This window comes from Pleurodeles waltl, chromosome 9 (genome assembly GCF_031143425.1).
Source record: "Pleurodeles waltl isolate 20211129_DDA chromosome 9, aPleWal1.hap1.20221129, whole genome shotgun sequence".
Lineage (NCBI taxonomy): Eukaryota > Metazoa > Chordata > Amphibia > Caudata > Salamandridae > Pleurodeles > Pleurodeles waltl.
Genome location: NC_090448.1, coordinates 882,937,393 through 883,004,447, shown reverse-complemented (window position 1 = coordinate 883,004,447; position 67,055 = coordinate 882,937,393). Strand labels below are relative to the sequence as shown.

Genomic DNA, 67,055 nt, shown 5'->3' with positions numbered 1-67,055 from the left:
AGCATAATCCATAGGCATTTCAGGGCAAAACAATAGACCCAGTACCAATACCTCTCTTTCAGTGCCCATTAATTCCCTATCTGAGAGATTTATCTCAGGTATATATTTTACTAATCTGCTAAAATTATTTTTTTTTTTTAAACAGACGTGACCTCCTTGAGTAGGCATGATGGAAATCCAGGTGAGCCATGGACCTCAGGTTAAGAACCACTGGTTTAGAGTATTCTCTAGTTGAAAAATACTGTACATTTTCCCGAAATTATGAATATCAAACACAACTCCCATGTAACTGTCAGTTTACCATTTCTTCTATGCACTGTAGGCTATTTTCAAATAAAATAATAACTTGTCTTCATGTGGTACTTTACACTCCAGCCATTTCTCAATTCTATTTCCCCCTGTAGTCTATGGCTTCTATGGCTAGCTTAAAGTACTAACACTCACGGAGTACAGATGTTTTGGCTAAAGGGCTCCAAACTCTGTCTGCCCACAGCCTGATAGATCCTTAAATTATGTATGAACATGTGTGTCTTTGTGCAGATGTGTTTTTAAGAAATTGTCTCCAAGCACGTTTCTGCTGGTTTTCGCATGTTAGTGCACAGTATGTATTTATGTGTTTGTATTCACTTGCACATTGGTCTGATTGATGTATATATTGATTTGTAGGCCGTTGTTTAGATATCTGTAGGTAAATTTTATATGTGTGCATATTGTAGATTTTACTATTTGTGAAATGTGCAGATCTTCCAGAAACCCTCCAATCAGTGAAATCCTCAACAAGTTGGTGGATTTTCTTGTATGACACTGAGGCCTGATTACGATCTTTGTGTACAGGATTACTTCATCACAAATGTGATGGCTATCCTGTCCACCGAATTACGATTCCATTATTTGTTATGGAAATTTTAATACAACAGATGGAATATCTGTCATGTTTGTGATGGAGTATTCCATCCGCCAAGATCGTAATCAGGCCTAAAATCATACTCAAAGAAGCGAGGGTGTGAGGCAAGACAAACACAAAAACAGCACAATGCAGCACACATAGAAATAGGAAAAGACGAGAAGAAATAGTGATATTTCTCCTGCCTGAACCTCCCCTGAGGAGGAGTAAGATTTTGGCACATTTCCAGGTTGGGGATGTGTCAAAATCCATGGATGTTGCTTAGGAATACGCACCATAACAAACATGGAGCGCAGAGCAAGGCAACACAGCAATTTGCACTGCCTTGCCTTGCTCTATATTTATGAGGCCATTCAAAGCCACGCAAAGTGGCTTTGCGTGGCATCATAAATATGAAGTTGTGGTTTGTGCCTCTGTTGTAAAAAGTTGCAAAAAGTGATGCAAAGGCTGTGCAAGGGCCTCATAAATTTGGGCCACAATCTCCAACCCTTTGATGCAAACCACATACTGATAGTACACCAACCATGTACCCTAAGCAGACCTGCACTTAACTTTACTACAGCGTGATGTAACACATTTCTGAAAAAGTTGCTTTCAGGCAGGTCAAATCAATTTGGGGCTTTCCTTAAATTATAGAAAAGGAAAAGCAAGCATCTTTGCTCAGCCTTGTAAAATCTGATTTCCTCTTATTTCTCTCATTTGCCTTAATTCAAAAGGGAGGCGTCTGGAGAATCCAAATAAATAGAATAGCGAGAAGTACCCTTTGATGTGCTCAAAGCTCACAATGCCATCCCCTTACCTGGCAAGACAATAGACTCACAGTCTGGCTATTTAACAATGTAAGAGTGTATCCTATGCAGGAAAATATAAATAAATGAGGCTTTCGATAAGCTAGTCAATAATCCGCTTTTATAATCAATTTTATTGTTTAGGGCATCAACTCTAAGCTCATTATACCCCCTAATGAATTCTACTTGCAATTTCCATTGTTTTATGATATGTCTATGCATCACAATGATTTATTTTATTGGTTTCAGTTGTAATGCAACATTACATCTTCACAACTTCTCCCCACCGCCACCCCACCCCCTCAAAACAGGAAGAGGAGCATGCCACAGCAGTTACATTTTTTCAACTGCCTTTATACAGCATCCGGGTAGTATGAACAATATTTGAGTTCTACATGTAGGCACCTTGCACCTCATCATTCCCATTTCCACATCATCCAATCAACCACCTGCAGGTTCTGCATCATGCTCCTCTTCTGGGTCCTCAATTTCCTGCTGTAAGTGGACCACTACCATGTCCCATTCCATTCTGCCCCCTTGTCCTGCCCCACTACACACACATCTGTGGCATATCTCACACGTAGCTTGTACCTATCTCACAAATTCCCACAGCTATTATTTTGGGTGGGAAGTCGATTTGCCATCCACCTCAGAGCTATGCATTTCTTGGCTACAGCCAAACCTAGATCTAGTACCTTCTCAGCATATTTAGGGGGTCATTCTGACCCCCGCGGGCGGCGGGAGCCGCCCGCCTGGAGGGAGCCGCCATATGGCCGCTCCGCGGTCGAAAGACCGCGGAGGCCATTCTGGCTTTCCCGCTGGGCTGGCGGGCGACCGCCAGAAGGCCGCCCGCCAGCCCAGCGGGAAACCCCTCCCCACGAGGAAGCCGGCTCCGAATGGAGCCGGCGGAGTGGGTATGTGCGACGGGTGCAGTGGCACCCGTCGCGTATTTCAGTGTCTGCAAAGCAGACACTGAAATACAAAGTGGGGCCCCCTTATGGGGGCCCCTGCAGTGCCCATGCCAATAGCATGGGCACTGCAGGGGCCCCCAGGGGCCCCACGACACCCCTCACCGCCATCCTGTTCCTGGCGGTCAGAGCCGCCAGGAACTGGATGGCGGTGAGGGGGTCGGAATCCCCCATGGCAGCGCAGCAAGCTGCGCCGCCATGGGGGATTCCCAGGGCAGCGGAAAACCGGCGGGAGACCGCCGGTTTTCCTGGTCTGACCGCGGCCAAACCGCCGTGGTCAGAATGCCCTGCGGAGCACCGTCAGTCTGTTGGCGGTGCTCCCGCATCCCCGGCCCCGGCGGTCCTTGACCGCCGGGGTCGGAATGACCCCCTTAGTGTGTTTGGCCTGGGTCAACAGGCAGAGTTGGACTGTGAGCTATAACATCAGCTCGGTCAGTTCTCCTATTGTCTTGCCCACCTCTCCCCAGAACTCCCCCACTCCCGGATATGTCCACTACATGTGTATATAAGTCCCCACTGTGATCCTGCATTTGGGACATGCTCCGACTTGGAGGAGTCTAACCTGTGTAACCATTGCAGTGTGTAATAGTCTCTTTGGACACACTTGTAATGAATCAAATTTAATCGCGCATTGCTTGTGACCCATCACCAATTCTCCAGGACAGAGTCCCAGTCACAGTCCCGTAATTCCACACCCAAATTGCATTCCCACTGTAACTTCAACATGGACAGTACGTGGTTACAATAAAGTATATAGTCATGTTATAAGTTTGCTTTCTCCATCCGTGTCTGGCAGTGTTTGGTTTAGTATATGCATTTCCAGCTCCTGTGGAAACCCTATTCAGGCCTTGAGAATAGCTGCTGCTAGTCCAGCATATGCTAGGAAGCATCCGCCAGCCACCACCCAATTATCGATCTTTTCTTCTGGGGAACCAGAGTTAATGCTAGTAACTCCTGCAGTCAAACTAAACACCCCAGTATCCAGGCCATGTCCGAGAACCGTGATGCCACATGTTGTAGGTGGGCAACCCAGTAATAAGTCTTGAAGTTTGGTGCCTGCATCCCTCCCCCGCCCCATGGCAGTCTTAAGACCTCCAGGCTAATCCCTGCCCTCCTGTGTCCCCAGTACAGCATTCAAAGCAATTCATTCAGTTTGCAAAAGCAGGATTCTGGTATTTGCATCAGCATGTGATGTAGCACATACAAAACTCTAGGCAGCATAATCATCTTACTGATAGGTATGCGCTCCATAAGGGACATCAGGTTCCATAGCTACTTGCACTCACTCCTCTCTAAACCATCCATTAGAGTGCTATTGTTAGAGTCATAGGTTTCAGGCATGTCTGAGCTCAAATATACCCCCAAGTACTTAACTGGGGTTGTGTGAATCCTTAAATTAGGCATATAGCAAAATGACCTCCCATCTGACTCCCACCAGTAGGCCAAGATCCCTGTGTCTAGTGTGTATGACCTGAGCCAGCAGTTCAAAGACTAGAGCGAATATCAGCAGGGAGAGAGAGCACCCCTGTCAGGTCCCTCTCTCCAACTGCCAACTGTCCAATACTCTGTGACCCACGTTTGCTCTCGCCCTGCTATCTTTGTAAAGGAATTTCATCCATTTCAGATAACTGGCTTCCACATTATAACGTTGCAGAGCATTGTTCATGAACATCCAATTAACAGTATCAAGGGCTTATGTGCATCTAAGCTAGTAAGAGCATAGGGGTAATCCCCTTTCGAGATCTGTTCTACTATCAAAAATGCCTTCAGTATGTTAGTAGTGGTAGTGTGGCTGCACACAACCTGTTCTTTATGTAGTATCCCCTCTGCTGCCTTCGGCAAGAATTGGGCTAGTATTTTCCAGAGAATCTTAGCATAAAATGATCATCGACAACAGTCGATATGATTCACAATCATTGGAGTCCCTCCCAGGTTTAGGTAGGACTACTATGTTTACCTCTCTTGATGACACTATAAAACCCCACACTCAAACGCCTCTTCATACATAGCTAACAGCGGAGCCCATAAGAGGTCCACACACGTTCAGTAAAATTCAACTGATAACCAATTGTTGTCTGGCGTCCTTCCTATGTTCATTTGTTTGATAGCCCATCTGATATCTGTTTCATATATTGGTGTGTTAAAAAAAGCTCTTGTTACTCCATCTACCCTGGGTAGTTGCGCCTCATCCAGGAGTGCAGGTATGCCTAACTCATCACTCCAACCCTGTTGCACATACAGTGCTGTATGCAACTCCGCAAACCAACCCAGCATATCCTGCTGCACCATGAGAGGTGCCCCATTTGCATTCCTAAGGGACACAACAGCATTCCCCCGCCTCCCTGTTAACCAGCCGAGACAGTAACTGACCAGGTGTATCACCCTGCTCATGCTGTGTTTCTGTGTACGTTCTATAGCCATGTTTCCCTAATGTGTCCCCGGGCTTCATCCAACTCAGTCTGTAACCTGTGTTGCACTTCCAAAATCGCATAAGTGTGTGGAGCTTGCCTATCTATGTCTGCTATCTGTTGTTCCAGGTTTGTGATTTTGTGTCCTAATGATTGCCATACTCCATACATTGTAGTCATACACTTCCCTTATATGATCACCTTAAAGGCTTCCCATGCCACTTCAGCAGATTGTAACGACCCTATGTTGACAGCAAAGAACTCCTGTACCACCTCCCTGATTTCTTCCCTGAACACTTGATCGTGCAGCGTCCGGGGTTGGAAGTACCACTGTGGTACCGGCCCCGCATTGGCCTGGCCTTATAGCTCAGTTGCCAAAGAAGCATGATCCGACAATGTGCGGTCCAAATATCAGACCACCCCAAAGTATGCAATCTGTTCTGGGTGTACAAACAAGTAATCAATTCTGCAAAAGGTCCAGTGTGGGGGAGAATAAAAGTAGTAACCCCTGGTCTGACCGTGCCTTGCCCTCCAGAGCTCAAGTAGATTAAAGGTGTCCATACCCTCCAAAAGGGCCCTAGAAGACCTGCCAAATGGCTGAACGACAAGCTGTGAGCTATTCAAAGCTCTATCTAATACACAATTACAATCTCCCATCTATATGATGTTGTGGTGTGCGTATAGTGTCAAGAGGTGCTCTACTCGCTCAAAAAAGTCTGTGTTTGGTGCATATGTATTCAGCAACACTGTAGGTCTGCCACAAATTTCTCCACAAGCCATCAGCTGCCTTCAATTCTATGTCCACCTTGAGTGGGGCACTGGTATCCACTCATGATAACACCCCACAAGCTGAGGAAGTGAAACTGGCATACCATAGTTTCCCCCCCCCACACGTGGCCTGTGTCTTCTTGTGTTCGTGCAGTAACAGATGTATTTCCTGTAGCATCATTATTTGCGCTTGTTGCTTACGTGCATATGACCATATCATCTGTTGCTTAATAATATTCTGTGATCCCTTAACATTCCAAGATAACACCATCACTCCCATGTGTGTGAGGTGTGCTCCTCACTTGTCCAGTGCCCTGCCCCTGCTGTCAAATGACTATAGCTCTGATATTATATACTCCTCCCCTCAAAAGCCAGAAATGTGTTACCCCCACCTGTGTGACCCACCGCATTCTGGCCTCCACATGCAACGCATATGCCCCTAAAGAACAGTCAAACTTCCCATACATGGCACATTGCTCCCATGGCCTCCAGATATGTGAGGTACCTCAAAAACAGCACCACCAGTATCCACACACACACACTGGACAGCTCTGGTGTACCTAGACACCACCTCTCGCACATCTGACTTACGTAACATACTGGATCAGCTGAGGTGCACCCCTCCTCGGGTTTGAGCAAATGGTCATCAGCATTCCCCCACCCCCTTCAATGTTAAACCTGTGTCCATATGAGTGCTCCCTCCTCAAATGTTTCAGTCAAAATCAATGAACTGCACAGTGGCCTCAGCATGGTCGAAATAATGTCTCTTTCTATGCAAATCCACTCAGAGGTGCGCTGGAAGCAACAGTGCATAGGCTAGTCCACTATCTCTGAGTTTCCTTTTCGCCTCCATGAGTGACTTATGTCTCTTTTGGGTTGCCACACCATAGACAGGGTAAAAACAGATACTGTTTCCATTGAATTCCACATTGCCCTGCTAACAAGCTGCCGCAATTATGCCCATTTTGTCTTTCTACCTTAGCATCCAAGCAATGAGCTTACACTGTGGTGTGCCATGTCTGGGCTTGCCTTCTGGAGTTCTATGGGCTCTATCCACCAGTAAACCACAGGGCTGGCAGGACAGTGGGCAGCTATATTTTAAAAAATTGTTCCACAAGTGTGGATTCCGTCCACTCCGGCAATTCGAGTATGCACACATTATTATGTCCAGACTTGTCTTCCAAGTCAGCCAGCTTGGCCTCTTATATCTGGAGATGTCGCTCTTGGTCCACTAGCTGTCTAGTGTGGGCCTTCAAGAACTCATCCACACCATCATCTCTAGTGCCCTAGTCTTTCACATGCTCTCTCATCCTTTCCATATCTTGGTGCAGTAATGCTACCATTATGGTCACTTGACCGATCTTTTCTGTGATTGAATTGTTGTTCTCCAAGATGAAGGGGGTGCACACTCACCTAGCAGGAGTTCACCTTCAGGGGTTGCACCCTGAGCCTTCCTGCCCAGTCCCTCCTTAATGGTGCAGCACACTTTGGAGGTGATTCCTGGGCCCCCCTTGGGTTTAGGTTTGGGTCATTTGTGCGCAGCAATGTGGCACTATAAGTTCTGGGACCCAAGTGCTCTGTGTTCCCCCCTGTACAATATTCTTCACCCAATTTAAGTCAATAAAGCACCTTCGACTGGCCTTGCATGTCTGGGGACATGCCAACACCGCAGTCACGGCTAGTGTAGGGGCAAAGTGGCAGGGTGGGGGAGGAGGGGCACAAAACAGAAACAGAAAAAAACAAACCTGCTTTTTGCCTCATCGCCAAATCGTTGCATCGCAGCTCTTCAGGTACAGGCTCCCAGCCTGCCCTGTGGCCAATCCTAGAGCAGTATCAGGATTGGCCTGAGCGCCCTTGATTTGCACTCCCAGGCAGACTGGGAGCCTTTGCCTGCTGTCTCCAGCCTGACAACACAGCTCATGTTGAAGAGAGCTCCGTGCGCATGTAGATTTGGCCTTCCTGAGACAGCCAGCCAAACCCACATGCGCACTGAGGGGGAGTGCACACCACTCCTCCTCTCTGCCTGTCAAGAGGAACCTGCCTCTCACCAGTATCAGTATAGGGAACCCCAAACTCATTTTACAATGTTGCTTCAGGGGGTGAGCTGGAGGAGTTTGCACAGCTGAACCTCAGCCCTCGGACTCCCCACTCAAAGTCCTGTCCTCATGCTTTACAGAGGGGGGAACCCTGTACGATAGTATCCTGTGTCAGGAAGAGGGCAGAGGAGGAGGAGACATTTTCACCACCTCCCTGGTGACCCTCTCCAAACAGCATAGAGCCTTCAGGCCGCACCTCTCACCTCCTGCCCCCAGAGAAGCTGCTCCCTGGCTCCGCAAGAGCTGAGTGTTGTTCACAGTGTGCTTTTGTCAGGCCAGTTGGTTTGGGTTGACTCTCCGCTGCGGCCACCACCCGTTTCTCAGGCCAGCGATGCATTGGGAACAGGCAGGGGAGCCCCCCACATGGATGTACTGCATTGGTAAGAGGGTGAGGGGGAGGCCCACGACCACTTCCCCCTGCAAGGTCACAGTTTGTCAGTGGCCACCAGGCCCCACTCACGCAGGCCTCTGCAACCTCCAGGGAGTCACCAGGCCATGAGCAAGGCTGCCTCCTGGCTCTAGACGAGACCAGCACTGTTCATAGGGCATTCCCTACAGGATAGTCGAACCCTGCTGATGAACTGTTCACTGTGCAGTCGCTGCCCACTATTTAGCCCTGTCTATTTAGCTGTGTCCATTTAGCTGTGTCCAGGGCTCACTGCTGTGAGCCACAGCGGCTCTGGGTGCCATCTCATTCAAGTTGCCACTCCCTACCCAGCCCGCTCGTCAAGCCTCTAACTGCAGAACACAGGCAGAGAACCCTCACACTATTGGGTCATGGATGCACACACCCAGGCTCTTTTCACCCCAGATGGCGGCAGATAGGACTGATTGGGGGGGGGGGGGGGTACTGCTCAGGCTGCCATCTTGGCTTCTCCCCTCATTTATTGCAATGATTTTAATTAATTTTGCAATAAGAAATTGACTTACTTACTCCTGTTAAAGCTCTTTTAGCAGATGGCTAAATGAAGGGCCGGTTCTAGGATTTTTGAGGCCCCAGGCAGAAAGGGAATGTGCAACACCCCTCTAATTTGCATACACATTCAGGGCTGTTTGCATCTCAATAGATGCCCCCACTTCTGAAGCTGCTTTATGCAGACTTCTCCTGGGCTTCCACCCCTCCCTCTCAGCCACCTACAAGTACCTATTTACAGCTCATAAAGAGATAAAGGTGCAAGGGTTGCTTATTACAAGAGAGAGTTAATACTGCAAGGGAGCCAAACAGACAGACAATAGTCATCCTGTGGTGGGGTGTTTTGGATGCCTTATTCCAGGACAAATCTGCAAAGTAATTTCTGAATTAGAAGTGTCATTAGCCTTTATATCTTCATATATCAGCCGGTGAAATGGTCTTGTTAAATGCATGAGCAGGGCCTAGAGGCACAAAGAGTACAATGGGCAGCTGAAATATAATTTTCCCCAAAGTTATCTCAAGAATGGCCATTGCTGGGAGCTCACAAGCAATAAACAGAGATTAAAGGTCCACTTTTGCTTCAACCAGTCTTCTCTTAAAGTATAACTGACTGGTCAATCAATCAATCCGTTTTTGTAAAGCACGGCTTCTCACACATGAGGGACTCAAGGTGTTTGGGAATGGAGCCACATCCGAAGAGCCATGTCTTGAGGAGGTTCTTTCTAAAGATGGTGAGCGATGGGCTTTGTCTGAGGTATAGGAGCAGGTTGCTCCAGCTCTTTGCTTCGATGTAGGTGAAAGATCGCCCTCCGGCGGTGGTTTTTCGAATGCAAGAGATAGTGGCCAGAGTCAGTTGAGCTGAGTGGAGGGATCTGGCGGTGGTGTGGAAAGAAATGCGGTGGTTCAGGTATCAAGTGACGCTCATTTTCAGGAACTCGTACGGGTGAAAGGCAGTGTCCACTTTTGTTGCGCGAAGGCAGTGTCCACTTTACTGTCGCAAATGAGAGGCTGAGGTAAGGATTTTTCTGTGCCCAGCAATTTTGAGGGATTTTAACAGTGATAAAATAACTGTGAGGGTAATGCAGTTCTGGGAGAGTTCTGTGTATTTTTCCCGTCACAGTTGTGACTCATAAAGTAGCATAGAGGGTTATTGTGCTTACTGCAAAACACATTGTGTAACATGCAGATTTGTATTTTAAGTAGGTAGGTAAGTGGGTGACTCATTTTGACAGTGAAATCCTTTGTTACTTTCAGTTCATAAATTGCAATCCTTCTAATATAGGCCAGCGGTCAATTTACTGGCATCAAGGAGCTGCACGCAAATTGAAAGTCATGGGTTTAAATCCTTTATGTTTTATACCTCATTCTGTTGCTATTCTAAGATTGATACAGTGTGTTTTATATCTAGACTTGGTGTTTCTTCTGACCATTCACTCCTAACGTGCAGTGTCTATAATTTCGGGATATATGTAATTCCTACACTTTATAATCCTGATTGTTTTATCTTACAGTTCTTGTACATTTATTTACACACTTTTATGATTTGTTGTGTCTTTGTGTAATGTAAAGTGCTCTGACACCCTGAGCTCCGATGAATAGCACTATAGAATAATTTATATTTAAAAAAAATCATTATGTTCCATTTCAATCACTATTTGTGCACTTACTCATACACACAGATACATCTGACATTCTTACAGTGCATGTCCATTTCTAAATAAGGGGGTTTAGCAAAGTGAAAAACCTGCCTCCGAACCTGCCTCCGAATCATAGTTTCTCTAAAGTACTTGTGAGGTGTGTGCTTTTGTTTCCTTCAGCTGCATTAGTGTCTAGATGTTAGGCTCCAGAGGGCTCCCAGGCAGCATGATATTTCAACACAATTGATGGCCCTTTAAGTCAGACCTTTGTTTTGGGCCCAGCTAGGAATGAAAAAAAGAACACCCCCTCACCACTTGCAAGTTGCTGCTCTGAAGCAGCAGAAAGCTGATGACATGCAGTGTCTGCTGAATTGGATCCAGGTGTCAATAAATGACACATGGACAAATTCTGCATATTTCTCTGGGTCAATAGGATCATGGATCTGGCCAAGATATGGCTGCCGAACCTGGGATCCTGCATGTTCCCCCTACTTTCCAGCACTGTAAGATTTCCCTACAGCAACAGTCTTCTGCTTACAGCTGTCAAAGACTTTAAAAGGCTACAAACTGATATGAGACTCTAGAGCAATAGTGTAATAAAACTTTATGGGACCCTCCTGCTAAATACATGGAGGGGAACCCCATTCTCCGGACCCAGTCAGGAACTACTCTCAGGCCAGGGGCCCTCTGCCCGTGCATAGTGCCGGAGGGGGCCCCCAAGAGCTTGGCCACCCCCCCCACACACAGCGGGGGCTATTATTACGCCACTGCACTAGAGTGAAATAAGAGAATTATGAAACACATAAAAAATGCTCAGTGTGAGTCCTACCAGGTAATACACCCACAAAAACTGTCTAGGGTCCAGTCAGGCTCATTTGAACAACTTTAAGTCAACCTTGGGAAGCTACGGTTTAGAGCACCAAGGCTTGCACAAAGGAACTTAGTGTAAAGCATCTACCAGTACAAAACAATGGAATAAGAAAGCCACACAACATGAAAGAAACACAACATCAATTTACAAAAATAGAGTATTTATATGAATGTTTTGAGTCCTAAATGAGCAAAATCCACCATAGGGTTTCGGAGACACACATTTTGAAAGATTTATCGCTTTTTAATTCAACTGCAAACAATCATTGGTCAATTTAAAGTTTGCAAACTTTAAAAAATTTTTTTTAAAGAGTTAGTTTGTCTACCTCATTGCCCTCCCAGACTGGAAGAAGGTCTGGGGGTGGGGGGCAATGGGGTAGATCCTGACAGTTATCTGGCCACTAGAGCATTCTTCCAGTCCAGTTCCAAACTATACATCACAACCTCCATAGACTTTAAGGGAGTGGTCCTGATGCTGGGGATACAGGATGAAGTGACGCTCAAATGTGCTCCAGTTGCTGTGCGCTCAATGGGGGTGCCATTGTAGTCATTCCTCAGACAACAGGTCATGTGGGACGACTTTGGTCACTGAGGTAGGGGCTGCACTAACTCCTCTTTGAGACAGTAGAAGGCCAGCTGCGACTGGACTTTCAGTCACTGTACACAGCAGTCACAGCAAAATCCTTTGGTGGAGGCTATTGTCCATATTGGGCATACAATCTAGACTCAGGTGACACTTCCGGGTCTGACTGTCTCAGGTGTAACTTTTGGCTGTTAAGGATCGGTGTCTTGGGGCACCTAGTGGCAGTGAGTGAGTATTCCTTTGAAGTGGCTACTGACTTGCCAGCCTGGGTTACTTCAGCTGTTTTGTCCCTGGAGCTGGTTCACTAGTTTGGTCAGTGGCTGCGGCATGACTTTTCCCCAAGCCAGGAGCCACAGACACAGTCCTAACTTTACTAGTCCAAGGTGCAGTAGGTGCAGTCCCTCTTTGTGCACTCCAGGAGGCAGCAGGGCAGTCCATTTGTGTTCCTAGTTCCAGTTCCAATATGATTTGAGGTTCTGGGTGACATGGGTGCCATGTTTATCCTGGGAAAGTGTCCTGAGGGAAGAATGTGGTCACTATCCAGTGGGCTACCAGGCCCTCTCCCTCTTGGTGATGACTCTCCAGCAAAGTGTGACATCCAGCAATCCCAGTGTGCGCTATTTTGTCCACTCTTGAGATATTGGAACCATTCCTCTACTGTATAGGGCTTGGTAGCCCACCTTAGAGGTTTTTAGATGCTGTTGTGGTGCTTTGCTGCACTAGAGTCAAAACTTCTGAGTGCAGCTGCAGCAAAGCACAGGGAGGCCCATAGATTACAATGGGTGTGTCACTTTGGCACCGGCCCTGAGCAGGCGTTAAAAATTACGAAAGAAATGGTGCAGAGAAATCTTGCAAATTTCACTGTGCCATATTTTCTGGCCTCCCTGCGTGGGAATGCCCCCCCCTTGTATACATTATTCCTGATACAGGAATTGCACCACTTTGTAAATATGGCGCAAGGGAATAGCTTCCTTAACGGTGCCTTAGCATCATAAAAATGACACTAAGGCGGAGTTAAGGCAGTGCTAGGGGCTTGTAAATGTGCCCCTTTGAAACTACCAGATGCTGGTGTACCTTCTCTGAGCTAGAATTTGTGAATATGTTCACCTTCATCACCAAATTGTAGAGCCCCTCATAGGTATCTACCTTTATACTCTTGATCCATCCTTTTAATGACTTTACAGAGACATTTACAAAGTCAACCCACATCTGTGTGAACCACTTGTGTGTGTTCCTTAACATACATCTGTACTTCTCTGAGGTGAGACCAAATAACTAAATGAGTGCTACCTTCATGTGGGTCTATAACTCTGCCACATCATCCTCTATTGTCAACAGTCTATCTCTCCCTGTTGTTTGAATCAAGACCCACAATAAGGACCCCCAAATGTTGAGAACCCACCGATCTCTTCCTGAGAGCTCTCTCATATGGCACCAGCCATCTGTCTATGTCATCCCCTCTATAAATTTAGGAACAATACCCTTGGGCAAAAATGGATCGGTAGTACCACCTGTATTATCCCCTAGCTCCTTGTTGCTGCCACCAAGTCTTTGGGGTCTCATCCCCCGCTTGACCTCTAGGACCAGCCTATTTTCTTCCAGAGCCAGCTGCTTCTCCTCAATCTTTAGGAGGCAGAACTTGGCACCCATATCCTTGGTGCCCCTCCTAGAAGTGAAGCTTCTCACATTGCCAAATGTGGACCCATTCCTTGGTTAAATTGTGGGGATGACACTCTCATTATCCACCTCAGTTTCAGAAGGATCACTGCCATCTTCTTCATCACCACTCTCAGGGGTGATTTCATCTGCCAGTTGGGCCTGGTCTCTCCCTGGCTCCTCCCAGGTTCTGAGGGCTTTCTCAAAATCCTCTTTTATGGCAGTGACTACTGGGCTGATTTTCCTACTCCTTTACAACACCCTCAGCTCATTGATGTTTAGTATGGACTGGGTGGCCAAGCCAATTTCCATGTTCTCCATCTTTAAAGACATTGCAGAACGTTTTGCCACTTTATAAAGACTGGTCGAATTCTTAGCTTCAGAAAATCAGTCCCTTGGATCCACAGAACTTTGCAACTTTTGAAACATTTTACTCATACTCTACTTAGTATGTCCTTTCTGTGGTTGCTAACTCATTAATTGTCTGGCTAAATCCAAGTTCTGGATCCCATCGCTAGGCACCAATGTGAAGAATTTGGGTGTATTATATGGTATGGTTGTGCAGCCCTACACTGTAGAATACACTCACAAAAACTTTCTTGGGTAGTGTCATGCTCATTTGAAAAACCTTAAGCTCGACCCTGGGTAGCTATTGCTACGAGCAACAAGGCTTGAACAAAGGAACTTAACGTAAAGCATTTAACAGTACCAAACAATGAAATAAGAAAGCCACACAACACATAAGAAATACAACTCCAATTTTTAAAAATACAGTATATTTTTATGAACGTTTACAGTCCAAGATCAGCAAAATCCATGAGAGGGTCCCAGTGATACAGATTTTTAAAGATGTATCACTTTTTAATTCAACTGCAAACAAGCATTGTCAATTTAAAGTTTGCACACTTTTGAAAAATTTGTAAAGAGTTAGGGGCGTATTTAAAAGCCCTGTGTGCCCCCAGAGCGTCCTTTTCTTTTACGTTCCGGCAGCGCAGACTGCCAACCCATATCTATGAGGCCACGCAAAGCCACTTTGCATGGCTTTTCGGAGGCCCATAGATATGGAGTAAGGCAAATCAGCGCAAATCGCTGCGTTGCCTTACCCTGTGTCGGGGGGTGTTCCATGGGTGTTGTGGTGGGATTTCCCATGGAACACCCAAGGGTTGTGATGCAATTCACGGATTTACAAGGACGTGTAAACCTGGGGATGCGTCAAAACCATACGCTCCCAGAGGAGGCATAACGAGGAGAGATATCTCTCCAGGAGTAAACAATGGCAGTAAATATATTACGATTTACAATTTTGATTCGTCTACCAATAAGGGGGGGGGGGAAGTGCTAGAAATTCAGGATAACTATTTACTTTGTAACTTACTCTCAATTACATATAGTAATTATTCTTAAAAGTGTCCCCATATCTGCTTGCAACTCAATTCTTATGCTCACTTTCTGTGCTGTCCAGTGACAACTGGTGAACTTTTAAAGTGGTGGGTATATCTGCCTCCCATGTAGTCCTGTGAGTGAACCATGCAAGAAATTCCCACATTTACTCAAGGTGTTCAAGTTTTCCTGAAGAACATTTTTGAAACACAGCACTAAAAGGAGAGATTTACAACACAGCTTCACACAGATTGCCTAAACATCTAGAGCCTCCTAAGGGTCAGTAATGAAATATAGCATTTTTTTGTTTTATATTTTACTAGGTAGTAATCAAAATAATCAATAAGAATATCCTGCATATAGTTAAACAAGTACATAGAAATGCCTTTAAGGATTGTTTTTGTGCAGGAGGCTGTCCCTTCCAGCAAGAAAAAAATCCTGGCCGTAACACAGATATCATAGCACTCTGTGGCAAGGGTGCCCACATTGGCACTAGGCAGCACATAGTGCGCCAGCACAAGGAAAGAACAGATATGCTCCATATCTTTGCAAACATGGGGAATTTCTGTCTCCCTTTCACACAATGCAGCACAGCAACTTTGCTTGCGGCCCTGCATTGCTTGAAAGTTTAGTAAATGTGCACCGAAATGCTTTTATATCAAAGAACGAGCTGTGGAAATAGAGATAAAAATAACCTTATGCTCTGTACAGAAAAGATTGACTCACTTTTAACATAACCAAACAGAGTAGTGTGAACATTAATGATAAAGGTTTTTTTCAATGTCACTCAAAAACCAGAAAAGGGGATCCCAGAAAATCTTAAGACGTGGACCTAGGGAAACATCACTTCCAACGCAGCAAATACAATGCAATGCATTTTCCATGATGCCTTGACCACGCATATGCGTTTACCACAAATGGCTCTACCATGCATGCCTTTACAATGAATTTAAGTATTATTTTTTTTTTGTAAAGACATGAATGGTAAAGGTGTATGAGTGGTAAAGGTTTTAAAAGGTAAGTAAAGGTAAGTATCAAGTGGTTTGAGTGTGTATATATATATATATATATATATATATATATATATATATGGTTTTGAGAGTTTAGGGTGGTAAAGGCATTTTTAGGTTTTAGGGTGGGTATGGGTTAGGGGTGGTGTTGTGGGTTGTTAGTAAGTATCTTGTAAAAGATTGATCGAGAAGAATAAATAGTTCTGTCGACTGTTTATGGTAGAAGAGTGTTGTAATTGCCTTTATTATGAATTTTTGTGTTTCTCTATTTAGTTCGTAATTCCCGTATTTCCTCTTTACAGTCCCTCTTTTAAGTCTCTCGGTTTCTTTCCATTTCTTCTGTTCTTGTGGATTGCTTCTGGGATTGTAGCTTCATTAGTTCTTCTCTTTCTTTCCTTTAGGTTCTTTTCCCAGTCTCGTTGGCAGTGGTTTCCATAGTTGGATGTGCCCAAGGAAAACAAGGAACAGATGGATAAGTGGTAAATTTTGTTTTTCTGGGTTGAGTGTTTTCTTTTATAAATTGGGATGGGGGAGATTGGAAGTAGAAGAGGGGAAAAAAAAATCACGAAAAGAGAAAGAAGACAGAAAGAATAAAAATAACGCTGTCTCTTAGACTGGTGAGTGATAGTGCTTAGGTGTTGTTCCGTAGAGTGCAACAAACTGGTGCTTGTGAATACGTGCAGTTCAGCGAGTAAAATCCCAAATGTTTTTAGGAACCGTTTTCCCCATTTGAACCAAAATTAGGTCTCCTCCTCTCCCTCCTTTTCTCTGTCTCCCCCTCCTCCCTCCTTGTCTCTGTCTCCCCCTCCTCCCCACCTCAACAAATAATGTGTAGGATCCCGAATGCAGGCACGTACCTGCAGAAGCCACATCCCTCCTGGGACGTGGCAGGCTCTCCCGTTTCTTCTGGTAGTCGGTCGCTCCTTTTCGTCCATGTCTGCTGCACGGCTGACCTCTCTCTGCCGCGTTTCTTTCTTCATCTTGTCTTCCTCAGTGGTTTCTCTCCTCGTTTTCCCGTTGTCGGCGTCTCTTTCTCCTGATTTCCTCTCCTCCGCATCTTCTCCGTCTTTGCCACACCTCCTCTACGCGTGTGCGTCGCTCAAACTTTCTATATCCGGGTTCGCGTGCGCTTTTTCCTGTTGTGTTTGTTGTAAAGTGCCCTGGGGCACTCTATTGTTGGCCCCAATTCGGTGGCTTCCCACATAACCCGGTTACACATGCTTCCCCTTGGGAAGGACTGATTGAGGCCTGACTCTACAGGGTTCCTAGATAAATAATCTGCAGCACTAAATTGACTGCCTGGAAGACGTTGGATCTGAAACATAAAAGGTTGGAGGTCCATGGACCACCTCAATATTTTGGAATTAGTATCTTTATTACGGGCTAGCCAAGTGAGGGGAGCATGATCGGTGCTCAAGACAAACTGGTGACCTAATAAATAATACTGCAAACTTTTGAAAGCCCAGTTAGTCACTAAACATTCTCTCTCTGTCACGGGATCATGTTTTTCTCGTGGTAATAGTTTTCTGCTTATGAAACAGTGGGGTGGCTTATCTCCAGTTCATTTTTTTGTGAAAAGACTGCGCCTATGCCCACAACAGATGCGTCTGTTTGTAAATAGAATGTCTTTGTAAAGTCAGGACAACGTAAAACCGGTTCAGTGGTCAAAAACCGCTTAAGTTTCTCATAACTATTGATTTATTTTGTTTTCAGACTCCTGATCTTTGAGGGTTGGTCTTTTTTTAGAAGCTCCGTTAGGGGGGCTGCGATAGTTGAATAGTTAGGGATAAAGCAACGGTAATAACACACCATCCCTAAAAACGATCTCACTTCTTTCTTAGTCTGCAGTGGAGGTACCTTAAGGATTGCTTCGATTTTGTTCAACTGTGGTCATATTTGTCCTTTCCCTATACGAGAACCGAGATAGGCAATGGCATCTCGTGCCAGATTACACTTGTCAGGATTAGCAGTTAATCCAGCTTCAACTAGTGTATGAAACACCTTAGAGAGATGGAGGAGATGGTCTTCCCAGGTTTCACTGTATATAACAGTGTCGTCTAGATATGCTGCAGCATAACCTACATGAATACACAACAACCTATCCATTAATCGTTGAAAGGTGCCAGGGGCCACATGTAGACCAAAGGGAAGTACGGTGAATTGGTATAGCCCTGGCGGGGTGAAAAAGCGGTTTTTTCTTTATCTTGAGGATTCAAGGGTATTTGCCAATATCCTTTTGTGAGGTCCAATGTGGACATATACTGAGCTTTCCCTAGTTATTCGAGCAACTAGTCTACTCTAGGGATTGGATATGTGGCAAAGTGGGATATATTATTCAATTGCCGAAATTCAATACAAAAACGCACAGTTCCGTTCGGTCTCGGGACTAGGACAACTTGTGAGCACCATGGACTTATAGAGGGCTCGATGATGCCCATTTTTAACATGGTTTGGACTTCTTGTTCCACAACTTTCTTACGTGCTTCAGGAATACAATATGGTCGAAGATGGATGACTTTACCATCCTTGGTCTTTATAGTATGTTGTATCAAAGGGTTTTTTCCAAGAGTTAGAGAGAAAAGTTTTGATTTTGGCATAATACCTCCAGCAAATTGTTTTCGTTGTTCTTTCGGAAGTTCTGGGTAAATGGGAGGAAGACAGTCACCCAAATCTTCTGGATGGGGACATAGATTTATTTCCAGGGGTTTTTCTTTATTTACCAAGCACCCGATGTCTACTGTGGGAGGGGGGTTATCAGACTCTTCCCATTTCTTTAGTAGATTTATGTGATAGATTTGTGTTTTCTTGATTATTTTGGATATTAGTAATCTGTAAGTAACGGAGCTCACTTTCTCTGTTACTTCGTACGGTCCCTGCCACTTGGCCAATAATTTGTTTTCAGAACTCGGTAACAACACTAACACTTTATTTCCTACTTGCAAATGTCTTAAGGCAGTGCCTCTATTATATATATTTTTTTGTTTTTCTGGAGCCTCCTCTAAATGGACTCATACATCCTCCCAGATTGTTTACATCTGATCTTTTAATTGTTGGGTGCATTCAAGAATGTCCTTATCATCTGTCTCTTTCTCTTCCCATCTTTCTGCAGCCATATCTAGCAGGGTTCTGGGTTGACCTCCAAACACCAGTTCGAATGGACTATGGGGGTTATTCTAACTTTGGAGGAGTGTTAATCCGTCCCAAAAGTGACGGTAAAGTGACGGATATACCACCAGCCGTATTACGAGTTCCATAGGATATAATGGACTCGTAATACGGCTGGTGGTAAATCCGTCACTTTTCCGTCACTTTTGGGACGGATTAACACCTCCTCCAAAGTTAGAATAACCCCCTATGTCCTGTTGAGGCTTGTATGTGGGTCCATATGGCATATAAGACAAGGGGCAACTTTTTGTCCCAGTCTTTGCCCAAGTCAGATATTGGTTTTTTTAATAATGTTTTAAGGGTGTGATTATACCTCTCCAACAAGCCATCTGTTTGGTGGTGATAGACAGGGGTGCGAATCTGTTTTACCCCTAATATTTGGCAAATCTGAGCCATTAAACGGAACATTCTCATGTAAAACCTACCCGAGAGAAAAACCCTATCATGGCATATGTCACAATTTTGGTGGTCATACTGGTAAGAGGGATAGCCTCAGGATACCGTGTTGCATAGACCCCCAAGACACAAATATACATATAGGGGGTCATTCTGACTCCCGCCGGCCGCGGTAACTGCGGTGCCGGCGGGAGCCGCCAGAATACCGCTGCACGGTCAGAAGACCGCCGCGGTTATTCTGTGTTTCCCGATGGGCTGTCGGGCGACCGCCAGAAGGCCGCCCACCCGCCCAGCGGGAAACCCCTTTCCACGATGATGCCGGCTCCGAATGGAGCCGGCGGAGTGGAAAGGGTGCGACGGGTGCAGTTGCACCCGTCACGAATTTCAGTGTCTGCTATGCAGACACTGAAATTCTCAGTGGGGCCCCCAGGGGCCCACGACACCCCATACCGTCATCCTGTTCCTGGCGGCCAAAGCCGCCAGGAACAGGATGGCGGTATGGGGGTCGGAATCCCCACGGCGGCGCAGCAAGCTGCGCCACCATGGAGGATTCCCCAGGGCAGCGGAAAACCGGCGATACACCGCCGGTTTTCCGTTTCTGTCAGAATGCCCAACAGGCTGGCGGTGCTCCCGCGGTCCCCTGCCCTGGCGGTCCATGACCGCCAGGGTCGGAATGACCGCCATAGTCCCTAGAGGAAGGGGTCAATGGGCCTACTAAATCCAGAACGACCCTAGAAAAGAGGATGTCAATATTAGGCAAGGGATGGAGGGGAGCTTTTTTAACTGCTCCCAGGTTGACAACTTGACAGCTCGGACACTGTGCACAAATCTGCGAATGTCTGAAAATACCCCGGTCAATAAAACTGTCAAAGTAAGTATTCCTCTGTTTTTTCTCTTCCAAAGTGTCCCCCCCTTGACTATGTGCTAAATGTAGTGCCTGGGTACGATATGGATTGGGTACTAACAGCTGTGTCTTTTCCTGATTATAATGTTTTACAATCCTATATAGTAGAACCTTCTGAATGAGGAAATATGGACCCACCTGTCCCGTTTTTTCTGTAACAGCGGCAGCCCAAGCATGTTGTAACGTGGAATCTTCTCTTTGACTACTCCAGAAAGGTGGTAGGGCTGCCAGGATATATTGTTCTGTTGAGGTTATAGGGGTGGAATCAGAAGGGTTAGTCACACGGAAAACCCTTTTTGCTTCTCTTTTTTCACTCTTGCTTAACTTTAATTTTTCCTTACCCAAAGCGATGGGATCTTGAACAAACGGAACTTCACTTAACCATAAGTCTGTTTTCTGACTGGTGCTTATATTATCTAGTAGGTCAGGAAAATTATTATAGTCGTTCCTATAATAACTTCTTCAATCAAATGCAGTATCAATCCCACCAATAGAGATTCCTTTTGTCCTCTCCATTCAATGTAAATCTCGGCCACTGGATATTGTTGCATGTCCCTATGAATACAGCAGATGGAGACAGCTTCATTATCCTTTGTTTGATCTTTTGGTACCAAGTCTGCCCTAATCACTGACTGACTGCACCCTGAATCAATCAACACCCGAGTGGGTTTCCAGTTTACTAACATCTCCTTTACATACTGGGACACCTCTCTGGCAGTGCAAAATACCTTGCTCCGTGTAACCCCTATTTCCATTGGCTCTGGTTATGTGATTTTGTGGGGACAGTTACGCGCAATATGACCCCACTCAGCACAATTATAACATTGGGGTGTTTGGTTTGGTTCTTTATCGGGTATTCTAGGGATCTGGACTACCTCTGGGCTTTTTACTGGTCACGTTTGGGAAGAGGAGAGAGGTGATCGCCATCCTAAAGTCAGTCCCTTCTGAGACCCAATTCTAAACTCGGGTGCTCGATGAAATGCACATGCTAAATATATAGCTGTAGTCATATCGACATTAGGATGTTGTTTGATCAAGTTGCATGTTTGAAGCGGTAGGGCTTCTGAAAACGGCTCTAATAATATAATTCATATTATTTCATCTCTGTCCGTACCTATTGGATTTAGCCATTTTAATCCCAAGTCTTGGATTCTGTAATATAGGGCTCGGGGTTTTTCTATAAGAATCCATTTTGTCTTCTTAAGTTTTATACGGTAATATTCCGTATCAAATCCCACCCTTTCCAGAATAGCCTTCTTTAATTCCGGATATGGTGTCACTCCACCAGATTTACTGCCTGGGAAGCGGCTTGTAATGTTCCGGTCAACAGAGGTGCTACATATTGTCCCCACCTATCCTCAGGCCAATGGGCTGATGCTGACACTCTTTCAAAGTTTGTAAAGAAGGCTTCGTGGTCCTCTCCCTCTTGAAACTTTTGCAATACAGAACTGGGGACGTTGGGATGTACTCTACTGGTAGCGGTGGTGTCTGTTAATTTCTGAAGTGCTGTTTCGTGTACCAATTGATTATTGGCGATTATGGTGGCTTGACTCTTTAACACGTTCTGTAGACTTTTGTGGCTGTTCCTGGCCTCTTGTTGTTTTTCCTCCCAAACCATTTGTAAGTGTTGTTGTCCCTCAGCCAATTGGTGTGTCATATCCTTTAAAGAGGGTTTGCGCTCAATCTTCCTGCTTTATTCCCAGGAATTTTTAAGATCCCACTTCTGACACCAGAATGTCGTGGGTTGATTAGTAAGTATCTTATAAACGACTGATCTAGGAGAATAAATGGTTCTGACGACTGTTTATGGTAGAAGAGGGTTTGTAATTGCCTTCATTGTTCTTATGTGTTTCTCTATATAGTTCTTAATTCCCGTTTTTCCTCTTTACCGTCCCTCGTTTAAGTCTCTCGGTTTCTTTCCATTTATTCTGTTTTTGTGGATTGCTTCCGGGATTGTAGTTTCCTTAGCTCTTCTCTTTCATTCCTTTAGGTTCTCTTCCCAGTCTCGTTGGCAGTGATTTCCACCGCAGGATGTGCCCAAGGAAAACAAGGAACAGATGGACAAGTGGTAAATTTTTGTTTTTCTGGGTTGAGTGTTTTCTTTTATAATTTGGGGGGGTGGTGAAGAATGGAAGTAGAAGAGGGAAAATAAAAAATCACGAAAAGAGAAAGAAGACTGAAAGAAAAAAAACAACGCCATCTCTTAGACTTGTAGACTTGTGAGGGATAGTGCTTAGGTGTCGTTCCGTAGTGTGCAATAAACTGGTGCTTGCGAATACGAGCAGCTCAGCGAGCAAAATCCTAAATGTTTTTAGGAACTGTTTTCCCTTTTTGAACCAAAATTAAGTCTCCCCTCTCCCTCCTTTTCTCTGTCTCCCCTTCCTCCCTCCTTCTCTGTCTCCCCCTCCTCCCCACCTCAACAAATAATGTGTAGGATCTCGAATGCCGGCACGTACCTGCGTAAGCCACGTCCCTCCTGAGACTTGGCAGGCTCTCCTGTTTCTTTTGGTAGTCGGTTGCTCCTTTTCGTCCACGTCTGCTGCACGGCTGACCTCTCTCTGCCAAGCTTCTTCCATCGTTGCGTCTTCCTCTGTGGTTTCTCCCCTCATTTTCCTGTTGTCGCCGTCTTTTTCTCCTGATTTCCTCTCCTCCGCGTCTTCCCCGTCTTTGCCACACCTCCTCTCCAAGCGTGCATCATTCGAACCTTCTACTGTATATCTGGATTCGCGTGCGCTTTTTCCTGTTGTGTTGCCGGCCCCACTTCGGTGGCTTCCAACGTTACCCGGTTACAGGTGCTAAGGGCTTTTTTTAGGTTTTAGGGTGAGTGTGGGTTTTGGGGTGGTAAGGACACTTTTAGGTTTTAGGGTGGGTATGGGTTTGGGTGGTAAGGGGTGTTTAGGGTGGGTATGGGTTTTTGGGTGGTAAGGGAATTTTTAGGGTTCAGGGTGTTTATACTTACCTCTTTACTTTTTACCATGCAGATGCCTTTACCAACATTGCCTTTACAACAAATTTTTTGTGGTAAAGACATGCGTAGTAAAGGCATATGCACGGTAAAAAACATTAGTTGTAAGTGCATGCATGGTAATGACGCATGCATTGTACTTACCGCATTGTAAACGCATGCGTGGTTAGTGCATGCGTTATTCCATCATACAACCGTGGACATGTATATATTATGTGTCTCAAATCACCAATTTCAATTTGCAGACATCTAAAACAAATATTTGGAGAAGACTGATAGTACCTGTTTATAACTGCAGGAGAGTAATGCACTAATTATCTTGAGAAGCACTCCATCGTCCTCAGGTTTGCTGCTCTAAACAATTTATAAGTAAATTGTGAGATCTCAACCCATTCTGCTAATGTCAATCTGACCCTTGTTTCCTTCTCAACTTTGCTCAAGTGCCCTGTTCCAACACCCAATGCCGCTCAAGTTAAATTTGAACAGCCTTCTCAAATTAGCATCAGATGACTCTTCTGACTTTGCAGAATGCTGGTGGAGCGTTTGATTAATTTGTATGAAAATGAACCATAATTATCTTCCCTCACCATTTAGAATCAGCCCAAGCTGATCCCAGGTTTTCCAAATTCAATTAATTTTTAAATCAGCGCTCATGTTAAATCCCAAACTATCCCACTACTTTATTTCTGGATTGCAAACGACCAAACTAAGACATTGACCCTCTTCGAAACTCAGCTAGTTGTGAAAATATGGTAAACTGTGTTCCTTAAACAATTAGTTTTTACGTAAGGTAACGAAGAGAATCATCTTATATCCTGTCATTTTAGGAAGTGTAATCAACATAAGAAAAGATGGCAAATAGTAACCCAAATCCGTAATCATTGTTTGAAAAGGATGTTTAATACGACCTTAGAAGCAGGAAGGCTAAACCATCGTGTTCTCTAACTAATTGAAGGCAATCGATTTTTAATGGGGGTCTAGGATCATTCCAGACACAGTTACACAACGGAGTATCGACTCGAGTAAAACTGCTTAGAAACTCTAATCCGAACATCGATGAAAAAAAAACAAAAGCGCCAATAATGACAACTTTACCAATGCTACTCTCACCATAAATGAGATTGGCAAAGACTTCCATTTATCGAAAATAATTTTTACTTTCTCAAAAATGGCCATCTAATTTAATCTGAATAGATCTAGATAATTGGTAGAACCATATATTTCTGGATACCTTATAACCAAACGAGGGTTGTATATACTTATCAATTCTAAAGGAAGATTGTGAAAGGAGGCGTTAAATAACAAGATCTCCAATTGCCCTGATTAATGTTGTAGCTATCAATCTGTGCGAAGGCCTGAATTCTGCCCAAAATGCTTTGCAAATTGGAATTCTCAGCTTTTAAATAAAATATAAATCATCAGCCTATAAGATTAGTCATTGCATCTTTAATACCCCTAAGAAGGGTGGAACCAATATCGTTCCTCTCCCTTGAAACATTAGCTGAGAATGCAATAGAATGACACTTTAAAGCAGCCTTAAAGGTGCCCCAAGCAATAGAGAGTGATGTGATACCCAGACTCACTTCAAAAGTGGATGAATGAACCACTAAGTAGTAGACATCCGCTTTTCCTCCGATATAAAAGACATAGAAGACAACACTAGAATTCAAAGGAAAACTGTCAACACTAAACTGAAACAAATGAGTGCATGATCAGAGAAACTATTGAGGATCTCCTCATGTCTAGAGTTTGTGATGATAGACAAAATCTATTCTTGAGGCAGATGTAAACCTTACTAAAAAAACATGTATAATTCTTAATAGACGAAAATTCTTTCCTCCAAGAGTTATCTAGCCGATAATCAGATTTTAGATTCAATGTAAAAGTTGCAATTCTTGGTTTGGTCTGCCTTTTAGCACTTTTTGTGGGGTCCAACTTGGGAATCTGCAAAACAATTGAAGCTCCCATCGATATTTATGGCACCAATACAATTAATAGCCAAATTATAATTTTTCTCTAATGATTAAGTTAGATGCACGTTTTGCCCTTCCTTAATGGTGTCTTGTCCTGTCCAAGCAATCTCTGAAAACATGGTGGGCATGCCGGAGATTTTCAGCACAATTTACCCAAGAATTAGTTAAAGGTCTACATGTATTACAGTCATGTAAAATATCTTATTCTTTAATTGGAGATGGCCTGTCATTTATTAGAATGCACGCAACATATCTCTTCACTTCATTTGTCAATCGTGTTCTCTCAAGTTGACGTGCAGTCACATAATATGAACAAGAATCTGCTTGGAAGATTCTGGGTGGAAAAATCTAAAGTTGAGGAAATCTAACAATAACATTCAATAGGCAGCAGTCAAAGATAAAATCCAAATGTCCACGTTACAGTCACATAGAGGCAGAGAATGACCAAGAAGACAACCTTACATACTCATGCCCCACACAGGGGTAGGGATAACATGATAAGTATCAAAGAGAGAGTGCCAAGGTTGAAGGTTCGCTCCACTTCCCTATTAAATTAAGCAAACAGTGAGAGAGAGCCCACTACCAAAATCCTAAATCCTGGTGTGCCCCTCACTTTGGGGAACCCTACTAGGTTTCTAAAATAACCCTCACCAACTAACACTAGTTAGTGGCATGCTTCATCATAGGGTTTCCAACTGAGGTGCCTAATGCACCTGGGTGTGCTTCGAAACCTGAGTTAAAGCAGAGCGTGTTTTTTTTATTTTTCAGGGATCAGGAAAGTAAAATTACCTTAAGGTATCCTACCACTGAAGGCAATAATTATGGGAACCTTGGATAAGTACGTTTAAAAACGCAGATGAAAGTGAAATTACACTAATATGGTCTCCCACATCCCAGGTCAGGTCTACATACTCAGCCATCATGCTAAATGCCCATCAGGGTCAAATGGCTTTCTGCAGAACCAAAAGATCCTTATTACCAGGGTTAGTGGGTTAGGGTTCTGTTAAAAACCTAGTAGGATTCCCTACTCACGTAGGGATAAGAGAGAAAGTTTTTGTAATATGGGTAAGGATATTCCTGCACACAAGCCATGAAAAAGCAGCAATTGAAGTAAGTCCCCACCTCCACCAAGAAATATAAAACATCCGTACTACTACTGAACGCTAATTTAATTAGCCCTCAAACCACCACTTTAAATATGATTCCAAAATACAATCATTTTGTCCACAAAATCAACTTTGTGATTTCTGAAAATCTAAAGATTGTGTCATGAAACACAACATTAGCATTGTTAGCAAGTGAGTTCAACCTCAAAACTGTTTTTTGTCCTAAAATTAGAAATTTTCAATTTAAGCCAGTACATTTTTGGTCCCCTAACAACTGCTTGATATTTTCACGAGCACTCACGTGATAGATACAGCAATGGATGGACAGATCCTATCTTTTATATCCTTTTATCAAAGCATCAAAAACCGGGCCCCTCTATCAGCAAGGAGTGTCACCAATGTAGTGTCAAAGATAGCTTGCATTTTGTTCCCTCTGGCGTTGTGTGTCTGCCCAATCTCTCCTACTGCTTTCATTGGCTGGCCCTGACACAGATCAGCCAATTAGAAGAAGAGATTGGATCTGTAAGACTTGGCTCAGCACTTCAAGGCTCAGAGTGCTTCATCTCAGCCTTGGAAAAATTGCTGCTTTTGGAAATAAATGTGCGCCTTCATCACTACTTCTCCGGCAATAGACTGAGCATACGAGATTGGGGTGAAATTCAAGTGACATATTCTTGCATGACCAATGTTAAGTGAAATTCAAAATTCAGCAGTGGATGATGACTGTACGAGCCAATAAATCTTTCAAGTGTGGTGGGGTACTGCCTCAAGCACCACGCAGAACAGTCATCAATGGCCCTGGCAAAGAACAAACTCATGGGAACATGGTGGGAGCAATAGTAGTGGTGATGGTATGGGTGGTAGTCGTAATGATAGTGGCTGTAATGTGGTGGTGGTAATGGTGGTGGTAATGGAACTTGTGATAAAGTTGTTACTGTGACGTTCTCATGGTGAAAGAAATGGTTTCTGTGATGGTAATGGTATTAGTGGTAATTCTGGTGACAGTGGTGGTGATAACAATGATGGCGTTCGCAACTGTAGTGATGATAATGGTCATAGTGGTGATGGTACTAACGGTATTATTGTGGTAATGGTGGAACCAATAATGAAAAAGATGGTAGCAGGTGAGGTAATAGTAATAAAGGTGCTAATAGTGGTAGTACTTATAAAAATGCTGATAGGAGAATAGCCCTATATTGTCAGGATCTCAACAGGTTATCTATCGGCACTGTTTATCTCTTTAATTAAACATTACTATGCATGGTTGCTGCAAGACACTCAACATTGAAAAGAACTGAGTGGTGCAAGTGGGGTAGAAGAGCCGTTCACAGATTGATGCAAACATTTTCTTTCCCATGAGTGGCTGTCCATTCCAGACATGGAGGTAGACAGTAAGCAGGCAAAATGCAGTCACTCACAACAAACACTGAAAAGCTGTTCCATATGTGGTCTGATACTTGTTGCAGACCTGCCAATTTATAAACCTATTTCACTGTGTGATGAGGGGGGAGGGACCTCTTAGAGGGCATGCCCTCATACTGTGAGACACTTAGGAGGCACTGTGCAGCCCCTCACTAAGACTTTCAGCCCATGCCCAACAAAAAAACAAAAAAACAAAAACAAAGGGTCGCTGAGGCTCTCACTGAAGACCTGGGGTGTTTTCATACCCCTTAATAGAGGCTGGCGGCTCAGAGCTTCCAAAGTCGAGCTGGAAAGCCACTTTGCGCAGTAGCTTCCAGCTCACTTTTGCAAGAGTGCAAAATTTTCTAATATTTTCTAATGATTTCTAATGTACTAATTGTTGGTGAATTAACATGTGAAAACGGGTGACTTTCGTAAATGGTTACCATAATTTATTTTTCTACTCTGTTTAAGCAAAAATGTAGGTATAATTGTAGTTATTTTCCGTTGCTCAATGCTTTCATAAAAGAGTGTGATTATCAGCTTATAAATGTGTAAACAGCTACCCCTAGCGGGTTGCTGCGTTAGGTCTTACAAGGTCAGATTTATTAAGTCATTACACAAGTTTGACTGTTCTATTGTTTGAAATTTTATGTCAAGACCAGGAGGCTCCTATTATGCATTCTTATCTTGCGTTAATAAAATAGCAGCAGTCAAGAACTACACATCCCAAGAGGCTTAGCAACAGGCTAGCCAATGGGAACAAAAACGTAGGAATAGCAAGCACCAATGGGGTCACACCTAGGTCCATAGAATACACACTTGACTCTTTTCTTGCTGCTCACAGTCAAGATAAGTACTCTACTTAAATTGTCTCTTCAATTTTATCTGTTGTACTGTTGGTATATGATATTTAACTGTAGTTATCTAGTGGTTTCGGAAAGTTTTCTTCCCTTTCTTTTGGTTCGCGCTGTGCCACTTGTGTTTATCCCGTTTCCAACCCCCCCACCTTCTGCCACGCAGCTCTTTCTCCGAAAACTGTTATAGAACACGCAAGCCTCACCGCAGTGCCTCTGTCGTCGCAAGCGATTCTGTCACATGACGCTTGTTTTCCTTGGCATAAATCCTCACTTCGTGCCGTTTGCCGTGTCGGTCCCAACACCTCCAGAGGCTGCTCACGGACTTTCGTTTCGTTCACCTCGCCCTTTTCTCTTCAGGGGGTGCGGCCTCAGGCTCCGCCCTCTGCTCTGGTTAGACACTCTTCTCGGCTCACTTGCGCCTCAGGGGAGTGTCTTCTTCTGTTTTTTACCAACCTTCTCATTTTGCTATTTTAACCATTTAACTGCTGTTTTTCTTCACACAGACTTTTACTAACAAGGAGTCAGACAGTTCCCCTTTGATGCCTAATATGAATGATGATGGGAATCTTTTAAACAAGAACTAAATGTTTTTATTCAAGCTTCTGTTGAACAAGCCCTTCAGACTTCCATGGACAAAATGTCAAAAAATATTGAAAACTCTGTCAGGAGCATGATGTCCAGTACTTTACTGGCCCATTCTGCTGGGGAAAGCAGAAAATGCAAACTAACTCCTCTAATTAAAAAAAACATTTCTTCTAATGGCTCAGAGCTGACAAGTGAGTTTTCCTCATACCAGACTGAGGACTTAGTTCCTCCCAGACCTCCGTGTAAGGAGGGGAATACCTCTAAAAATACTAACAACTCCTGCACCTTGCCTTCTAAATTCAAATGAAAATCAGAATATGTTGATAAAGCACCAAAAAAGATTATCATTTCAAAGATATTGGACACTGATGGTGATGCTATGGAGGATTTAAATTAATCCGATATGGCTGGTGACAATTTTTCCACCTCTTCCCCTCCTCCTGCTAAGAAAAGCAAAGTATCCATTTCTGATCCGTCCTTCTCCATTGTGGATACTGAGGGAGTCCCTATGTTCGACCCTACCTTATCTATCATCCCAATTCTACCGAATGGTCACCTTCTACCTATATAGGGGGCTGTATTTCTTCCTGCCTGCGCGTTCCTCTAGACAAACAACCTCAAGCAAAATTGAAATCAGAGTGCCCTAGACCTTCCTTACCGTCTAACATAACTATTACTCCATCTATTGACCGATCCATAATAACCTTTTTTTTAAACTAAATTTGGAAATGACCCTCGTAAAGGGGTTGATAAAGCCTGGACAACCTGCCAGGACAAACTACTCGATGTGGTCGGCCCTCTAGACCACATTTTCGACCTGGCTGAATCAGCCAGATTGGATAATACAACCATCATTCCTACTGATCTTTCTCTTTGGATCCAAAGAGCCTTTTGCCTTTTGTCTTTTATCCACGAAAGAAGAAAAGGTTTACTTTTAAAACTGGACCCAAAACTTGCAAATCTGTTGTCTCTTGATCCTGGCATACAAGTGGAGGGCCAACTATTTGATGATTCTTTCATCAAGGTTCTCAGTCGATATGTTACAACTTTTTCTTCTATCGATAAGGCTCAACAATCTTTGAAAAAAGTCTTTAACCAATGTGTTTTTGCAGGGGCTGGTAGAGGAAGGAGCTGCTTTACCGGCCGCACCCACCGTAGTCAAGGTTCAAAAGGCTCCTTAAACGCATCCTACAATGTCCAAGACTACAAGCCTCACTTCTACCCCTAGAGGTCCAGAGGTTTCCGCGGCCGCGGACAGTGATATTTCAAAACAAATACTTCCCAAGGTAAGCCTGTTTTCTGCCCTTCCCGTGGGAGGGCTCCTTCAATTTTGTCTTCCAAAATGGCGTTCAATTACATCAGACCCTTGGGTGTTAAATACTGTCCAGGGTTACCTCATAGAACTATACTCCCCTCCATTCCAAGATGTTTTTCCTCTTCTTCAAAATTTTCTATAGAAATGTCCTCTCTCATTACAACGGAAATTTAGTTACTCTTAGAGAAAAACACTATCCAGCCTTCCCTTCCCGATACCTCGGGGTTCATGTGTTCTCTGTTCCTTGTCCAAAAGAAAAACAAAAAGTTAAGGCCAGTAATCAATCTTAAATCGTTCAATCAATTTGTCACATATCGCCATTTTCAAAATGGAAACTATAATCCATATCAGAGACTTTTTACTTCAGAACGACTGGATGTAGAGACTGGATATACAGGATGCCTATCTTATGATTTCTATTCATCCATCTCACAGGACATTTCTACAATTTCAATGACAATCAAAAATCTATCAGTTTTCTTCCCTTCCTTTCAGGCTTTCTTCAGCCCCCTGGTGTTTTACAAACGTAATGAAACCAATTGTTTCCCATCTCAGATCGGTAGGTATCAGACTGATAATCTATCTAGACGATATCCTACTCATGCACCAGAAGGTACAATCTCTTTACTCCCATCTTCATCTCTAAATCTTATCATTAACTTCTTGGCCACTGAAGCCAGTTCAGGTAAGTCCTACAGAACCATAAATCTCTATAGATCAGCTATTTCCATGCATCATCAATATATCAATGGGAAACCCGTTGGAGAACATCCTCTAGTCTGCCGACTATTGAAGGGAGTAAAACTTTCCAAGCTTCCTTCTTCAAAATACACATATCTGTGGGATGTACTGGTAGTATTAAATTTGTTCATCCCATGGCCCGAGAAATCAGATATTTCCTTAAAAATGCTCTTAGCAAAGTTGATCATGCTACTCTGCCTTATATCCATTAAACGTGTGTCTGATGTCAAATCTTTAGAGGATTCTTCTTATCAATTCATGCCCACAGGAGTGTTATTCCACATTAACTTAGGCGCAAAAGCCAACTTACACACAATATTTTATCCATTCTTTCCTAACAAACCTAAACTCTGTGTGGAACTGTGTTTAAAAGAATATGAGAAACGTACACTCAACCTCAGAATGTCCTCCCTCCACCAGCTCCTGATTTCTTTCCGTAAACCCCACAAATCAGTTTCCTCTGCTACTTTAGCTTGTTGGGTTAAATGGGTCATGTCTTTAGCAGGGATTGACATCTCCACCTTTGGGGCCCAATCTTCCAGGGGTGCCATGGCCTCTAAAGCCTTTTCGGTAGGCTCTAGCTTAGAGGACATTCTGAGGCCGGCTGATTGATCTAATGACACTGTCACTGTTCATGACAGTGTTTTCAGAACTTACTATTGTTAACCTGTTAAAACTGCAACTTCTTTGGTGGTTGATATGCTTTACACTAGCATAATAGGAGCATTTGGTCTTGACATAAAATGTAGATTTTCCTAGTAAACTATGAAGGAAAGTCTTAATTTTATTAATGACACAGAGGCGAGTATTACCTCACCGCTTTTACTATTAACCTCTTTTCTCTCTTTCCCTCCCAGCGAATCCGGCATTACCTCCTTTCTTTTCTTGATGATGGCAGATGTTCTTCGCTTCATCTTCCTCCTCTGGGCCGCAGAATTCCTGGATCTCATTTCTTAAAAATTCACAGATTTCTCCAAGTCTCGCCTGGATCGTCTCCTGTCGCCAAGAACTTTTATCTTTCCATTTGCCGATTGCTATTATTGGTTAAGTATTGTCTTTGTTTCATGACTCTATTTGACCTACTCACACAAGAAAAGAAGGCTGCTTGCAGTCAAGTGTGTACTCTATGGTCCACATTGGTGCTTGCTATTCCTACATTTTTGTTCCCATTGGCTAGCCTGTTGCTAAGCCTCTTGGGATGTGTAGTTCTTGACTGCTGCTATTTTATTAAAGCAAGATAATACTCACCTCTGTGTCTTTAATAAAATTAAGACTTTCCTTCATAGTTTACTAGGAAAAGCTACATTGTCACTAATACATAGTTTCTTCCTCGAGGATGGAAGTAAATGTTGCGAGCTGAAAAGTTTCTTCCTGAGAAGAAGGGTATAGACAAGATAGAACAATGAAGTTACAGACGAGATGGAAGAGGAAAAGTTACTGTTATGATCGTGCCCTGGCTAACGTTGTTGTCACTGCATTTTAGGTTATCAAATTAAACAACTATTGGTTGAATAGTAAACCACCCCATGTACTGACCAATCATAAACTTTTTGATGTGTGAGTATAACAATCTGGGTAGGACTCTCTTGAGTTCATTCTATAGTTTCATTCTTCTTGAGGGTTCGAGTCATATTAGCGATGTGGGTTAAACAGTTGATAGGCCCGACCTGATGGTGTCCTCATGCTAAAGTAGACTGCACGTAGTTATTCTATGGGTAATGTATGAAATTGCATTGATATGTGTGCCTCTTTTCCTTTGCAGGTACCAGCTGCAACTTATTGTTTAATTGCTGCAAAATAATCATGTTTTTTTATAATAACCTGAGTTAGTGTGATTTTTCTAAATTTGTGTTTCTAAATTCTTTTTACATGAAGCCCAACATGTTAAAGCTGATTTGTGGTTAGTGAGGAATTTTACCTTCCAATGCTCATGATTCATATTGACATATGTTGATCTTTTGCCCTGATGTATACTTTACCTTTGTTGCCAATCTTGGTGTTATTAATCAGTGTTTTGATACTGGAGATTATTTGCTTGATTGTTTTGATTAAACTCAAATATATAAGACATTCTAATAAGTCATTATTGATTCTATATGCTTATCATTTGTGTTTGAGAGTTAGTTTCGTGACATTAGCATTGTTAATACAGAGAAATATATTCACAAATCTTAATAAACTGGTGTGGTTATTGTTTAACATTCAGATCTTTGAATATGATTACTATAGTTAATTATTATATAATTTATTATTGACATCCCCTCAAATCTATGTTGTGTCGATCCATTGGCCTCTAAAGCAAAATCCACTATTTAGTCTGAAGTAATAGCTAGGATTTCTTGGCGCTGCAGCAGTTTTTGGTAGCAGATTACGGTTACGTCATTATTTGAGGATGTCATAATGAAAAAGATATAGATTGTGAAAAGAACTTCTTTAGATAGAGTTGTTATTTTTTTCTGAAATGTTAAATGGATCTGATAAAAATGAGTTGCTAGTGGCCTTAAGTGACTTTCCCCAGTTCTTGGAGACCCTCTAGGTTGAAGGGTATGTTTCTAGCGGTGTTTTGACTGAGATGAGTGAGGTGATTTGCGCTTGCACAGCTTTAGCTAATTTGCAGATGATTGAGGTGCATATGAGTTTAGAAGGAGTGGGTGTACTCCAATAGAATTTAGAAGGAGTGGGCGTACCCCAATAGGTATGAGAGCAGGGAAGCATTGTTCTTCATTTGAGTGTGCCGCTTATTGCGGGAACAATTATCCACGTGGTTGTTTATGATGGACCTAAGGCGAGAGGTCTAAGACTCCAGAGTATATTGACAAGTGCACTGAGAAACTTGGTATATGTTGTAATTTGTCCATTTAGTAGACCAATCCGGCGTGATTGGTAAATTGAGGTTGTGAGATAATTGGTGTTAATGAAATTATACTGAGATTTGGTGAGTACTAAGTGCACTAGGACAACAGTCCAATGATCAGTTGAGAAGTGAAATTTGCAGGTCGAATTTTGCTCGCGAATGAGGGGAACTGTGAAAAAGAGTAAGCAAAAGCCGAAGGTTATTTTGGAAGGTTCCTGAAGCGATTGTAATGCCCTACCTGTAGTAAATGGACACATTTGTTTTCTTATTGTATTTTAAGTTTTGCTCGCAAATTAATAATGCATTGGTTTGATGTGTGAGTTGTGAAGAAGTCAGGCCGAAAGGTTTTGTCAGCGTCTCAGCGATCACGCTGAGAAGGGGTGTGAGTTAGTGTGACGTAAGTGGTGCCACGCTGGGATTGGTCAATTAGTAAGAAAGGTCGCGCACAGATTCGCCAATCTGTCCGATAATAACGTAATATGATTGGAAGGATAGAGGGTCAAAGAGAATTGTGGGATCGTAGTCACTTTTTCCGATAGGTTGTTTTCATACAGATCTTGTTGTTTGTTTTGCTTAGTTTAATTTTGTATGTGAATAATAGCTATGACGTTTTTCAAAGCTCTGAGGAGAGCATTGAGAGGTGATGAATATATTCCAGCATTTGTCCACCTGAAAATACTCCGGCAAACATTGTGTTTGAGGAGAAGGGTGCAGGAGCGTGGCTTTGGTTGAGACATTGGGTCAAGATTACAAGGAAAGAATGTTGTTTAGCTTTTCCAGAGAATGGAACATTTAACTTGTGAATTTTTGAAAATTTGAGGCAGAACATGAACAGTCGAAACCTCCCCCGAGACCAGCACAGTATGAAGCCTTAGTGATTTGGGAGCTGGTAGCTAGACAGCAATAAGCATTGAAATTTGAGAAGAGAATGAGAAGAGTAGAAAAGACACTAACAGAAGCTAGCTGGGATGAAGAGCAGAAAAGGTGGAGAGTGGCAACTCTACAGGGAATTCAATTATTTCCTGCAAGGACAAAAGATGATGAGAATGAGTCAAAAGAAGGAAAAAAAAAGAAAAAGAGAACTTCAGTAACTAAAGAACAAAAACTAAAAGATTTAAAAAGAGTCATGTGTAATGATGACAACTAGGTAGGTGAAGACGAAATAGTTTCTGAAATTTTAGATACTTATCCACCACCGAATACAGGCCAAGGAGATCAGAGAACTAGCGAGAGTGGAATGAGTGGAAGTGGGATTAGTAATACGACTCCTACTGCACCATCCACATTGGAGGTATCACAGAAAACACTGAACAATGAGCAAGTTCAGATGCAGAGTAGTTTTAATGATTCATTGAACAACAGACCACAGCTAGAGATAAACATTCCTGAAATACATCCAGAGGCTCAGGTTATAAGGACAACTTCTCATTTAGTGTTGTCTCCAGGTCAACAGAGGCTGAGTATGATTCAAAGGGAGCCTGTACAAATACAGATTCCACAAATTCAGAGCATGAGAACAGTGCACACACAGAAAATTGGATCTTTTGTCAGTCCAGATGCAATTTCTGTACCAAATATGTTGGGTCCGCTAACCCCACTATGGGCACAGGCTAATATTAGTGAGGTGAATTCTTTGGTTCAGGTTCAGAATGGGGTTTCGTAAAAATCAGCTCCTAGACAAAGACAGACCCTGTGTCAACATCAGGACAGTGCGCGCTCTATGGGCAGTGTAAATGCAAAAACCCAGTCCTTATGCAGAGGCATATTTCATGCACTGTGTTTCTATGCAGTATATTAACCTTTTGCATTGCAGAGCTTTCACCTTGAAAAGTCATTAATGCTGTTTGTAATTCATTGTTCATTTGCAAGGTTTGTTTGCAGGAATACAGGGTGTGGTCCTTTATTCTAAGACTTTCTAGAAGCCTTTCTGGCAGCATGGTTGGGTGTGGCTCGTGGGCGGGGCTTGGCTCTATATGAGCGAGCCAGCCCAGCTCCAAGTGCTCACTATTCAGAGGTCCTGGTATAGAGCAGCAGCATTTTCCAGAGCTCCTGTCCCGGAGGCCTATCCAGTCATTAACAGGCTTGCACTTGTTTATTTGGTGATCTTCAAGCAGGGCGGTAAGGCGGAGGTCGGGTTAGGCCCCCGACTCCATTTTCCAGTGACACTCGAGTTTTGAGCCTAAACTTGAAATCGCGTGTGTGATTGTTTTCATGGCATTTGCATCGTGAATTCCAAATCGAGAACAGTGTGCGCGATTCTTTCCAGGCATTTAATTCTTGGCATTCAGATCAGCAGTGTGCGCGATCACTTCGTGGCATTTGCATCGTGAATTCCGAATCGCCAACAGTGTGCGTGATTCTTTCCAGGCATTTGATTCTTGGCATTCAGATCGGTAGTGTGTGCGATCATTTCATGGCATTTGCATCGTGAATTCTGAATCGGCAACAGCGTGCGATTCTTTCCAGGCATTTAATTCTTGGCACTCAGATCGGCAGTGTGCGCGATCATTTCATGGCATTTGCATCGTGAAGTCTGAATCGGAAACAGCGTGCGCGATTCATTCCAGGCATTTACTTCTTGGCATTCAGATCGGCAGTGTGCGCGATCATTTCCTGGCATTTACATCGTGAATTACGAATCGGCAACAGTGTGCGCGATTCATTCCAGGCATTTACTTCCTGACATTCAGATCGGCAGTGTGCGCGATCATTTTATGGCATTTGTATCGTGAATTCTGAATCGGCAACAGTGTGCGCAATTCATTCCAGGCATTTACTTCTTGGCATTCAGATCGGCAGTGTGTGCGATCATTTCCTGGCATTTGTATTGTGAAGTCCGAATCGGCAACAGTGTGCGCAATGCTTTCCCAGCATTAAACTCTTGAATCATAGATCGGCGTTTTGCGCGATCGTTTCATTGCATGTGAATCTAGATGTTTGAATCAGCAGCAGAGTGCGCAATTCTTTCCTGGTGTTTCACATTTTAAATACAGATCGGCAGAGTGCACAATCATTTCTAGACATTTAAACTTAGATGTGCAGTTTTGATTAAAGTGCATAATATTCCCTGAACATTTGAGTCTTGAAACTCTTAATCAGAGAGTGACGTAGCAGTGTTATTCATGGTACTTGTACAGTCCATTCATGCAGAGAAAAAAAACACGTGTTCTTTGATTCTTGCTACAATGTTCTTTGATTCTTGCTACAATGCAGAGATTATTCTAGGAAGTATTTTGGAGAGAGTTTTATTGTTCAAAATATAATATGCTAATTCTGGAATGTTCATGATAAAACCTTGCATAAACTTTTCTTGATTTCCAGGTACCTAGATTTTTGAGTCCCAGTTATAGTGAAGCCTTAGGCCATTCATGTTTTCAGCATAAGTGTTTATTTGAAACAAAACTTACCGAAAGTCATTGTGATTAATCTTGCAATTGTTTTGTTTAACTTTTGCTTCCACAGGTCTCCTTCCCCGCTGTTCCTAACATAAAACCCATTCCCCCACTTGGCCATTTTTTTAACTCTGTGCTATATAACTAGTGGAGTTTGGAGCTGCCAAGAAGTGGCCATGTTGGGAACATGCGCAAGCCCCGAGGATCTGGTCTCCTTGACAGAATAGTGAGCCCACAAATTTTTAATCCTCCTGGTTTGCGCTAGGTTCTCAATATGGCCACACTGGTTGAGTTAGTTAAAGTTATCACGCAGCTCCAATTGGATGTGGTAGCATCCAAAGATATAGCAACCAGTTTAGCTGAGAGAGTGAGTCAGTTACAAGACCGCGTAGAAAAGAAAGAGTGTTTGATCGAAGAACAATGACTCTATCAGCAGACCGAGAACTGTTAGAATATCGACAAGGCAATAAAGATTTAGGGCCAGATGTAGGAAGCCTTTTGCGCCTCGCAAACTGCTAAAAACACAGTTTGCGAGGCGCAAAAGGCTGAACGCGATGCAGAATTACATTTTGCGAGTCGGTACCGACTCGCAAAATGTGATTCCGACTCGCAAATAGGAAGGGGTGTTCCCTTTCTATTTGCGACCGCATCACGATGTAGAGTTGCTTTGTGACCGCGAAAGCCGTCGCAAACCAACTCGCAGTTACCATCCACTTGAAGTGGATGGTAACTCATTCGCAAAAGGGAAGGGGTCCCCATGGGACCCCTTCCCCTTTGTGAATGCTCACAAAAATATTTTTTCAGAGCAGGCAGTGGTCCTATGGACCACTGCCTACTCTGAAAAAACTGAAACAAAAAGGTTTCGGTATTTTTTATTTTTGTAGCTGTCTTCAGCAGGCCACCATCCCCGTGAGTGCCTAGACTCGCTATGGGGTCGCAAACTGCGACCCACCTCATAAATATTCATGAAGTGGGTCTTTGCGACCCCATAGCGAGTCGCAGAAGGTGTCTGAGACACCTTTCTGCATACCAGTTTGTGAGTTGCAATTTGCGAGTCGGAAGGACTCGCAATTTGCAAGTCGCAAATTGTTTTGTACCTACATCTGGCCCTTAGTTTCCTACTTGGGTAGTTTTAATTGGATTATAGCAGAGAAATCCTGGCCTGAAGAAAAGCAAGCAACCCTATTCTACCAAGGACTCAGAGAAGAGCTAAAAGACATTCTTGCCCAGATCGATCCTCAACCTTCTGATTGTCAAGATCTGAAAAACCTTGTTTTATGAATAGACCATCGTCTTGCAGAACAACAAGGAACACGCAAAAAGACTGAGAAATATTCCTGGCGTGTTCACGGTCGTAGAGAATCAAGAACTCCGAAAGAGAGTAGTCATGAACCAATGGAAATTGGAACTATCATGCGGCCTTTGACAAAGGACGGAAAAGACCTACGTAGAAAGAACGGACAATGTCTTTACTGTGGGCACAAGGGCCACTTCGCCAAAGAGTGTCCAATAAAACCGAAGAGCAAACAAGGTCCAATCAAGAAAAGTGCAGCAAATGACAAACCGAGCAGGAAAACTAGATCACCCAAGATGTAAAGAAGGGTTGCTCTTGGGTGTCACCATGGACCCTTCACATTCAAGGCATCTAAAGTTAGACATCAAACTACAAGTAAAGAAGAAGAAATATCTTAAGAAAGCCTTAGTGGATTCTGGGGCTACTGGTAACTTTATGGATGCACAATTGGTTCAAACATGGGAGATCCCATGCACCAAGACGAAAACCCCAGAAATCATACAAGCCCTAGATGGAAAACTCTTAACTGGAGGCCCAGTGACTCTGCAGCCTGTCCCCTTGTCAGTGACCTTTAATGGGGGAGATCAGAATATCAAACATGAAGAAAAAATCATCTTTCATGTCATCCATGCTCCTCAGTATGGAATCATTCTTGGACTGCCATGGTTAAGTTATCATAACCCTGAAATCAACTGGTCAGAACGACAAATCGTATTCTCCTCTATCTTGTGTAATGAAAAATGTCTCCAGACATCAAGAGTCACAAAACCTTGCAAAGCTCATGTAGCAACAGCTGCTGAAAAAGATGGAACGCTGCCCTGACAGTACTCGCCCTATCTAGATGTTTTTGATGAAAGAGAAGCAGAAACCTTGCCACCTCACAGACCATATGACTGTCAAATTGATCTAACTCCTGCCTGGTGCTATACTCCCTAGTTGTCGAGTGTACGCCTTGTCAAAAAACGAAAATCAACACCTAAGAAAATACTTAGATCAATTTCTAGCTAATGGTTTTATTTGTACTTCCAAGTCTCCTACAGCGTCTATTCTTTTTTTTGTCCCAAGGCTAATGGGGATCTTCAAACTTGCATAGACTATAGAGGTTTGAACAAGATCACAGTCAAGAACAAGTATCCATTACCCCTGATTCCTGTCTTGTTGGATTGAGTTAAGAAAGCAAAAATCTACACTAAGTTAGACTTGAGAGGTGCTTACCCTTTAGTCAGAGTGAGAGAAGGCGATGAATGGAAAACTGCCTTTAAAACCTGTTATGGTCTGTTTGAATACACAGTCATGCCCTTTGGACTTTGTAACGTTCCAGCAGCATTTCAATTATTTCTGAATGACGTCCTTAGAGAGTATCTAGACCTATTTGCAATAGTCTACATCAACAATATCTTAATCTATTCAGATAATGAAGTCGAACATGTACAACATGTCAAGAATATTCTCACAGCCCTTCGAAAGCATAACCTGTATTGCAAATTAACCAAATGTGAATTCCATGTTGCCACCGTTGAGTTCTTAGGAGTCATCCTTACTCCTCAAGATATGGTCATGGCAGAAAGAAAAGTACAAGCAGTATCTGATTGGCCCACTCCAAAGTCTGTTCGAGATGTTCAGTGCTTCCTAGGTTTTGCAAACTTCTATCGCAGGTTCATAGATAATTTCTCTCAGACAGTGGCGCCAATCACCAAGTCGTTGAGAAAGAAAGAACCATTTGTGTGTCCCCTGAAGCTGACAGAGCCTTTTCAACCTTAAAGGAAGCTTTCTCCACTGCCCCTGTCTTGACTCATCCGGACGTTGAGCGTCCATTCATAGTGGAAGCAGATGCTTCAGATGTCATCATTGGTGCAGAATTATCACAACGCAGTAAAGATACTGGTCAACTACATCCTGTAGCCTACATGTCTCGAAAGCTGAACGAAGCAGAACAAAATTATGTTATTGCTGAGAAAGAGCTTCTGGCAATCCGGGATGCCTTCAAAGAATGGAGACACCATTTGCTAGGCGCCAAATACACTATCACAGTATATACAAACCACCGCATTCTCCAGTTTATGAGTTTAGCTAGACTTTTGACTCCTCGGCAACTCCAATGGATGCTGTTTTTGCCGAGATTGATTTTGTGGTAACCTTCCGCCCAGGAAAGGATAATCGCAAAGCGGATGCTTTGTCCCGTCAAGATTCTACTATGTTACCTGCCATTCAGTCTCCTAGGTCTATCATTTCTCCAGATAAAGTTCTTTGCATCATAAAAACCAAAGACTTTTTTGGAGAAATCCGTAATTCCTTCACCATTGAGAAATGGCAAAAATGGGCTCAAGCAGATCCCAAAAGGTCAATCAAACAAGGACTACCTTTCCATGATGCCCGTTTATTTGTTCCAAATACCAAGTTGCGTAGGTTGGTATTTCATTGGTTGCATGTTATAACTACGGCAGGTCATCCACGTATTCCTAAAACTCTTGAATTAGTTCAACGCTACTTTTGGTGGCCTACTTTGATAAAAGACGTCAAACAGATGGTAGCTAATTGTGAAGTTTGTGCTCGCATCAAGTCAAGTCATTCAAAGCCAAGAGGTTTGTTACATCCTCTCTCAACTCCACTTCAACCTTGGGAGCACATCTCATTAGATTTTATTACTGGTCTACCCATTGTTCAACATCACTCAGTAATCCTTGTGATGGTAGATAGTCTCACGAAATATTCACATTTCATTGCTTGCAAGAAATTGCCCACCTCCAGTGAACTGGCAATAATCCTTTGAAATCGAGTAGTCCGATATCACGGATTACCAAAAATGATTCTCTCCGATCGAGGATCACCATTTGCCTCTAACTTCTGGAAAACGTGGTGCAAAACACTTCAAATCACTTCTACACTGTCTACCAGTCATCATCCTCAAACGGATGGCCAAACTGAGCGATTAATCAAACACTGAAATAATACCTACGTGCTTATGCTGAGAAAGCACTTCATTCTTGGACATCGATGCTTTGGCTAGCTGAAATAACCTATAATAACTCTTATCATACTTCCATTGGTGTCACCCCCTTTTTTGGTCTGTTTGGCTATCATCCTACTACCCTGCCAATCACGATTCCACAAGAAAGTACACTTGCACCAGCCGTGTCAGAGACGATTCAACAACTTCATCAAACCCAGAAACAAATCCAGCAACACCTAGATAAAGCTAAACAAACGTATAAAAAGCACTATGACAAGAAACATTGTGAAGGACCCCAATATAACCAGGTGATAGAGTGTTCATTTCCACACATCATATTGACTTTTAAAAAAAGCATATGTTTAATCCCAAGTTCATAGGGCCTTACACTATTCTTCAACAAATTAATCCAGTGACCTATAAACTGCAGTTACCAAGGTCACTACATATTCATCCAGTATTTCATACTTCACTCCTGCAAAGAGCTGTCCAAAATGTCCGCTCCCAACCAGCTCCAGTTCTAGTACAGGGAGAATTGGAATGCAAAGTTAAACAGGTGCTGGATTCAAAATTCAGAGGTCGTAATCTCTTGTATTTAATATCTTGGAAAGGTTACGGTCCTGAGAGCAACTCATGGGTCTCCGCATCTGACATTCATGCGCCACGACTAGTGAGGCATTTTCATTGCCTACATCCAGACAAACCAGGCCCTAGAGCGCATTTGGGAGGGGGGAGTACGGTCAACATCAGGACAGTGTGCGCTCTACAGGTGACGTAAATGCAAAAACCCAGTCATTATGCAGAGGCATATTTCATGCATTGTGTTTCTATGCAGTATATTAACCTTTTGCATTGCAGAGCTTTCACCTTGTAAAGCCCTTAATGCTGTTTGTAATTCATTGTTCATTTGCAAGGTTTGTTTGCAGAAATACAGGGTGTGGTCCTTTATTCTAAGACTTTCTAGAAGCCTTTCTGTCAGCATGGTTGGGTGTGGCCCGTGGGCGGGTTTTGCTCTATATAAGGGAGCCAGCCCAGCTCCACGTGCTCACTATTCAGAGGTCCTAGTGTAGAGCAGCAGCATTTTCCAGAGCTCCTGTCCCGGAGGCCTATCCAGTCATTTCCAGGCCTGCACTCGTTTATTTGGTGATCTTCAAGCACGGCGGTAAGGCGGAGGTCGGGTTAGGCCCCCGACTCCGTTTTCCAGTGACACTCGAGTTTTTGGCCTAAACTTAAAATCGCATGTGTGCAATTGTTTTCATGGCATTTGCATAGTGAATTCCGAATCGGAAACAGTGTGCGTGATTCTTTCCAGGCATTTAATTCTTGGCATTCAGATCAGCAGTGTGCGCTATAATTTCATGGCATTTGCTTTGTGAATTCCGAATCGTCAACAGTGTGCGCGATTCTTTCCAGGCATTTAATTCTTGGCCCTCAGATCGCCAGTGTGCACGATCATTTCATGGTATTTGCATCGTGATTTCAGAATCGGCAACAGTGTGTGAGATTCTTTCCAGGCATTTAATTCTTGGCATTCAGATCGGCAGTGTGCGCGATCATTTCATGGCATTTGTATTGTGAATTCCGAATCGGCAACAGTGTGCGCAATTCTTTCCAGGCATTTAATTCTTGGCCCTCAGATCAGCAGTGTGCGCGATCATTTCATGGCATTTGCATTGTGATTTCCGAATCGGCAACAGTGTGCGCGATTCATTCCAGGCATTTACTTCTTGGCATTCAGATTGGCAGTGTGCGTGATCATTTCATGGCATTTACACCGTGAATTCTGATTCGGCAACAGGGTGCGCAATTCCTTCCAGGCATTTATTCTTGACATTCAGATCAGCAGTGTGCGCGATCATTTTATGGCATTTGAATCATGAATTCCGAATCAGCAACAGTGTGCGCGATTCATTCCAGGCATCTACTTCTTGGCATTCAGATCGGCAGTGTGCGCGATCATTTCATGACATTTGTATTGTGAAGTCCGAATCGGCAACAGTGTGCGCAATTGTTTCCCAGCATTAAACTCTTGAATCATAGATCGTGTTTTGCGCAATTGTTTCATTGCATGTGAATCTAGATGTTCGAATCGGAAGCAGAGTGCACGATTCTTTCCTGGTGTTTAACTTTTGAAATACAGATCGGTGGAGTGTGCGATCATTTCTAGACATTTAAACATAGATGTGCAGTTTTGATTAAAGTGCATAATATTCCCTGAACATTTGAGTCTTGAAACTCTTAATCAGAGAGTGACGTAGCAGTGTTATTCATGGTAATTGTACAGTTCATTCATGCAGAGAAAAAAAAATGTATGTTCTTTGATTCTTGCTACAATGCAGAGATTATTCTAAGAAGTATTTTGGAGAGAGTTTTATTGTTCAAAATATAATATGCTAATCCTGGAATGTTCATAATCAAACCTTGCATAACCTTTTCTTGATTTCCAGGTACCTAGATTTTTTAGGCCTAGTTATAGTGAAGCCTTAGGGCACTCATGTTTTCAGCATAAGTGTTTATTTGAAACAAAATTTATTGAAAGTCATTGTGATTAATCTTGCAATTGTGTTGTTTAACTCTTGCTTCCACAGGTCTCCTTCCCCCCTGTTCCCGACCCAAAACCCATTCCCCCACTTGGCCATTCTTTAACTCTGTGCTATATAACTAGTGGAGTTTGGAGCTGCCAAGAGGTGGCCATGTTGGGAACATGCACAAGCCTCGAGGATCTGTTCTCCTTCACACCCTGAATGAGACTAATTCTTTAACACATTTGTCTCCTGTTGAGAATTCTGGGATCAGATCCTACAGTGATTGGGGAAAAGATTGATGTCTCCACAACAATGTGTGAGACAAGTACAAGAACAAGATTTGGGTGCACAGTCTAATGAGGTTTCTTTGAAAGGTTTATCTGCACAAGAGCTAACAAAGTGGTTAGAAGATTTAAGCAATTCAAAGACCTTGAACAGAAAAAACAGAGAGGAAGATACAATAAACATAGAGTGAGATTATCAATGGAAGGAAATTAACTTCTTGAAGGGACCATGGGTGTGACTAGACTTGAGTGACATACTGAAGCTCAGTTGAGATATTTATGTAAAATAATTTCAAAGGGAGCAGAGAAAGTACATCAGCAGTTACAGGGGATAGCAGACGAGTATGACATTGATCTAACAAAAATAAAAAGCCTGAAAAGAAGTTACAGATTAAACATGGATGAGGAAGATTTTGTGCACATGAGGTCTGCAGAGATGAAAACACATCTTAGGGAATTGCTTGAGAGAGTGCAGATTTGGAGAGCATCAGACAAATGGGAAGGCAGATGGGTCAAGAAAAGAGAAAGACCAATGAAAGATGATGTGACACAGGCAGGAGACTCAGTGAAAATGTTGCCGATGATGGAAACACTAGGAGGACATTTTGACATGTACCTTGGAATAAGGGTGATATCTTAAGTTTTACAAATGATTACCCAAGGTTGATAGAAAAGCCTGTAGAATGGTATCAACAGACAAATAGGTTTGTGAAGCTTGTAAAATGTCTGTGGGAAGACCTGAATTCACTTTTTCACATTGTTGTTCGGCAGATTTGTGGAAAGAATACAAAAGGAATGTGGATTAGCCAACAAGTGAGCCGCAAAGGGATTTGAAAACAGGTGCACCTGAAGTAATGAAATATTACTATAAAGTTATTGATTTCCTGAAAACGACAGCTTCGACGAAGAACGTTGATTTGCAAGGTATAGATAGAACATCGTGGGAAGGAAAGGAATCATTCCATGCATACTATGAAAGGTTGCTAAAAGCGTTCAAACAATTCAGTGGTGTGGAAACAATCGAGAAAGGGAGCATGAATCATTTGGTGTTTAGGTTTGGAAATGGATTAAAGCCTAAATTAATCAGATGATTAAGAATCATTTAATCTGTTGGCAAACTAAACCGATTGATGAGGTGTTGCAGTATGCAAAATACTGTAGTGATGAAATCGAGTTGAAGCAGAAAAAGTTGAAAGGGAAAGCAACGGTAATGCAGAGTAAGGCTGCACAGACAGGATTGCAGGGAAATTTTCAGCAACTACTGTAAGGGCATGGTATGTTTTAGAATCAAGGCAGAGGCAGAGGGCGACAGGGAATGATGTTTCCGGTGGTAAATAGAAATGTGGATTTGATTTCAGTGGTAATGCAGGATGAGCAGCAAAGGAAAAGGTGTTACCTTGTCATAATTGCGGAGTAATTGGACATTGGAAAAGACAGTGTCCAATGTTGTTTCAAGTTGGTGTTGTGCAACAGACAAATGGTGCCAATAGGCATCAGAGCATGAGAGGACCTAGAATGGGAGATCAAAATCAGGATTTCCAGAATAATGTAAATACCATGCAAGGTTTCCAGCCTTTACAGCCTATGCAGCACATACAGAATGTACAACCACAGGTACAACAAGAACAAATGCCACAGATGCAACAAATGCAGCCACAGGTGCAGATGGTGCCTGTACAACAAATGCACAAGCCGACAAAGGTCCAAATGATCCATGGTCCCTTGGATCAACAACAGGTAATGCTAACGCAAGTGGTCACAAATCAGAAAAGGAACAAAAGTGAAAAAACAGTTGATCAGTTTTCTTTACACAGAGAGGATGAAATAAAAGATGAATGGCTGTTGGCTAGTTCAGGTGAGGTGGAGTGTGTGATGGCAGCATCATTTGAGGTGGATCAGAGGAGTCCGGATGTGAAAGGTGAAGTAAATGGTCTTGAAGTTAATTTTCTGATCAACACAGGAGCAACACGCTCAACAGTAAGAACTGCAGAAGTTTCAGACATACCGATTACAGAGAGAACAGTTCAGATTGTAGGAGTTGCGAACAAGCATCTGAATAATACTCTTACTGAACCAGTGCTTGTGAAGATTGACAATTTTAGAGATTTGCACAGTTTTGGTGTTTGCGATTCTAGTACTGGGAAGAGATCTGCTGTGTAAAATAAATTATTCAATCTCATGTTCAACAAAAGGAATTGAAATTGAGACAAATAGTGATGGAGAGGATTCAACAATTGCTGTTGAAAAGGAAAGGGTGTTCAGGGAGTTTCCTCTGATTAATTTTGATGATCAGACAAACGAAAATGAACAAACAAATGAAGACAATAATTCAATTGATTTAATTGATTTTTTTCCAGTTTTTGAAATAAAAGATCTTCTGGTTGACTTACAGGAGAGGGTCGAGTCAAAAGTGTGGGATTTGTCAGGAAAGGACATTGGTTTGATCAAGGGAGTTGAAGGAGTCAGAGTGGCAGTAAAAGATAATGTGGTGTTTCCACAAACTGCACAATATCCGATGACAAATGAGGCAATTGAAGGAATAACACCTTTGATAGAGCAGTTCTTGGAACAAGGAGTTTTGAAGGAAGTGAGGAGTAGCCTGTGTAATTCACCAATAAAGGGTTTGAAAAAGCCAAGTGGGAAAATTCGTCTTGTCCAGGACTAGAGAAAAATAAATGATATTGTAGTGAAAAGTTGTCTAGTTGTGCCAAATCCAGCTGTAATAATGTTTCAGATTCCGTGTGATTCTGAGTGGTATGCAGTGATTGATTTGTGCCAAGCATTTTTCTCTGTGCCTCTGCATGAGTACAGTAGATATCTGTTTTGTTTTAAGTTTCTGACCAGAGTCTATTGCTGGTGAGGAATTCCTCAAGGGTTTTCAGAGTCACCATCAGTTTTCAATCAGATTTTGAAAAATAAACTGTAGTCGTTGTTAACGCCTTACCAATCGACATTGGTGCAATATATTGATGATCTTTTGATTGCATCAAAGACAAAAGAAGGCTGTAAGGAAGATACAATTGCATTGTTAAACTTTTGGGGAGATAATGGTCATAAGGTATCTCCTGCAAATTTGCAATATTGTCAGCGAGAGGTGAAATATTTGGGTCATTTGATTGAGAAGGGTTCCAGGAGAATCTTGAAAGAAAGGGTAGCAACAATTATGAGAATGAAAATACCAAGATTGCAAAAAGAGATGAGAATGTTTTTGGGAATGGTAGGATATTGTTGTCAGTGGATTCCATATTTTTCAGCTATTTCTAAACCTTTACAAAGGCTGACACATAAGGATGTTTCAGATCCCATAATTATGGATGAAGAATGAATGAGAGCATTTACTGAATTGAAAGAGAGTTTGTGTCAAGCTCCAGCCTTAGGTATGCCTGATTACACAAAAACATTCTTCTTGTTTTGTCATGAACGTAATGGATGTTCTTTGTCTGTCCTGCCACAGACACATGGTGGTGCCAATCGACCCGTAGCATATTTTTCAGCTACTTTGGATCCCATTGCAGCAGCCTTACAAGAATGATTATGAGCAGTTGCAGCAGTTGAGCAGAATATAACTCAAAGTGAAAATATTGTGATGGGGTATCCTCTGACAGTAATGGTACCTCATTCAATAGAAATTCTGTTGACACGAACAAAGACACAAACCTGACCCATGAAAGATTGACACGTTATGAGACAGTGATTCTCTGAGCTCCTAACGTGACAATCAAGAGGTGTACAGTGCTTAACCCGGCTACGTGGTTACCAGATGAAAGAAATGATGCAGATAAAATAGATGATACTGAACATGATTGTTTAGAAGTAAGAGAATTATGCACAAAACCAAGAGCCGATATTAGAGACACTTGTCTAGAAGAGAATGATCAAATTATCTTTGTTGGTGGTTCCTATTTGAGGGATAACAGAGGTACATTGAGAGCAGGTTATGCAGTGTGCACAATTACTGGCATACTAGAAGCTTCATGGCTTAAAGGAGTGTTTTTGGCTCAAGTCGCAGAATTGGTGGCTCTTACTAGAGCATGCCAAATATCAAATGAAAATAATGATCTATACTTATAGTCAATATGGATTCGGCATTGTACATGATTTTGGACAAATTTGGTCACAGAGAGGTTTCCTAACGTCTTCAGGTTCACCTGTGAGAAATGGTGGAAGAATACATGAATTACTACAGGCTGTACAGAAACCTGAGAAAAGTGCTGTGGTTAAATGCAGTGCACATCGGGGAGGAAAAGATTATGTGACTTTGGGAATCCTTTTGCAGATCAAGTTGCGAAAGTTTGTGCTTTAAATAGTATCTCATTCAAAGGAGAATGGGAATTGATGTGTGAAAATGATGAAGCCTATATAAATTTTACAAACCTTATTGTTTAGACTTTAGATGAGCTGAAAGTTATACAGAATAATGTTCCCAAAGAGGAGCATATGGATTGGGTGAAACACAATTGCATTCAGAGAGTGGATGACATTTGGGTGACAACAGAAGGGAAAGTGGTTTTGCCAAACAGTTTGTTGACACAGATAGCTAGATACTGCCATGGTCAAGCACACATAGGGAGCGATGTAATAATCAGGTGCTTTAAACAGTTCTGGTATAATCCCAAATTTAGGCAAGTTGCTGAACTGGTATGCCATAGGTGCATTATTTGACAGCAGCTGAATGTTGGTAAGGGAACAGTTGTCAACATGGGACACATAGGCATGGTGGGAGGTCCATTCAGCAGAATGCAGATGGATTTTATTGAGATACGTGCATTTTTAGTCACTGGATTGAAGCATATCCTACGAGGAGAAATGATAGCCTGACTGTAGCGAAGTTACTTTTGAGAGAGTTAATTCCATGTTTTGGTTACCCGGTCTCTTTGGAATCAGATAGAAGGAGTCACTTCAACAGCAAAGTGATAAAATTATTTTTTTCAGCTGTAAACATTCACCAGAAACTATATTGTAGTTACCGCCCAGAATCCTCAGGACTTGTAGAGCAAATGAATGGAACTTTAAAGTCTTGGTTGGCAAAGGTGTGTGCGTCGACAAATTTAAAGTGGCCAGATGCTTTCCCTTTAGTCCTAATGTCAATGAGAAGTACTCCTGACAAGAATACTTGCTTGTCTCCTCATGAGATTCTAATGGGAAGAGCAATGAGATTACCAGCGATACCTGCAAATGCACTTGTGAATATTACTGATGACATGGTGCTAGATTATTGCAAAAGCCTAGCTGATGTGGTTCAGTCTTTTTCTCATCAGGTTGAAGCCACAACGGTACAACAAACACAAGGTCAAGGCCACAACTTGAGAGCTGGTGAGTGGGTTATCATAAGGAAGCATGTAAGAAAGTCGTGACTGGAGCCACGGTGGAAGGGACCCTACTAAGTCATCCTTGTGATATTGGCAGCTGTGAAGTGTGCAGGTTGGCCTAATTGGGTGCATTCCAGCCACACGAGGAAAGTGAATAACCCAACAGAACAAAAAGAGGAGCTGTTGAGAATACCAACAGCTAACAACATTCCAGGTAAAGAGCAAGAAAGAGGAGAGCTGGATCCTGAGAATGTTCAAGATGTACCTACTCCTATGACAGATGAAAAAGAACAAAGTTCAGAAGAAATTGAACAGTCTGCGAATGGAGTAGAAGAAAAATCAGTACAAGAGGAAAGAGAATCATCGGTTAAGAGAAATTTTGATCAGAGGAGGGTGTCCTCAGAAGTGAATTATCAGAGACAACCGACTGAGAGAAAATCTTCTCAGAGGAGGGTGTCCTCAGCAGCAGGTGATTTGACATACCAAACCGAACATGAGTCAGACCCCATTGGGAAAGGAATTGGTGAAAATCCCGCCCAAGTGGACTATACTCTTCCTGAACCAGTTGTGGGAACATCAGAAGAGAAAGGTTCTAGTTCAAGTGCAAATCCAATCTTGAGAAGGTTGTTGACAAAGAAGACGTTGAAAGGAGACAATTAGCCAGAGAAAAGTTCAAAAGGTGGAAGAATAAATGTAATACCACCAATTCAAGAGGAAAAAGAGTTGAACGAAGGGGAAAACAGTAGTGGAGAAGAAGGTGAAGTAGTAAAAGACCAAAAAGAAAAAGAGTTGCAAGCAAGCGATATTCTGGTCCAGAAAGGGCATAAGTAACAACTAATGAATGGCAAGAAGAATGTTTGAGTTATTGTTTTGACAGAGACACTGAAATTGTTTATTTGACACGTGAAGAACAGCAGAAGAAGGAGTTGAAACTGAAAGTCGTGCTTTAAAGAGACATAAATAACTGAAATTGACAAATACAACAGAACTTGACAAGCTGCTAGACCAGAATTGACAAAGAGAGACTGTCCTGAGTGAATGAACTATTGAAAAAAAAAAAAAAAATACATTTTAGGAGGGGTTTTGTTTTTGATTTTTGTTTGCTTTCTTTAGAAATTTTTGAACAGTTTTTTTTTTCTTTCCTAATTCTTTGGAGACCATGTGAAACTTTAGTAACCAAAGTAGTAGAATTAACTGTTGCAAAATTGTAGGTATTGGTCTGGCGGCAATGAGTGTGTTAATGTGCTTATTGTTATTAGTAGGTCTGATTGTCTATGAGACGAATGGAGCCAACTATGCTGCAGATAGTTGTAATTCTTTGGATACTACTACTGCATCACTAACGAAAGATAAGTTTAGAATAGATGTTAAATACTTACATGAAGAAAAAGAGCTTTCCTCGAATGTTAAGTGTCGCTTATTGCATGACTATATTGAGGTGTTGGACGTGAAAGATTGTTAAGTTTGTACATAGTTTCCGACTTCAGTGGAAGAAGGAACTACTTATCATAGTCTGCCTATGACTTAGGCTATAAGTTGCAGTCTTTTGCTAACGCGCTTCTATAACCAAGAATATATCCAATATTTTTATTGAAACTATGATGTGGTATTTTCATTTATACCTGTCATCGGTTATTTGAATAAAATAGCCAAGGATAATAACATAGCTATTATTAGAGATTTCTTTGAGCCTACTTTAATCTTTGGCACTGCTTTTGTGCATCGTAACAATTTAACATGTTTACTAACACCTGTACAGAAGAAATGTTTAGACGATACAGAAGATAGAAGGAGAGAAATAATGGCAAGGCTAAATAAGGGAGTGATTAGTCATAAACCTGGAATTGATTACCCTTATACTGACATTGATCAAACAAGGAAAATTAACATTTTATGCTGATCATGTGGGAAAGCTTTGTTTATATAGGCCACAGAGTAAGAATGATAGAGTATTTGTGGGAACAAGTGAATGCAGACATGTGTTTATGTTTCCAGGTAAATGGGATTTTAGGATGAATGGACAGGATCCACCAGTGCCTGGTGTACTATATTTGTGGAAGAAATGCATATTACCATCTTCCTAGAGGATGGTATGGCACATGTTATTTGGGAGTAGTCTTTCCAAAATTATGGGGGTCATTCTGACCCCGGCGGGCGGCGGGCACCGCCCGCCGGGCGGAGACCGCCAGAAGACTGCACCGCGATCAAATGACCGCGGCGGTCATTCTGACTTTCCCGCTGGGCGGGCGGGCGACCGCCAAAAGGCCGCCCGCCCAGCGGGAAAGCCCCAGCAACGATGAAGCCGGCTCCGAATGGAGCCGGCGGAGTTGCTGGTGTGCGACGGGTGCAGTGGCACCCGTCACGATTTTCAGTGTCTGCTAGGCAGACACTGAAAATCATTATGGGGCCCTGTTAGTGGGCCCCTGCACTGCCCATGCCTGTGGCATGGGCAGTGCAGGGGCCCCCAGGGGCCCCACGACACCCGTTCCCGCCATCCTGTTCCTGGCGGTTTTTACCGCCAGGACCAGGATGGCGGGAAGGGGGTCGGAATCCCCATGGCGGTGCTGCGAGCAGCGCCGCCATGGAGGATTCTTTGGGGCAGGGGTAAACCGGCGGGAAACCGCCGGTTGCCCTTTTCTGACCGCGGCTTTACCGCCGTGGTCAGAATTGCCCATGAAGCACCGCCAGCCTGGTGCCACCGCCAGAGTCAGAATGACCCCCTATATCAGCTGGAAGACTTAAGTCAATTTCCTAAGATGACGAAAATTCAAACGAGACACAAGCGAGAATCAATTTCTAGCATTGTGGGAGACATGTTTGGAGCTATGATTCCTTCAGTGGGAGTACTTCTGAATTGTATTAAGATACAGAAGTTGTCTACAATAGTAGATAACATGTGTCAAGTTATTTAGGAGCTATCATTCTTCTAATTACTGAGTTAGCTGCTACAAGAGCTATGGCACTTCAGAACCACCTTACGTTAGACATTCTCTTGGCAAAAGAGGGCAGAGTTTGTAAATTACTTGGTTTAAGTCATTGTTGTACCTACATTCCTGACAATTCAGGAGAAGTTAGGGGTTTAAAAATGTAACAAGTAACAAAGAAGATTTAAAAGAACTAACTGAAACTACAGTTTGGGAGAAAGCTGGCAAGGGAATTGCAGCTGTGGGAAATTGGTTTGGTAACGTGGGAAAAGGAATTATATTGAAAATAATAAAATGGGTGTTGATAATTGTGTTTTGTCTAATTGGAATTTGGGGAATATATAAATTAGTGAAATGGTTGAAAAGGAGGAGATTTGGGAAGAATCAACAAAGGTTTGATATACAAGTGACTACATATTATGGGGAAAATAAAGGGAAAAAGAAAAACAATACACAAGTAAAAGAGTCAAGATTTTGAATTTTGAAATTAAAATAAACATGTTTATTATGGATGTGTGTGATGACATAAATAGTCATCAGAGGAGGAATTGCAAGAGTGCAAAATGTTCTAATATTTTCTAATGGTTTCTAATGTACTAATTGTTGGTGAATTAACATGTGAAAACGGTTGACTTTCGTTAAAGGTCACCATCATTTATTTTTCTTCTCTGTTTAAGAAAAAACTTTAGTTGTAATTGTAGTTATTTTTCGTTGCTCAATGATTACATAAAAGAGTGTGATTGTTAGTTTATAAATGTGCAAACAGCTAGTGGGTTGCTGCATTATGTCTTACAAGGTCAGATTTATTAAGTCATTACACAAGTTTGAATGTTCTATTGTTTGAAATTGTCACTAATACGTGGTTTCTTCCTTGAGGATGGAAGTAAATGTTGCAAGCTGAAACGTTTCTTCCTGAGAAGAGAAGTTCAGACAAGATGGAACAATGGATTTACAGATGAGATGGAAGAGGAAAAGTTACTGTTATGATCGGGCCCTGGCTAACGTTGTCGTTACTGCATTTTAGGTTATCAAATGAAATAACTATTGGTTGAATTGTAAACCACTGCATGCACTGATCAGTCATAAACCTTTTGATGTTTAGTATAACAATCTGGGTAGGACTCTCTTGAGTTCATTCTATAGTTCCATTCTTCTTGGTAGTTTGAGTCATATTAGCGATGTGGGTCTAACTGTCGATAGGCCCAATTCTCTGAAGACTTACCTGATGGTGTCCTCTTGCTGAAGTAGACTACATGTTGTTGTTCTATGGGTAATGTATGAAATTGCATTGATATATGTGTCTCTTTTGCTTTGCAGGTAACAGCTGCAACTTATTGTTTAATTGCTGCATAATAATCATGTTTTTTTTATAATAACCCGGGTTAGTGTGATTTTTCAAAATTTTTGTTTCTAAATTGTTTTTACATGAAACCCAACATGTTTGTGGTTAGCTGATTTGTGGTTAGTGAGGAAATTTACCTTCCCATGCTCATGATTCATATTGGCATATGTTGATCCTTTGCCCTGATGTATAATTTACCTTTATTGCCAATCAGTGTTTTGATACTGGAGATTATTTGCTTGATTGTTTTGATTAAACTCAGATATATAAGATGTTCTAATCAGCCATTATTGAGTCTATATGCTCATCATTTGTGTTTGAGAGTTATTTTTGTGACATTAACATTGTTAATATAGAAAAATAAATTCACGAATCTTCTAAATAAACTGGTGTGGTTATTGTTTAACGTTCAGATCTTTGAATATGATGACTATTGTTAATGATTTTATCATTCATTATTGACATCCCCTCAAATCCATGTTGTGTCGATCCATTGGCCTCTAGCACCAAATCCACTAATTAGTCTGAAGTAATAGCTAGGACCTCTTGGTGCTGAAGCCCTTTCTCTGCCCTTGCGTGATTTCGGCTCCTTATCAGGTGACCATGTGAAGAGGGCCGAAATCGTGTGACACAGTGGCACTTGTGAGTTGGCTGGTCTCAAATTGAAACTGACAATGCCTAATAGCTGGCGGCTGAAGGGCACCTAACCAGCCTCTTACTCTTTGTGTGATGTCCTGGGGCTAAATTAAAGTGTGAATACCTCTCTGGAATAATAACTGAAGGAGGCTGACTCAAATCCCCTTTCTGTATGCACAATTACTACGAATACAATATATTAATGTTTGACATGACAACAGGCTTTGATAAGATAAAGTTATCTCTATGCCAGACATAGAAAGAAGATTGGGGAATATGCCAAAAGCTGTTCTAACTTGCCAAGAGGTTTCTTGCAGAAAACAAGTAGGGCCTTTAAATTTTAAAATCCTAAACAAATTATCTCAACATTTTAATTGTTCAATTTCGATGTTTGTTTTTCTCAAAGCGAATGTCGGGGCATAAAATGACAAAACACCATAACTGTTACCACTGTTTACCTCTTTAACATAGACTCTTACAAGTTCATTTTGTGAAAAGCCCCTCCTTGCATGAGACGGTCTCGATAAACAAGTGATTATGAAAGACATCGAAAACAAGACTACGCTATTTGCAGAATTTTGTTTAAGGTCAGGTTTTCAGATGAAAGCTGAGAATTCTTTCGTTCCCATATGGAAAGCAAATGTGAAATAAATCACACATTCAGGCAAGCACAGAAGGACTGGTTCAAATATCATCCTGTGTTTCTGTCAGTAGCAAAGGGGAATATGCTCAAACAAAGCAAAGCAGATTGTTGGTGGGTGATATTTATGGATGACGCATTACATTTAAGTTTTGTATTTGCAAAATGTGGTTGAAAATAGTAAAGACGTTTCACGCATCTAATTTTGCCTCGTTTTTTATTGGGATAGGGGGACATTTTGTCACTTTTAAAATTTTGTAATCTTTACCATTGTCTATTATCAGATATCAAAGCAATCTCAAAACCTAGTTTTCTAGATTAAAAATGATAAACATGAAATCTTCCACCAATACTCTTTCCAAGTTCTCCTGTCTATTTCCAGCAGTCAAAAACAGAGGCGATCCAAATGTAAACATGTAACATTCTACATAAATATTGTCAAATTTCTGCAGGTTAAGGTCAAATATGCTGGAGAAACACTCCCAACGGTTAAAAAGTGTGCTAATGTTTCTGAATGTATTACCAACTGTAATGATGAAAAGTAAACCAATGTTTGTATAGTTTGCCAAGGCAAGCACCTTGAAGTGGGCTTTTGCTCCACACACATCTTTCCTCTCATGTCAACGTCTGCCACAATGACAAACAACCCTCGTCATCCTCTGTGTCATGAAGGCAGTTTTTCTCTACGAGTGTGCCAAATTCGTCTAGTTTCATTTTCCGTATGTACCGAAAATTAGGGGAAAATTATGCAAAATTACTCACAATTACAATCTGACATTTATGGCATCATTTTGGTAATTTCACGTGGCAGGCACAACGCCAAACGCCGAAAATTACACAATAGTATGCCGCCATAATAAAAATGTCAGCCGGCCCAGTTTTCTGGTCTTTCATACGACTCTTCTCAGTGTCCCTTTGTGTTTGTGTGCTGCTGAAATCCATGAAAATACATGAAAATCTCGACTAGTCGACTAGTGAATCCATCTGAGTGGCTTACCTGCTCATACTCAAGATCTAGGTGAGGACTACAGGGCTGAGCCTGCAACTCCACTGAGCTGCTATTACAATAAACAAGTACCACTTTCAGCCTGTATTGATTGCATCTGGTATGTCCCTTTTTACTAATATCCAGGTACAACTTCTATCTGGCTAAACATTCAAGCAGGGATAGTAAATATGTCTGATCTCCCTGTTCCACAGACAATTCCGTAAATATCTTCAAGTGCGACATGCCTCAGGTTGCTACACTTCACGACTCCAAGATGTATCAGAATTTAATCCCCTGGAAGCAAAACTGTTGATGGAAGGGATGGGGCAGAGTGGGATCTCCCAATTATATCACACTTTGCTTAACAGCAGTTCTGAAATGTTGAACCGCCTTCACTAGGCTTGGGGGGACTGTTTTGGGGAACTTGATGAGGTAGGTTGGCGGGATGCTTGTATGGCCCCGCATGAATGAGTAATATCTGCACACCTACAATTGATACAACTACACCATCTCCATCACACATACATGTCCCCTCTACAGCTCCACATGGCTAAACTTCTTCCTGACTCCAACTGTGGATGGTGCGGGAACCCTCAAGCTGACTTCTTCCACATAGTATGGCAATGTCCCTCTATAACTAGATTTTGGTCTGCAATTGAATATACACTTTTGGCGGTTCTGGACATCCTGGTGCAGTTGTCTCCCAAGCTGGCGATGTTGGGAGTGGGGGCTATGGGGGACATAGGTGGTCTTCGGGTGGATAGAGTCTTTGCAACTTTGGTGGCCAAGAGAGACATCGCCAGGGCACTGAGGACCCCAGAGCCATTGTGGATGTCTCAGTGGCACTCTGGGATGGACTGGTGCGCCGAGCTAGAACTATTTATAAAGCCTGACGGTGCCCTCAGAAAATTTAGAAAAACTGGGGCAAGTGGTGGGAATATTATGGACTGGATGTTTGACTGTAAAATGCCTATTGAATGGATGCGTGGGTAGGGGGGGAGCTGACAGGAAGGTAGGACAGATATTGTGTGCTATATATATGCTATGTTTCTCATAATTTCTTCGTTCCGTTTTCCACTGCTTGCTATGTACCTGCTTTTGAAAAAAAAATCAATAAGAGTTGTTTATCAAAAAAAGAAAATGTTTGAAACTTTCAAAATGGTCAAATGCAAGGGAAATTACCCTAAATTTTAATATCTGATGTAAAATAAGAAATACGTTTTTAGAATAATCTGTGCCACAGATTTTCACCTGCATCTGCTGTCAACAGGTCAGGGCTTTGCTCCGGTTTCCTCCTTGCTGTGTTCTCTTCCCATACTTCTACGTTCTAATGTTCCATGCCTAATCCTGAGCTCCCATCCTTGCTTACTTTCAATGATAACAAGTACAACATTCAACCATACCCCGCCCAACTTGCTTCCAAAAAACACGTGTATCATGTACATGGAAGAGAAGCGGGGTCTACATCGCACTAAAGGATTAAACAATCCCTCCAGTGCATGCGTGGCTTGGTGATGACACAGCTGCTGAACGACTGCCTGTATCTGATGCCACCATGTCTCTCAATATCCCCTTATCTACGTGCATGGCACGTCGTATGCACAGAGGGATTACAGAAAGAAAGCTGCCACCACTCTGTCGGGCAGGAAACAGGCTGACCATCTTGTTTTTGAGAGCCATCTCCTTAAGCCTTCCCAGACATTCCTGGACAGACATTTTTAACCTGGGAAGAGGTGGGACTAAATAGGATCTATGCAGTGAAGAGTGAGCCTTTTGGGTCCATTCTCTGAGGTGAGCAGTGTCCACTACCCTCCTCACTCACCTGCCAGGGTCAGTACCCACTGAGTACACCAACGTGATACTGGTCTAATTCTGGACAGTGTTAATCCTTTCACTTCTATCATCATCATGTCAATGTGACATCAGTACTGGAAGGGGGTGTGGGGGCCTCCTCACAGGCAACATCCGCTCAGGCAAATGAGCCCTGCCCACTAATACTGCTTGCCTATGATGACAGAAATATGCATAGCAGATGATAATCTTTCCATCTTTTAGAACCATTTTCTGTCAGTATGTGGGCACAGGGCTTCATTCACCCAGTGCTTTTGTTCTGCCTCTTGCATAAGAACAGCCACGAAGCGTTAAGATGCTCTTTTTTAAAGTGGCATTTTTAGGTCTTCCCCGCAAACCGCACATGCACTGTCACTGCAAAGGGTATTGTTTACTATAAAGGGTTTGGAGCCCACCTATTACTTATCATTCATTGGCACTCCTCTTTGCTGCTTCCTAATTGGCCAGTACAGGTAAAGCATCACTTCCTTTTCCTTTGTGTGTAGAATGGACCAAATGCACATTACTTAATCTTGATTAGTGCCTGTCTACTGCTCCCACCCTCCACCCATCAGACATCACCACCCATCACACCCACCAATTCTCTGTGTTTGTCTTTCCCCTCCCACCCACTCCTTCTCCTGATGTGTCCAGGTTGTGTCTTGATCTGCACAATGTCAACCTAGATTTAGTGTACAGAATATTTGTGAGATCTGGGTAGTTTTTATTTAGAATGAACACAGGAAGCGTCTTAGTTTGCATAGTTGAATTGTATTGCTTCAGTATTAGCTGGATCACTAATGCATGCATACATGGCGGAGCCGAAAGGCTTGGAAGATGACTAAGACATTACTGGGTAGCCACTGAAATGACACCAGTGTTGGAAAGATAGAGCCCCATGTTTTCTTTCCTGTCACCAGCATAACACAGGTGTGTTTGGCTGGTTGGAGAAGGTAGATTTGATGTTTCGGCTGGTTGCTGTATAAGTGATTTGCCATAGCTGGTGGGCATTACTAGCTCCCAAGGTATCACTCAGCAGATTTCTGGGGGAAAGGGAAGGATACAGTAAAGCAGTCATAGTTACTGGTAGAAGATGACAATGCCATATATATTTTGGATGATGTCATTTTTACGTTGAGGGCAACTTCTAGGCTTTTGACTTTCTGTGCCTGGACCTCAGGGTAGAATGAGTGGATGCGTTTGTTCAGGTTAGAGGTTGATGGCAACAGATTTCTCAAGTTGCTTATGCTCACCTAAAGTCTCAGATGGTCAATTTGTATCTCACGTTTTCATCTAGGATATTCATAATTGTGCATTCATGGAGTTCACCCGGGAGCAATAGAATACAGCTCTGTACATGTAAATACAATTGTGGGCTGTGTCTCAGCACTAAGGGCCTGATTACAACTTTGGAGGAGGTGTTAATCCGTCCCTAAAGTGACGGTAAAGTGACGGATATACCACCAGCTGTATTACAAGTCCATTATATCCTATGGAACTCGTAATACGGCTGGTGGTATATCCGTCACTTTACCGTCACTTTTGGGACGGATTAACACCTCCTCCAAAGTTGTAATCAGGCCCTAAAAGTTCTTATGACGATGGCAGGGAGGATCAGAAAACAAACATCCAACAAAGGGCTTGCATGACTTTTGAATGAAGTGGTCAAGTGGTTAACGTGTAGGCTGTTGAACACAGAAGACTGGTGGTCTGATTTGTTTTCACATTTAACCAAATTGAGTGAAAATAACATTTTATTTGCTTCAGATTATTACCTGCTAAAAATTGGAATGTGTCTAGACTTCAGGCCGGAAACTTGAGGAGAAGGGGCTACAGAGACTATTGGACACAATTGGTCCTCTGACCCATGGTGTGTAACCACTACAGCCTCAGATCCTCAGTCATAGAATTACACAATTCAAATAGAGTGAAAAGTGTGGAAGACTAGGGAAAATTTAGACCGCTAACCACCATGGGGGTGAGAATTTCCTCAGTTAGACGTTTACATCTGGGACAACAGTAGCAGAATGAGTGCATAGCTGCACTGCACGTCTTCTTTCCTGATAGTATTTTGCAGTTGTACTGGATCTCAGTTTGCACTCAGTTTGTACACTTGATCTTGCATCCTACACCTTTGCTGTTTTCCTCCCTCCTAGTTCCCCCTTTGGTTAGACCTTCTCTGTTCAGGTCTGGTTAACTAGTTTATACGTTGTTTGTCCTATTATTTGCCTGTTGTTGTGTTGGAGTCAACTGCTCCTTTGTATCTTGGGGATCATCACTGGTGTCTGGTCTTATTACAACTAGTAAAGCCCTTGATCACGGTAAACTACTCTCTCTGATGATGGATACCTCCTCTTTAAATGATCTCACATTTGGTAATTCATATGGTAATTTTTGTACACTGACCTGTTGGCTTGTACTTTACCTATTTAGAACTCCCTCCACTCACACCCTGAGGTCAAGGCCATACAACAGACTGTTAACACCCATCAGTCCATGCCAGGTTTTTCTGCCAATAAAATTCCCCAGCAGGAGCTCCTGAGTCCCCTCTATACAGTCCATTTCCCATTTTCACCATCTTTCACTACAGTGGGATTTGGGGGCTATGCACCAAGAGAGACTTGAGTAAAGGAGGGAATTCTCAGAAGACCTATATCCTTGGCCAAAGCTTGGCACAGCAATAAACAAAACGGGATAGTCTTGACTATTATGTCCTATTTGCAGAAAGCCGAACATTACAACTGCAAATCGTTAGCCATAGAAAAGGGAAATGATGGGCTACCAGAAGACATACTGAGATAAATGTCTAAAATACGCTAAACACATGTAAGAATGAAAATCTAGCTATGGTCACAAAATTCTGAAACAGATCAAAGTATACTTACTGGCTAAATCTGAAAATTGCTGGATTGAATCATTCCGCTTGAATAATTTGACATGAACTGAATTAATCATCTAAGGAGCATCCAAATTGTATCAAAATAAAGAGTGATGCCTTCCTACTGGCCTGAACCTATATTGATCTGAACGAGCTATTCATTTTGTTTGTCTGTGCACAGTGCTCTATGTTACATGGAAGGTATTTTTATATGCCTAAAGGCAGTCACAAATTTATTTGTAGTTCACATAACTAGTCTTGAAAAAGGCCCAGTTTTGAAATGTTAACTGTCAACGAAGACACACTACGTATGGACTTGTTTCAAGTACCCAGGCAATTCTAAGTAGGGCGCTTATGGGGAGTTTGTAGGGACGTGGGCAAATTTCGCACAGGGGGAGTATTCCCTACACAAATTTCACCAGGAAATATCAGGTAGATTCCAAGAATGCCAAACAGGGGATATTACATTGGTGCATTTTTTCTCCCTCCAATCTGCGACAAAGTTGAGGTACTAGGGGCCAGGGGCCAGATGTAGGAAAGGATTTGCAACTCACAAACGGCAAAAACTGCTGTTTGCGAGTTGCAAATCGCATTTTCCTATGCAGAAATGCATTCTGCGAGTCGGACCGACTCGCAAAATGCATTTCAGAATCGCAAATAGGAAGGGGTGTTCCCTTCCTATTTGCGATTCCTAGTGGTCGCAAATGGTGTTGCAGTTACCATCCACTTCAAGTGGATGGTAACCCACTCGCAAATTGGGGACCCCTTCCAGTTTGTGAATGGACCCAAAAACATTTTTTCAGGGCAGGGAGTGGTCCAAGGGTTTCGTTTTTTTTTTTAAGTGCAGCTCGTTTCTCTTTAAGGAAAACGGGCTACGCTTAAAAAAAAAAAAACTGCTTTATTTAAAGCAGTCACGAACACGGAGATCTGCTGACTACAGCAGGCCTCCATGTTTGCGAGTGCCCATAGTCGGTATGGGGCCGCAATTTGCGACCCACCTCATTAATATTAATGAGGTGGGTCATTGCGACCCCATACCGACTCGCAGACGGTGTCTGAGACACCGTTCTGCATTACATTTTGCGAGTTGCAAATAGCGAGTCGCTAAGACTCGCTATTTGCAACTCGCAAAATGCTTCTTTACTACATCTGGCCCCAGATGTAGGAAACACTTTGCGAGTCGCAAACGGCAAAATCTGCCGTTTGCGACTCGCAAATGCGTGTTTCCTATGCAGAAATGCATTTTGCGAGTCGTTACCGACTCGCAAAATGCATTTCCGAATCGCAAATAGGAAGGGGTGTTCCCTTCATATTTGCGAGTCGCAGTGGTATGCAACTCCATTTGCGACCGCGTACGCGGTCGCAAATGGAGTCGTAGTTACCATCCACTTCAAGTGGATGGTAACCCACTCGCAAATTGGAAGGGGTCCCCATGGGACCCCTTCCAGTTTGAGACTGGACCCCAAAACATTTTTTCAGGGCAGGGAGTGGTCCAAGGGTTTCGGATTTTTTTTAAATGCAGCTCGTTTTCCCTTAGGGAAAACGGGCTACATTTAAAAAAAAAAAAACTGCTTTATTTAAAAGCAGGTCGCTAACATGGAGGTCTGCTGACGTCAGCAGGCCTCCATGTTAGCGAGTGCCTATACTCGCAATGGGGCCGCAATTTGCGACCCACCTCATGAATATTCATGAGGTGGGTCATTGCGACCCCATTGCGAGTTGCAGTCGGTGTCTGAGACACCGTACTGCATAGCAATTTGCGACTTGCAAATTGCGAGTCGCAGGGACTCGCAATTTGCAAGTCGCAAATTGCTTTTTTGCTACATCTGGCCCCAGATTATCTCGCAAATGTCGGGCCCTGCAATATTGGTACTAGTGGGCTGTTATGAAGCCACTGGACTTACAGGGAGAGTGAGAACAAAATTATGTGACATAGCTGGTTAAATCATGCAGCAAAAACTCAAGTCATGCAGCACAATGCTGCACATTATGTGGTATTATTACTTATTTTGTCATTTGTACAAATATTCACGCTAGCTTGTCAAAGGTTACACCTCATTAGCATCCGTTTGACACTTAAACACAGCAATCAGTAACTGAAAGGTGATGAGTTGATTTTTGCAAAATGTTTGGCACCACTTTAGTTAACTTTTGATCAGTTTGAGTTAGAGACAACGTTTTTGTTCAAATCTGTAAATTATGCAGCTGATGACGGACACTGTAGCAAAAGCAGCAAATCCATAATTAGGTGGAAAACGCTGCAGAACTGCAGAATTCCACTTGTGTTGACATTACTTCTCCAAATATTGGACAACTAGGAATGGGGCCCTTACTCTCAGTCACTCAGTGGCCTCTGTCTAGTTTCCTTCTCACAAGTACTTTAGTTAACTTTGCTATCCTGACGTGATAATTCTGTGAACTAACAAATACAGCATTCAGTTGCATTATCTGCCATTTGTAGCCACTGCACTTCAGCCCAAAGAATAAACAGAGCATGCGAACATTTTATTCAGTAAACTACCTTTGTTAGAAGAGCATTCTGACCAGCAACTGTGAGAAATCAGTGCAGCAATCAACATCTGTGTTAAGGACAGAATCCCGAAATGCTCTAAAACGTCATGATAAGTAAAACACCTAGAGGCGACTTTAATCTCAGTAAAAAGTGTGATCCTTTTATCTCAAAAAGAACGTTCCCTTTAACTCCTTAAAAATTGGTCTATATTTATTTTGCTAAAGTGGACCAAACTAACCCATGTGTAATAAAAGCAAGTATTAGCAAAGCTAACGGGTCTGGTTGAGTTTTTTTAAAAAGAAAAGGTTATCACAAGAACATAAGATGAAAAAAAGAAACACGCAGTCATCTAACAATGGTAAAAAACCTATTACATTTAAAAAATGACCCTAGAATATAAGCCTGATGGAACAGTATGACTCCTTCCTAGCAAGCAAGTGTACCTACGATAGGTATAAAGAACCTTTTTAGTTTTAACACACATCACAGAAAAATATGATTCTTAATGGCACCAAAAGGCACTTTTAGCATGGAAGTACTGTACTTGGAAGCATAGTTTAAACACAAGTATAATTGCAATTTTGCCCCCCCAATCCTGGCGTTGAAGTGTACTTCTTTTTAGGCAGATGAAATCAGGAAAATATGCCATCACTTTCGGTGCAAGAGATCCAATGGCTACGTAAGACTGACCCATGCTATGTGTTGTGGTGGGCTGAACCAATTGTGAATGACAGTTGACAGTCCAGTGGATGAAGTGGACTGTCCCAAAGCGCCTCTGTGTGTGTATATATGTATGAACTTGTTATTCATGAATGCTTTGATTACATGAGGCTGGAGAGCCACCTAAAGCTGTCTCTAGATGAGACCTAAAGATGGAGGCCTATTATATAAACACCTGAAGGCTGGTTTGCGTCAAAATGTTACCTCCAGCTAACGCCATTCCTACGCACCATGCGGGCACCTTATTTAAGGAATGACGTTAGCTGGCGCTGCGGACTGGTCAGAGTAAAAAAAAATTACTCAAACCAGGCAGCACCGGCGTAGGGGAAAATGGAGGTTGTGCGCCAAAAAAAGATGCACGTCAGGTTTGAGGCAAAAATCATGCCTCAAGCTGGACTTGCGCCCTTTTTTGACGCTCAACCCCCATTGAAATGACTCCTGTCTTTGCTAAGACTTCCGTCCCCTGGGCATGGTCATTGGGCACAGTGGCATGTAGGGGGGCCCAAATCAGGCCCCCCTATGCCACTTTAAAAAAACAAAAAAAAATACTTACCTCAACTTACCTGTACTTACCTGGGATGGGTCCCCCCATCCATGGGTGTCCTCCAGGGGTGGGCGAGAGTGGCAGGGGGTGTCCCTAGGGGCAGAGAAGGGCACCTCTGGACTCCTTCCATTGTCAGAGACCATGGAAGTGAGCCCACAGGTCCCTTAACGCCTGCCCTGACCCAGGCGTTAAAAAATGGCACTCATCAGGCTGTGCGCTGTTTTTTAAGGCCCGCTCCCTCCTGTGCGTCAAGATTAAGCTGGATCATAAATAAGGTGCACAGGTTTTAAAGTCATTTTTTGGGCGGGAACGCCTACCTTGCATGTCATTAACGCAAGGCTGTTTCCCGCATCCAAAAACTGACGCACACAGAGGAATTTTGACGTCCGCAGGCTCGGGCGTCAAAGTTTAAATATGGTGCACGGTTTGCGTTGAATGTGCGTCAAAAGTTTTGACGCACATTCAACACAAACAGAGTATAAATATGCCCCTGCATGTTTTCATTTCACTCAGTCTACCCTCTGTACCAGACACTTCACAGCCAGCACAGAGTTTGTATTTTTGAATCCCAAAGGCAATACACGTGTACATCAAGCACCCCTCATTCGCAGTGTGTTTGATTTACTGTGGATTAAGAACAAGAAAGGCATTATTGCTTCTGCAGAACAAGAAGACAGGGCTTGATAAATGGAACTAATTTCTTATCTGTTGTTAAAGCTAGAGCCTTGATGTTGCAGAAGAAAATTAGAAAAGAAGGAGAGCAGATTTTATGTGGGCGTTATTTATTAATGGCACATTCCATTTGCTAAATTATTTATCATTCATTATTCATGGCTTGTCATCTTTCCATCCAGAGTTTACATCAGCACCTGTCTGCAATGTCCATCTGTCAATGTTTACTTCAAACATAAGGTCAAGCTGCGCTGGGGAGGCGGATGTGGGAAAGATATGCATTTTAATACTCAAATCTTTAAACTGCACAGGATCTTGGAACGTAAATGTGTACCTCTTAACCAACCACCTTTGTTCTTGTTATCCTGATTCTAGCCATGGGCCTTCATTTGACATCGTAATGCAGTTGTTCTTAACCTTTTGACTCAACGTCACTTGATCATTACTGGAATCCAGGGAACCCCACTGAATCATTAATGGAATCCAACGACCTCCACTGAGTCATTAGTGGATTATAGGGGCCACAGCCTAAGCAATTTTGATGATTTGAGTCACATAACAATACACAAAAATACCAAAACAAGTAGTCATTAAACAAATACACAAACAATTAAATATTTTATTTCACAAGTATAACAAAATCTACTTTTATTTTTAATTGAAGTCATGAGCTTTTCCAAATTCAGTTGAGGGCGCCAATCATCCATACTTTATTCTGTTTGATGCACTTTCTCTGCTTCCATGCATCAGTCTGAGGATGCCAACTTAATCTTTAGCCTCCAATTTCAAATTCCTACACATTTGCAGAGCATTTAAAAAATGTCACTCATACATGTTGTTTCTTTATTTGTATATACTTTATTAACACTATTGAATTTTCTAGGCAGTCACGGACCACCTGAATAAGGATTGCACACCCCCAACAATTCTTTACTACAGTTTAAGAACCACTTATCTAATGCATTCTGAGATTGTCAATCTCGATGTGTGTCCATTGACTTATTGGGCCGACACAATTAATAATGATTGTATCATCCAGGACTAGAAACCTGTGGGCGTATTATGCAAAATGAAGCATAGTCCCAGTATTGCATTTTGCCTGGCACAGAAAGGCGCAACGTGCCAGATCACACATAGAACACGGAAAGTTTCTCCACAGTGCAGATGGCACTTGTTCCTTTAAGGAGGAGGCGTGCATCCCATTTCATGTGGTGCAGTATTTGACTGCGCTCATTTGCGGGGGAAAGACTGGGGGTCCCTAGGTCCCTCATCCTCTTCTTCAATATTGGAGCATAATTAGTTCGGCTCTGAGCAGTCTCTTTATCTCTACTTCCACTCTGTAATATGAAATGAGCACACGGACAAAATA

At 42.5% G+C, this 67,055-nt stretch overlaps 1 long non-coding RNA gene across 3 annotated transcripts; it reads left to right on the top strand.

Moving 5' to 3' along the window:
• The first annotated feature begins 17,177 nt into the window (after window positions 1-17,177).
• On the top strand, window positions 17,178-54,595 carry LOC138258738 (uncharacterized). Of its 3 annotated transcripts, XR_011198535.1 has the most exons (4): window positions 17,178-17,310; window positions 22,437-22,514; window positions 30,449-30,622; window positions 32,250-33,538. It is a non-coding gene; the product is annotated as an uncharacterized lncRNA (long non-coding RNA). The 3 variants fall into 3 exon arrangements; XR_011198536.1 differs by lacking the exons at window positions 30,449-30,622; window positions 32,250-33,538 and adding an exon at window positions 53,801-54,595; XR_011198537.1 differs by lacking the exon at window positions 30,449-30,622.
• Window positions 54,596-67,055: the final 12,460 nt, after the last annotated feature.